The sequence below is a fragment of the Triticum aestivum genome, chromosome 2B (assembly GCF_018294505.1).
Source record: "Triticum aestivum cultivar Chinese Spring chromosome 2B, IWGSC CS RefSeq v2.1, whole genome shotgun sequence".
Taxonomy (NCBI): Eukaryota; Viridiplantae; Streptophyta; class Magnoliopsida; order Poales; family Poaceae; genus Triticum; species Triticum aestivum.
In genome coordinates this window covers 808,064,523-808,136,611 of record NC_057798.1, presented here as the reverse complement: position 1 = coordinate 808,136,611, position 72,089 = coordinate 808,064,523, and the positions used below count along the sequence as shown (strand labels likewise).

Here is a 72,089-nt window from a genome sequence, read left to right as displayed (position 1 = left end):
CGAGAGGAGGAAGCTTAACTAATGTGGCTCGGGCATTTCATTGAACACCTCATGTGCATAGGAGATAAGCTAGAGCACCCAATGCCCTCCCCCTCGCCGGCCAGCAAAAAACAAAGCACTGTGGAGTGCTCTGTCGCCGGCGATGGGGTATATATAGGCAACTCATTGGTCCCGGTTCGTGGCTGGAACCGGGACTAAATGCCATCCTTATGTCCCGGTTCCTGGAACGAACCAGGACCAATAGTTGTGGGCCAGGAGCGAGGCCCACTGGTCGTGGTTCGTGCAAAGAACCGGGACAAATGGGCCTAGACGAATCGGGACCAATGCCCACGAGGCCCCGGCTGGCCCCGTGGGCTCACGAACCGGGACAAATGCCTCCAATGTTCCCGGTTCGTGGTAGAACCGGGACTAATCGGCTGGCCAGGCCTGAACGAAAGCCCCTTTTTCTACTAGTGGAAGACTGTGTCAGTTCCATGCCCCCTCTTTCTTCTTACCTCACGTCTTGAATCTCGGGACGACATTCTTGTTTAGTGGGGGTGAGTTGTCACAGCCCTAGCTCAGCTCCTGTTGTCTTTGCTTGATCATCATGTCATCATGTTTAAAATTCAAATGAATTTGAAATGGGGACTGTTAAACCCTAGCAGCAAATGAAATTCAACTAGGGTCAAAATTAAGTCTTTTCAATGAACTCAAAATGCCCCTCATAAATGTTCATCATTTTTGTTTTGGTCCAGAACCTGTGCCAAAAATGGTGCACACTTTTCTAGGACACTCTAGGTTAAAAAGTTTCTGAAGAAAGAATAAATTAGTGGCATAAGTAAAAATTAAATCAAATAGTGACAAAATTTGCATATGATTTACACAGAAAGTGCGTATTATTATATTATGCAGGAGTGACCATATAAAATGTGTAATTTCCACAAAAAGTAGTTTCCTAAGCAGGAATGAATTAGTGGCATTGACATGACTCTTAAAGAAGAATAAATAATAAGAATAAGAATAAGAATAAGAATAAGAATAAGAATGCTTTCTAAAGAATAACAATAATAATAGTAGTAGTAATAATAATATTAGTGGAACTGGTATTAGCCTTTCAGAAGAAATGGAATGAAAGAAAAACTAAAACTAAATCAAAATAGTAAAGTTTTCTGAAGAAGAATTAATAAGTGGGATTGGTATAACCCTTTCAAGAGAAAGAAAATGAATAATAATAATAATAATAAATCAAAAGTATAAAGTTTTCTAAGAAAGAATAATTTAGTGGCGTTGGTACTACCCTTCCATAAGAAAACAAAAAAACGAATAATATTAAAGTAATCAAGTTTGGTAAGGAAGACAAAATTGGTGCATTGGCATTACCCAGGAGTTGCACACAATTTACACATGAAATGTGCTTTGTTATAATATGCAAGAAAAACATATAATAGTAAAATATTCGGAACAAAAGAAATTTCCTAAGAAAGAATGAATTATTGGCACATGATTTACAATTAAATAAGAAATAAAATAACACAAAAACGAAATAAAAAATAGAAAATGAATTTTTTTTCTACAAAAGAATGAATTAGAGGCTTTGGTATTACCCTTTAACAAGAAATGAAATAAAATATAAAATAAATCAAAAACAAAATAATGATTTTTTCTAAAAAGAAATGAATTAGTGACATTTGTATTACCATTTAAGAAGAAAGAAAACAAAAATAAAAAATGAGAAATTTGCACACAATTACACAGAAATTGCACTTTTTTATAATATGCAAGAAAAGTATATAATAGTAAAATTCTCACTAAAAAGTTAGTTTCCTAAGAAGGAATGAATTAGTGACAATTGTATTGCCAATAAAGAAGAAATAAAATGAAACAAAAATTAAATCAAAAACAAACTAATGAAGTTTTGTAAGAAAGAATGAATTAGTGGTTTTAGTATTACTCTTTCAGAAGAAAGAAATGAAGTAACTACCAAAGCGAAATCACAAAATCAAAATACTAATGTTTTTTTAGAAACAATGTATTAGTGCCATTATTATTAATGTTAAAGATGAAGAAATTTGCAGATGAAATAATGACACACAATTTACATGTAAATTGTATTATTTTTTATAATATGAAAGTGTAAGCATACAATAGTGGAATTTTCATAAAAAATGTTTTCTAAGATGCAACGAATGAATGACATACAAATTACCCTTAAAGAAGAAAGTAATAAATTTAACAAAAAGCAAAAGAAAATCAAAACAGTGAAGTTTTCTAAAAAAGGATTTAATGGCATTGCTATTACACTTTAGGAAGAAAGAAAGTAAAAAAACAAATAATCGAAAAAATTGAACACAATTTACACATAAATTACGTTTTTTGTAATATGTAAGAATAAGCATATAATAGTGAAATATTTGCAATAAAAGAAATTTCCTAAGAAAGAATGAATTAGCGGCACGTGAGGTACAATTCAATAAGAAATAAAATAAAACTAAAACTAAATGAAAAATAAAATAATGATGTTTTCCTAAGAATGAATGAGTTAGAGGCCTTAGTAATACCTGATAGGAAGAAAGAAAATAAAATTAAACTAACTTGAAATCAAAATTATGATGTTTTCTAAAAAACAATGAATTTGTGACATTAGTATTACCCTTTGAGAAAGGGAAAAATAAAAAATAAAAATTTTGAAAAAAAAATTACGCGGAAATTGCACGTTTTTATAATATGCAAGAATAAGTATATAATAGTAGAATTTTCACAAAAAAGAAAGTTTTGTAAAAAATGAATTAGTGGTTTTGGCTACCTTCAGAAAAAATTAAATAACTTCCAAAAAAATCAAAATAATGAAATTTTCTAAGTAAGAATGAATTAGTTGCATCGAGATTACCCTTTAAGAAGATTAAAATTATAAAATAATCAAACAATTAAAAAAATTACACACAGTATATGCAAAAAATTGCGCTTTTCATAATATGCAAGAGTATGCATACGGTAGTGGAATATTCACAGAAAATGCAATTATAATGAAACTGCACTATTTAAATAGTATGTAAAAAAATAAGCACATAATATTTTAATACTATGTAAGAAATTAGCACATAATAGTGCATGTTTCACAGAATTAAAATTTGTACACATATTCTAAATTACTTACGTGTATATATTTTGTATTCACCCAACATCCAAAATATACCCATAAAAACCGAGAAAAAACAGAAGTAAAAACGCCCACAAACAGGCTAATAAAAAAAGACGCAATAAGCTTCTGCCCAATAAGAAATCGATTGACCCAAAATAGGGGTCAATCAAAAAACGTGGAGCCCAATACCGAACAGCACACACAACAGGAAAAAAACAACCAGCGTGCATCTCGGAGCAGCAATCAACAGTTAAAAAATCAACTAACCCAAAAGTTAAAACTCAGTCAACACATGTAGCTAAAGTGCAAGATTCAACGTCCATATATACACGCAGACACGCGCCAGACCTCTCCGGTACAGACTAGTCAGTCAATGGATGAGATGGCGGTGGATGAGCGCGGCAAGGAGTCGGAGGAGGAGACCTCCCCGATCGAGGAGGTGCGGCTGACGGTTCCCCTTGGCGACGATCCGACACTGGCGGTGTGGACGTTCCGGATGTGGAGCATCGGGCTCTTGTCCTGCGCGCTCATGAGCTTCCTCAACCAGTTCTTCTCCTACCGGACGGAGCCGCTCATCGTCACCCAGATCACCGTGCAGGTGGCGTCGCTGCCCATGGGCCACTTCCTGGCCCGCGTGCTTCCGCGCCGGAAGTTCCGAGCGCCGGCGATGCTCGGCGGCGGGGAGTGGAGCCTCAACCCGGGGCCCTTCAACATGAAGGAGCACGTGCTCATCTCCATCTTCGCCAATGCTGGCTACGCCTTCGGCGACGGCCATGCCTATGCCGTCGGGATCGTCAACATCATCCGTGCCTTCTACGGCCGCTCCATCTCCTTCCTCGCCGCCTGGCTCCTCATCACTACCACCCAGGTACTACTCTCATTCACGCCCGGACTGGATTTCTTTCTTGTTCCTTGTGGCATCCAAAATAAACCAAATCGATCCAGGTGCTTGGGTACGGGTGGGCCGGGCTGATGCGCAAGTATGTGGTAGAGCCGGCGCACATGTGGTGGCCGGGTACGCTCGTCCAGGTCTCGCTCTTCCGGTGAGCACCGCACTGCCCATTATACTTCTCCTCTATCTTCCCTTGGACTGGTTGCTTTCATGCGTTGTTACATTTTGGTTGGATTGCTACTAACTAGATTTGTCATTCCGGTGACAAGCGAACAAAGTGTTGCGTTCATAAAATTTCCCTACTGCAATTTCCATGTTTCCTTCGTTCTGATTTTTTCTTTCTTTTTAGCCGATCACACCAAAGCGTATTTCGCTATGATTTTTTCTCAGAAATGTAGTATGGGTCCCTTTGTTCATGTGCATTTATTTTCAGAATTTTTTTAACATCAAAATAATATTTTTGATTTTTTTTTGAAAACCGGGGCTGACAGGAGCAAGAAATCCACTCTCCTTTCATAGGGGTTATCTATGCCGACTGACTACGGTACTCTGGAAAACTAGTATGGTAGGTTATGGGCTTATTTGATTCCAAAAGGAAAAAATAGAAAGAAATATCGTAGCGCCACACCCTCAGTTTTTACCCTCAGATTCTCAGAGGGTCTTTTTGATTCAAAAGATTTCCAATGAATGTTTTAGAAATGTAATTCCTGCGAATTTTCTTAAATTAATTGTTTGATTTGTCTGCTTGTAACACATAGAAATTTTTCCTTAGGATTGATTCATTTGTACTAGATTTATAGGAAATTTTCCGACCTCATTAGAAGAATCCTATGTTTTTCTTTCATCGCACAATGAAACAACCTTTTAATAGTTTAATACGTATTAAAGATGACGTACCAGTCTAATTTGGGGGTTTTCACCTTTTGAGAATCATTTGAATCAAATAGGCCATCAAGAAAATGTCGATGGATGTCCAACTTTGATTTTCAGATGATTGCATGACAGATACAGTTAGGACTTTGGGGGCATTTAGATTCCATCGAGACGTCCACTGAGATGAGACGGATGGTGATGTTTGGATGCATCCATCCGGATAGAGGAATCGCCCTTGCATTGCATTTCAGATTTAGAGGGAAAATTGGCGATACGCAACGGGCGTGATGTGAACGGGTGTTCAAAAATTATTTTTTGAAACGGAGGGAGTAGTAAATGTTGATATGCCATTCAATCTTGTTTTTTTTTTGTTGTGAATCATGTGAATCCAAGAAGCCATCTAGAAAAGGTTGATCGATGTCCATCTTTCATTTAGATTATTCGAGTGATAACATGACAGGTGCGATGAATATATATACTAGTCAGGCCCTACACGTCATTTCAACTTTCTAGACAGTTTGGACTTGGGAGCACATTTAGATTCCGTCTGAGTACGTCCACTAAGATGGGACGGACGGCGACATTTGGATGCATGGTTGTGTTTTGTCCTCCTCAACTGTGGACAAATAAAAGTTGCTCTTGCAGTGCATCCGGATTCACAAGTTGTGACCGAAAATTGGCGGTACGTGTCTGGCGTGATGTGAACGCACGGCTAGTCGGCTGCGACATATAACTTGCACCACGTAGTGTCGATGACATGTGGGGTCAAGTCTCACATGACAGTGACTGTACAACACCGTACAGTACTGCAGAGGATCCTAACCCGTAGTTTTAATGGAGAGGGAGAGGGGGACCGTGCTCGTTTGAAATTTGTGTCCAACTGGATGGATGGATTAATATTGTATTCCCGTGGTCCGGGTTCAGAAAAGACGTGATCCTGCCATTCATACTGACGAGAGCCGCTGTACACCCATGACGACTAATACCTCCCGAAATATAATACGTTTTTACAGTTCAATTTAAACTGTGTAAATGTCTTATTATTTAGTAACAAAAGGTATAGTTAGTAACAATCAATTGTTATCCCGTAAAACAGCCTGTAAAAATAAAATTACATTGACAATCATATTGGTCGTCTTCTTCCTTCACTTGCTCGTCTCTCGTCTGAACTGATGAATGATTATTCATGAATCAATTCATTTAGACGGCAAAGATTCGAATTCATAAAATTATGGAACTTCTTCTGTGCTACTAACAACGGCACCCTTATGTATGTATGTATATATGTATGTATGTACCAGGGCATTGCACGAGAAGGAGGAATCTCCCAAGGACTCATGGCAGATCTCCCGCTCCAAGTTCTTCCTGGTGGCGCTCATCTGCAGCTTCGCGTGGTATGCCGTCCCGGGCTACCTCTTCCCGACGCTGACCTCCATCTCATGGGTGTGCTGGGTCTTCTCAAAGTCTGTAACGGCGCAGCAGCTCGGCTCGGGCTTGAAGGGACTGGGCCTTGGAGCTTTCACACTTGACTGGTCGGCCGTCTCCTCCTTCCTCTTCAGCCCGCTCATATCGCCATTCTTCGCCACTGCCAACATCTTTGTTGGCTATGTCTTCTTTCTTTACGTGCTTATGCCCACGGCGTATTGGGGAATGAACCTCTACAATGCCAAGACGTTCCCCATATTCTCCTCACACCTCTTCCTGTCTAATGGATCCGCCTATCAAATCACTGACATTGTGAACCAGAAGTTCCAACTTGATACGGATGCGTACGCAAACCTCGGAAGGATAAACCTCAGCACCTTTTTTGCACTCGCTTATGGGCTCAACTTTGCCACCATCACCTCAACCATCACACACGTCGGCATCTTCTACGGAAAGTAAGGACTATTCTCAACTCTGTACGCTATGAATACATGTGGTTCTGAGCTGAAAATGCAAAATTGACATCTGCATGCAATGTGACACCAATGTACAGAGAGATCTACCACCGGTTCCGTGCTTCACAGACGGAGGAGCCTGACATCCACACAAAGCTGATGAGGAAGTACGACGACATACCAGCGTGGTGGTTCTATTCGCTCATGGTATTGTCGATGACAGTGTCCCTCATCCTCTGCACCGCCCTCAAGGACCAGGTTCAGCTCCCATGGTGGGGCCTCCTCTTCGCCTGTGGCATGGCCTTCGTCTTCACACTCCCCATAAGCATCATTACTGCAACCACTAACCAGGCAAGAATATTTTAGGGTTTTAATGTTTCTCCATTTCTCCTACTCTTTCATGATTTCTGCAAGAAAAACTGACAAAAGCCTTTAAATTTTGATGGGCAGTCTCCTGGTCTGAATGTCATCACCGAATATGCCATGGGGCTAATAATGCCTGGATACCCCATCGCCAATGTCTGCTTCAAGGTGTACGGCTACATGAGCATGTTGCAGGCAGTTGCCTTCCTCTCAGATTTCAAGCTCGGACACTACATGAAGATACCTCCTAGATCAATGTTCATTGTTCAGGTAACTAACACCACTAAATGTGCTCATGTTCCAAGCGAAGGAGTGATAAATAAGATTTACTGACATTCATTCACTATTGATCCAGTTTGCGGGTACACTGGTGGCCGGGACTGTCAACCTTTGTGTGGCATGGTGGCTACTTGGCTCGGTCGAGAACATCTGTCAGGACCAATTGCTGTCACCAGACAGCCCATGGACATGCCCCGGTGACCGTGTCTTCTTCGATGCATCGGTTATCTGGGGCCTTGTTGGCCCGAAGCGCATTTTCGGGACACATGGTAACTATGAAGCTGTCAACTGGTTCTTCCTCATAGGCGCAGCAGGCCCTGTCATCGTGTACATCTTCCACAGGATGTTCCCCAGCCAGAAGTGGATACTCATGATAAACCTGCCCGTGCTCATCGGTGCAACTGCCCAGATGCCAGCAGCGACCGCCGTAAACTACAACTCGTGGCTGCTCATAGGCACTATCTTCAACTTCTTTGTGTTCCGGTACCGGAAGACATGGTGGCAGAGATACAACTACATCCTCTCTGGTGCACTGGACGCAGGTGTCGCGTTCATGGCGGTGCTGCTGTACTTCACACTGACCATGGAGAACCGGACCCTTGACTGGTGGGGCACAGGCGGTGAGCACTGCCCTCTGGCTTCATGCCCCACTGCAAAAGGGGTAGACTTGGGCCCGGATAGTGTGTGCCCCGTGTTCTAAACTAAATCTCTTTCATCCTCAAGGTACAGGTACAACTACAAGATTAGTCATGATCCATTATTCCAGTTGTGTTACCGTTATATTATGATCATAGATTTCTATTGTACTCTCCACCAAAAGAAATATCCATATGTGTAAACTGTAAAGGTTGTAGTTAGTCACACAAATTAAAGAGAAAAGACAAAGACTATCTCAGCATTCAGCAATGGTGCGATATTCAGTTATTTAGGCAACACAAAATGCGAGCTAGTTCTGGAATCCTATAAACTTTGACACTTGTTACAAAAACACCTTGTAGAGCAGTATTGTACATCTCAATTGAATTGGAGAGTAGTGACATAAAGAGTTGTTCATCAACAACATTCAGTGATAGCAAAGTCAAAAGGTACAATTTGAAGTCATGCGGAGAATTTTTATTTGTTATGGTTCCGTAGTATCTGTATGGTTTTGAGCTACCCGCGAGGTTAGGACTTGGCTACGTACTTCCTCTCTAAGGGAGGTGGACGATATTGAGGAGGCTGAGGATGTGTCTTCGGCGTCGAGGAGGTCCTTGCTGTTGTGCAGCTGCCTCTCCTCGGTGTCGAAGAAGAAGAGGGTGCAACACTCCACCTTCTTGGCCAGCGGTGCTGCATGACCCAGCGGCAACGCTAGCTAGTTTACCGCTTGCAGAATCTGCATGTACATCTACAGCACTGAAGGAAATATGCCCTAGAGGCAATAATAAAGTTGTTATTTATATTTCCTTATATCATGATAAATGTTTATTATTCATGCTAGAATTGTATTAACAAGGGAATAACGAGGTTCAGTAGAAAATCATCGTAACAAAAAAATAAAGTTTCTACAATCTGATCGTGGAGGAGAATATTTGAGTTACGAGTTTGATCTTCATTTGAAACAATGCGGAATAGTTTCGCAACTCACGCCACCCGGAACACCACAGCATAATGGTGTGTCCGAACGTCGTAACCGCACTTTATTAGATATGGTGCGATCTATGATGTCTCTTACTGATTTACCACTATCATTTTGGGGTTATGCTTTAGAAATGGCTGCATTCACGTTAAATAGGGCACCATCTAAGTCCGTTGAAACGACACCATATGAACCGTGGTTTGACAATAAAACCAAGTTGTCGTTTCTTAAAGTTTGGGGCTGCGATGCTTATGTGAAAAAGCTTCAAACTGATAAGCTCGAACCCAAATCGGAGAAATGTGTCTTCATAGGATACCCAAAGGAGACTGTTGGGCACACCTTCTATCACAGATCCGAAGGCAAGATATTCCTTGCTAAGAATGGTCTTGAGAAGGAGTTTCTCTCGAAAGAAGTGAGTGGGAGGAAAGTAGAACTTGATGAGGTAACTGTGCCTTCTCCCGAATTGGAAAATAGTTCATCACAGAAATTAGTTCCTGTGACTACTACACCAATTAGTGAGGAAGCTAATGATAGTGATCACGAAACTTCAGATCAAGTTACTACTGAACCTCGTAGGTCAATTAGAGTAAGATCCGCACTAGAGTGGTACGGTAATCTTGTTCTGGACGTCATGTTACTAGACCATAATGAAATTACAAACTATGAGGAAGCGATGATGAGCCCAGATTCTGCAAAATGGCTTGAGGCCATGAAATCTGAGATGGGATCCATGTATGAGAATAAATTGTGGACTTTGGTTGACTTGCCCGATGATCGGCTATCCATCGAGAATAAATGGATCTTCAAGAAGAAGACTGACGCTAACGGTAATGTTACTGTCTACAAAGCACGACTTGTTGCGAAAGGTTTTCGACAAGTTCAAGGAGTTGACTACGATGAGACTTATTCACCTGTAGCGATGCTTAAGTCTGTCCAAATCATGTTAGCAATTGCCGCATTTTATGATTACGAAATTTGGCAAATGGATGTCAAAACTGCATTCCTGAATGGATTTCTGGAAGAAGAGTAGTATATGATGCAACCAGAAGGTTTTGTCGATCCAAAGGATGCTAACAAAGTGTGCAAGCTCCAGCGATCCATTTATGGACTGGTGCAAGCCTCTCAGAGTTGGAATAAACGTTTTGATAGTGTGATCAAGACATATGGTTTTACACAGACTTTTGGAGAAGCCTGTATTTACAAGAAAGTGAGTGGGAGCTCTGTAGCATTTTTAATATTATATGTGGATGACATATTGCTGATTGGAAATAATACAGTATTTCTGGATAGCATAAAAGGATACTTGAATAAGAATTTTTCAATGAAAGACCTCGGTGAAGCTGCTTATATATTGGGCATCAAGATCTATAGAGATAGATCAAGACACTTAATTGGACTTTCACAAAGCACATACCTTGGTAAGATTTTGAAGAAGTTCAAAATGGATCGGTAAAAGAAAGGGTTCTTGCCTGTGTCGGAAGAGGACATAGAACTTTGCAAGATACATATGGATCTGAATGTCGCAGACTCGTTGACCAAGCCTCTCTCACGAGCAAAACATGATCAGCACCAAGACTCCATGGTGTTAGAATCATTACAATGTAATCTAAATTATTTACTCTAGTGCAAGTGGAGACTGAAGGAAATATGCCATAGAGGCAATAATAAGTTTTTATTCATATTTCCTTATGTCATGATAAATGTTTATTATTCATGCTAGAATTGTATTAACTGGAAACTTAGTACATGTGTGAATACATAGACAAACAGAGTGTCACTAGTATGCATCTACTTGACTTAGAGAATGATGTGATTGACTTGACCCATCCGTTACCATATCACTATGATTGTTGAGTTTATTGTTGCTGCTTTCTTCATGACTTATACATGTTACTATGACTATGAGATTATGCAACTCCCGAATACCGGAGGAACACTTAGTGTGCTACCAAATGTCACAACATAACTGGGTGATTATAAATATGCTCTACAGGTGTCTTCGATGGTGCTTGTTGGGTTGGCATAGATCGAGATTAGGATTTGTCACTCCGTGTTTCGGAGAGGTATCATTGGGCCCTCTCGGTAATGCACATCACTATAAGCCTTGCAAGCAATGTGACTAATGAGTTAGTTGTGGGATGATGCATTACGGAACCAGTAAAGAGACTTGCCGGTAACGAGATTGAACTAGGTATTGAGATACCGACGACCGAATCTCGGGCAATTAACATACCGATGACAAAGGGAACAACGTATGTTGTTATGCGGTTTGACCGATAAAGATCTTCGTAGAATATGTAGGAACCAATATGAGCATCCAGGTTTCACTATTGGTTATTGACCGGAAGTGAGTCTCGGTCATGTCTACATAGTTCTCGAACCCGTAGGGTCCTCACGCTTAATGTTCGGTGATGATCGGTAGTATGAGCTTATGTGTTTTGATGTACCGAAGGTTGTTCGCAGTACCGGATGTGATCACGGACATGATGAGGAGTCTCGAAATGGTCGAGACATAAAGATTGATATATTGGACGACTATATTCGAACACGAAAAATGTTCTGGATAAGTTTCAGATAAAACCAGTATGCCGGAGGGTTACCGGAACCCGCCGGGGAAAATAATGGGCCACATGGGCATTAGTGGAGAGAGAGGGGGCGGCTAGGGCACGCTACGCGCTACCCTTTGGGTCCGAATTGGACTAGGGAAGTGGGGGCGGCGCCCCCCTTTCCTTCTCCCTCTCTCCTTCTCCTTCCTCCCCCTCCCTTCCCTTGTTGGAAACCTACTAGCTAGGGATAGGATTCCTAGTAGGAATCCTACTTGGGCCGAGCCCCAGGAGGGCCAGTCAGCCTCCCCCTTGCTCCTTTATATACGGGGACAGGGGGCACCCTAGAAAACACAAGTTAACAGTTGTCTTAGCCGTGTGCGGTGCCCCCCTCCATAGTCCACCTCGGTCATATCGTTGCAGTGCTTAGGCGAAGCCCTGCGGCGGTAACTTCATCATCACCATCACCATGCCGTCGTGCTGACGAAATTCTCCCTCAACCTCAGCTGGATCTAGAGTTAGTGGCACTATTAGGAAAACGGATATAGATGAAATGGACACTAATGGTGCACCACATGTGTGGTGCGCCATTAGTATATAGCAATGGCGCACCACATACAGGTGCGCCATTAGTAATATATTACTAATGGTGCACCTGGTGTGTGGTGCACCATTAGAAGTTTTGAAAAAAAATTGTTACTAATGGCGCACCTGGTGTGTGGTGCGCCATTACTAGTTGACATAGTAATGGCGCACCACACCCACCGTGCGCCATTAGTAGTTTGGATAAAAAGTAAAAAAAAATTAAAAAAAATTGTTAGTAATGGCGCACCTGTGGATAGTGCGCCATTACTAGTTTTAACTAGTAATGGCGTCCTGTCCACTGGTGCGCCATTACTAAGTTTTTTTTAAAAAGAAAATTAAAAAAAAATTCAATTTTTTTTAAAAAATATTCAAAACTACTAATGGCGCACCGTGGGGTGGTGCGCCATTACTAGTTTAACTAGTAATGGCGCACCACCCCACAGTGTGCCATTACTAACTTGGCCCAACACCGAATGCACCCCCTGGACCGCCTTTTTAGTTTTGAAAAAACTAAAAGAAAATGATGGAGATGTCAAAAAAATAAAAGAAAATAAGTTTCCCATGTGATATGTGGTCTATTTGTTGGGGAAATTTACAAATATGAATTTCGAGTTTATTTGCAAAAACTCTCCGGAAATTTGTAAAATGGGCATAACTTTTGCATACGAACTCGGATTAAAAAGTTTTTTATATGAAAAATCATCTACTCGAAAAGTTACATCCAAATTTTCAAAATCCCCAAAAACCTAACAGAAAAAAAGTTACGGGGCTTTCAAGATCTAGCGGCAAAAAAATTCAAAATTACTAGTGGCGCACCGTGGATGTGGTGCGCCACTAGTAACAGGAAAAAAAATTGGTTTTGAATTTTTTTTTTGAATTTTTTTCAAAAAATGATACGTAATATGACCGAGAAGTTTGAAATATTTTTCCAAAATTTCATCATAGTCATGAACATGAACAAAGTCCTAGACATCAACAAGGTATAATAGGATTGATATGCTAGATATGTTAACAAGTGCCTGTGAAGTGAGCTGTTGCTGGGGTTGGATAGAACTCTGAAGTTAAGCGTGCTTGGACGGGAGTAGTGTGAGGATGGGTGACCTTTTGGGAAGTTTGACCACGGAGTGCGATTTGACCTGAGATTAAGCATAGTGACCTGAGATTAAGAAAAAAATTGAAAAAATTTGGAAAACAAATTTCTAAAAAAAATTGAAAAAAATTGTTACTAATGGCGCACTTCTATGTGGTGCGCCATTAGTATACCAGATACTAATGGCGCACCAGCGGTGCGCCATTAGTAAAAAATACTAGTGGCATGATACTAATGGCGCACCAGTAGTGCGCCATTAGTACGCAAAACTGGTGCGCCATTAGTATGCCTTTTCCTAGTAGTGTGGGACGCCACCAAGCTGAAGTGTGCAGATCGCAGAGGTGTCGTACCTTCGGTGTTAGGATCGGTCGGATCGTGAAGACGTACGACTACATCAATCACGTTGTCATAACGCTTCCGCTTTTGTTCCAAGAGGATACATAGATAACACTCTCCCCTCTCGTTGATATGCATCACCTAGATAGATCTTGCGTGATCGTAGGAATTTTTTTGAAATTACTGCGTTCCCCAACAAGCACCACCAGCTGATTTTGGGCCAAATCCTACATCATCGCCTTGGTCTGGTCTTCGCCATCCTCCACCACCTGGCATTGCTGATCAGCCCTGTTGTACCACACTACAACGAGAGACGCTCTGGCACGGCTAGAGGTCGGAGAGAGAGCTCCTATGTGACGCCTTCTCCAAGCCCGGACCATTATGGCACACCATAGGGTCTGTGATACTGTAGCGACTCGGTCTGGTTTAATATAGTGACTCATTCCATGATACTGTAGTGACTCGGTCCGTGATATTGCTCGTAACGACTAGGAAACTGACCTTAATGCCCATTCTTTAGCCCCCGGCTGCGTGCCAGCAGGATGAAATACCATGCAGGAAGGATCTTCATGCTGTTAGGAATGAATTCTTCAAGAGAAGTCCACATTACAATTCTGTAGTTTCCATTATTTTTAAGATTCAACCCTCAACTAACCACCAAGTTCATAAATCAATCCCCGCCCGGTTTTGACTCAAGGAAACGATTTTGACTGCTGAGCCACGTCAGCTTTGCACCATTCCTTACATTTGGAATCTACCCAGAAAATTAAAGAGAAAAAGAAAAGAACCCCCCCCCCCCCCCCCCGCCCCATCTGTCTCTAATCAGACCTCCTCCCTGACAATGGTGCCCTCGAAGATAAGGTCACCGCCCCTGGAGATCAACGGTGCTTCCCATTGGAAGTGCGACTACCGCAGGAATGCCCAGCAGTGGCGGACGCTAAAATGCCATCAGTGGCAGCCGAAGCTATCAGCGGCGCCCACCACAGATCTCCCGCCATCGCTAGTAGGTCATCCGTGGAGGAAGGGCAACCGCCACTAGTAACTAGGTCTCAAAATCGGTATGTTTGGTCCAAAATGGGTGTAGGGGTCTTACTAACCCGAATGGAGGAAGTGACTTGCTATGTGGAGGCAAGCACTTAAAATTCATTGGAACTTGGAATGACAGCCAAGGTTGGCCTGTTTTGATATCTATAAGAAGTTTTTTTTGGTAACATCAGCCAATAATGCATACAAACATGAGGAAGTAGTATACTGCAAGAATAGTACTCACCCAAGACATGGTATCTTCCTCGCTCTTGAGAATCTATCTATCTATCTATCTATTACATTATACTCCCTCCGGTTCATATTATTTGTCTTAATTAAATTTGTCTAAATATGGATGCATGTAGATGCGTCTTAGTGTTAGATACATTTATATGGATCGAACGGAGTATTATATACTACTCCCTCCGTTTCAAAATAGATGACCCAACTTTATACTAACTTTATTGAAGTTAGTACAAAGTTGGGTCATCTATTTTGGAACGTAGGGAGTAAAAGCAAAATGTGGTAGGAATAAGAGAAATAGGCTATAATCTATCTTTTCTATTAGAGTAAATTCCACTTTTTACCATGTTTCACATGTGACAACTTTTATGTATCTTTTCAATTTATACCGTATTGATGCACTGTACCACATTTTACCCCCGCCGAATTTCCCCCCAATTAATTTTGTGGTGACTTGGGGTGCCACGTAGGTTATTTTTTGAGGTTTTCTCCGCTGGTTGGTGTCTGGTTTATTTACCTATACGGTTTTGTTTCTCTGCTATAGAGGAGTGGGTCCTACCTGTCGGGCTGAGAGAAAGAAATCGAAAAATATATGGCTGCGCCAGGGATAGACCTTATGAAAGCATATGTCTTCATTAATATGGGTCATGTAGTGTTAACCGCCAAATATTATTGTCGGTTATTAATAGCGATCATGTAGTGCCAACAACCAAATTTTATGGTAACTTCTTCATAGTGGTAACTTTCATTCATGGATAAGGCGCCTTGGTCTTCCTGCTCCACTATCTCCTAGGCAAGAAGAAGAAGAAGAAGAAGAACCACAAGGGCGATCTGCCGAGCCCTCGGGCCATCCCGTTTCTAGGCCACCTCCATCTCGTGAAGCAGCCAATCCACGCCGCGCTATGCCGCCTGGCAGCGCGCTACAGACCCGTGTTCTCACTTCGCCTAGGCTCTTGCAGCGCGGTGGTTGTGTCCTCGGCGGCGTGTTCCAGGGAGTGCTTCACCGAGCACGACGTGGCCTTGGCCGACCGCCCGAAGATCCCCTCGTGGCGGTTCGTGTCCATGGACTTCTCAATGCTTGCCGCGACCAGCTACGGCCCGCACTGGTGAACCCTCCGCCATGTGGCGGCCGTGCATCTGCTGTCCGTGCAGCGGGTCAGCTCCATGTCAGGCGTCATCGCCGGTGAGGTGCGCGCCATGGTGCGGCGCTTGTACAGGTCGGCGACGGTGTCCCCGCATGTCCAGCTGAGGGGGAGGCTCAGATGAATGGTGGAGCTGGTCGGCAGCAGAGTCATACGGAAAACAGTTTTCATCAAAAACAACGTGGCGAGAGGTGATGACCTTGCGGGTGGACAGGTCGAAACATCGGTAGCCTTTCTGCTCGCGAGGGTAGCCAATGAACACACACTTCATGGAGCGTGGCGATAGATTGTGCGGCGCGGTGGCAGAGATGTTTGGGAAGCACAAGCAGCCGAAAGTCCGTAGATGGTGGTATGTTGGGTGGATGCCGTAGAGAAGAAAGTGGGGTGTAAAGAAGTGGACACCACGGGAGGGGCGAATGTTGAGCAGGGTGGTGGCGGTATGGAGTGCTTCGACCCAAAAGGGCGGCGGTAGGCATGCTTGGAAGAGGAGCGTGCGAATGACGTCGTTGGTGGTACGGATGAACCGTTCGGCCTTGCCGTTTTGGGGAGACGTGTGCGGGCACGTGAGACAGAAAACGATGCCGTTAGTAGAGAAGAACTCACGAAGGTTAGTGGAAAGAAATTCACCGCCATTGTCACACTGCAAACATTGCACAAGCACATGAAATTGAGTAAGGATAAACGCAAAGAAACGCTGCAAAGTGGCACATGTATCGGATTTAGCACGAAGAGGTGGTTGAAGTAGTTGCGCCAGCGAGTGAAGTTAGTCCCATCCAGGGCCAACTTAAAGTCGATGACCCCGGTGATGCTCGGAGGAAGGCTGCCGGGAGGTGGAGTGGTGGTTGGCACGGAAAGAGGGATCGGGGGAATAGGGTTGGGTGGGGACGTGGCGAGAGGCAGGCCACCGGAGTTGGAGAGATCCGGGGTTAGCGAAGCGCGTGGGCGCTTAGAGGCGGCAGCTGCGGCGGCGAGGTTACCGGCAGAGGGGTGTTGGCCGAGGCCGCCGGCATCGGCAGAGGGGGTGTGGCCGAGGCTGCCGTCGACGGGAGAGGAGGGAGGGCTGGTCGACATAGGAGGGGAGAGGCCTGAGCTCTGATACCAAGATGAATGGTGAAATTAGTCTCACGTCTATTCCATTGAGCAGTCTGTTACATATACACAGCGGCACGTAGCCTAACTCCCTACATGCAGGGAGTGGATGGCGTGGTCATGGCGGAAGACTAGGCCTAGGTACAACAACCATCACATCTCATACAATGTGTATACAATACATACAACGGTACAATTCAACAGGCTCTTCGAGCTCTCCCTCAGCGTGCTCATGGAGACCATCGCACACACCAAGGCAACCCGTTCGGAGTCGGAGGGCACGGACATGTCCGTGGAGGCACAGGAGTTCAGGAAGGTGCTGGACGAGATCAACCCGCTTGTGGGCATGGCCAACCTGTACTGGGACCACCTGCCAGTAATGTGGTGGCTTGACGTGTTGGAAAACAAGAACAAGGTCGTCGTTGCGGTGAGTAAAAGGGACGCGTTCCTGCAGCGGCTCATCGACGCGGAGCGGCAGAAGCTGGACGACGGTGGCGCTGCGGTGAGTGCTAGTGAAGTCGAGGGCAAAAGCATGATCTCCGTCATGTTCAATCTGCAGAAGAAAGAGCCACAAGTCCATACCGATAAAACGATCAGGGGCCTGTGCGCGGTACGTACGTGACTTCTTCCATTTTATTAGTACTTTCTTAGGATATAAATTTAGAGCACGATTGTTAGATAATAACGAGAAATAAAAAAGACAGAGACACATAATTTTACATGAAAACCTTTGTAGGAGAAAACCACGGACGCACGAAGGTACAATCATTATGAGGAGGAGCATTACAAGCAGAGGCGGAACCAGGATTTCTCAAAGCCTAGGGCTAAAACTAAGTGACTAAAAATAACGTCAAATACCAAGCATACCAGTGTGTGTTAGAAGTATACCAAAAATTCACATTAAAAATGAAATATGAATTCATTATTACCACGAGGGAAAATTTAATGAAGAATTGGTTAATTTGAGGCCATCGTTTCTTCACTAGCAATATTAGAAGGACCGGAGTTGCAAACACAAAATCGTGTATTTAAAATCAAGACAATGTACATAGACCAAGTCAATTGTTCATACGAATAGTGCCAAAAAAAGGGGAAAACTTAATATACCATTGTCAGAAGTGCAAAACGTAATAGCCCCTTGCGTTTCCTCATTCGGTTTATGGAGACCAGGGTCAAGATTAATGTCATCTGGATTAAGCTCCACACATGTTTTATTTATTTATTTATTTGCATTACTAGCTCCCGCTCCTGCTGATTTTGGTATTGTTGGATGTAGGCTGGCGGGAACTTGCTTCAAAAGAAATTCAATCGTGTGTGCGTGCGTCCGTGTGTGTGTGTCTCTTCTTTATCTTGGATTTCTATCATGTTTTCTTTTAACAAATAACTGAAATAAAATTGAGTAAAGTAATAGTATAATTTAACATCTAGATTTAGAACCCTAGATCAAATCATCCATAGCAAAAATAGATGATACAACAACTTTAAATACCTCTATAGCTGGTTGTGGGGGCAGAGCAGAACAAGTGAATTGGAGATGGCCAGATGGGGCTTGGTGCGATGCGGCCACGAGGCCAAGCACAGGTCCGGATTGTTCAGTCTGTCGAGCCATCGAGGGGCTTGGGGCGGGAGGGGCTGGGGCGGCGGATGAAACGAGGCACCGAATCAACGAGGGATATTTTGATCGTTCAGTCTATTGATCGATCGATGCCTTTGGAATCGCAACCGACCAATGACCACGTTCAGTCTGTTGTTCCACTACTTATATCGTGGGCGTGGCTTCCTGCTGAGCTAGTTAGTTGGGCTGCCGCTGAGGCCCTGGGCTGGGTATTCACGTCTGGGGCTGGGCCTCTATAAATGTGAAAATCTGAAAATTTTCTATTGGATATAATGGCACTTGTTGGCCACGCCTGGGGCTATAGCCCCAGTTGCCCTAGGCCCAATTTCGCCCCTGATTACAAGCACGAGACGACATACCGTCTTAGGTGCGATTACATGGGGTATATATGAGGGCAATACATGAGAGTCCTTGGAGGACAAGTAAACGAGTTGTACTCATACGCGTCACTACCAACGCAATGGCCCACACCGTTTGTACTACATCTAGTTCAATACGGTATAGTTTGGCTCACAATTTAACAATCTCCACCTTGAGCCAAATTCCCTACAGTAGTTGAAGAAAGTGAATAACTCCATCCTAATCAACATAAACATTTTGTGCGTCAAAGTCCATAGGACTAGTGAGAAATACCAACTAAGCCTGAGCAAAGCTCAAACTTATTGGTCGGAACTGGCTTTGTCATTATATCAGCAGGATTATCATGAGTACTTATCTTGCATACCCTCAAATTGCCTTCAACAACAACATCTCGAATATAATGAAATCTAACATCAATGTGCTTTGTCCTCTCATGATACATTGGATTCTTTGTAAGATATATGGCACTTTGACTGTCAGAAAATATAGTACGGGAAGATGAATCTCCACAAAGCTCAGTGTATAAATCTCTCAATCAGATAGCTTCTTTGCGTGCCTCAAAAATAGCCATATACTCGGTATAAGTAGTGGAACAAGCCACAATAGACTGCAAAGTTGCTCTCCAACTCACAGCACAACCACCAGTGATGAAAACATAACCTGTGAGTGATCTTCTCTTATCCAAATCACCAGCAAAGTCAGAATAAACAAAACCAACAAGTCCATCTCTAGTTTTCCTAAACTGTAAATAAGCATTAGAAGTACCTCGCAGGTATCTGAAAATCCACTGAACTGCTTTCCAATGCTCTTTTTCAGGATTAGCCATGTATCTACTGACAACACTCAATGCATATGATATATCCGGACCAGAACAAACCATGACATACATAAGTGAGCCAACTGCACTCGAATAGGGAACTCTAGACATGTACTCAATATATGCATCTGACTTAGGACATAAAGCTGATGATAATTTGATGTGTGCAGCTAATGGAGTACTCACCGGCTTGGCATTATGCATATTAAAATGACGAAGAACTTTATCAATTTATCCTTTCTGACTTAGATATACTTTTTCAGACGGTCTATCTCTGGATATTTCCATGCCAAGTATATTCTTAGCTGCACCCAAATCCTTCATCTCAAATTCATTACTCACTTGCTTCTTTAGTTCATTAATCTCTGACACACTCTTTGCAGCAATAAGCATATCATCAACATAAAGGAGCAAATAAATAGTTGAATTATTGACAATTTTTAAATAAACACAACTATCATAATTAGACCTTTTGAAACCTTGAGAGAGCATAAAGGTGTCAAATCTCTTGTACCACTGTCTCGGGGATTGCTTCAATCCATAAAGAGATTTCTTTAACTTACAAACATGCTTTTCTTTTCCAGGACTAACGAAACCTTCTGGTTGTTCCATATAAATATCCTCTTCTAATTCTCCATGTAAAAATGCAGTTTTAACATCCACTTGCTCAAGCTCAACATGCATGGCAACAATACTGAGTAAAGTGCAAATAGAGCTATGCTTCACAACAGGAGAAAAGACTTCGTTATAGTCAATAACTAGAATCTGACTGTAACCTTTAACAACTAACCTTGCTTTATATCTTGTCTCATCATTAGGAGAAACACCTTCTTTCCTCTTGAAAACCCACTTGCAACGAATAGTTTTCTTCTCTCTAGGTAATCTTACTAAATCCCAAGTGCCATTCTTTTCAAGTGATTCCATCTCATCATGCATAGCGGTCATCCACTTATTATTATCACCAGAAATAATAGCCTCGGAATATGAAGAAGGCTCAGCATTACCTTCAATTTCTTCTGCAACAGATAAAGCAAAACAAAACAATATTGCACTCTTCAATTAACCTGTCAGGTTTATTAATACCCGGCCTAACTCTGTCACGTGCAAGATTCCAACTAGGCGGAACAATAGGCTGATTCGGAGTGGGAGTGACATGATCATCATTAACGACGGGTTCATCATGTGCAACAATTTCAGTACCAGATGTATCACCTGAATCAATAACATGCTCCACCTGAATAGTAGGATGTTGAATAGTAGCCTGTTGTTCACTCTTAACAGGAACATTAGTAGATGAAACATCATGTAACATAGCGGATTCATTAAAAATAACATTTCTGCTAATAGCAACCTTTTGGGTTTCAGGATTCCATAATTTAAAACCTTTAACACCAGACTTATAACCAAGAAAGATGCACTTAAGAGCCATAGGCTCCAATTTTCCATTATCAACATGAGCATAAGCAGTGGAACCAAAAACTCTGAACTGTGAATAATCAGCCGGTGAACCATACCATACCTCAATTGGAGTTTTCTTATTAAGAGCAATAGATGGTGAACGGTTAATGAGATAACAAGAAGTGGAAGTGGCCTCAGCCCAAAAATGCCTATGAAAACCTGCATTGGACAACATGCAACGGGCTCTAGAAATAATGGTCATGTTCATACGCTCAGCAACACCGTTTTGTTGAGGAGTATAAGGAACGGTGTAGTGTATGACAATGCCTTCAGACTTGCAATAATTCTTGAATTGCTTAGAATAGAATTCCATACCATTATCAATGCGAAGTATCTTTACCTTCTTTTTAGTTTGTCTTTCAATCATAATTTTCCACTCCTTAAATGCCGAGAATGCTTCAAGAAATAAGGCCATACTTTTCTCGAATGATCATCAATAATAACCAGCATGTAACTAGCACCACCTAGTGACTTCTTCTGAGATGGTCCCCATAAGTCAGAATGGACATAATCAAGAATACCTTTGGTTGTATGAGTCGAAGTGTTGAACTTCACCCTTTTGTGCTTGCCTAAGATACAATGCTCACAAAATTTTAATTTACCAGGTTCATATCCATGAAGAAGACCTCTCTTATTTAACTCTGCTAAACCAAGTTCACTCATATGTCCAAGACGCATATGCCAAAGGTTAGCAGCATCACAATCAGAATTCTTTGAAATAACTGGAGTAGTTGCCTCGAAGCATATGCCAGAGGTTACCTGAAATGGTAGAACCTCGAAGGTAATAAAGACCATTGGTCGGACTTAAGTCACGTTTCGTCACAACAAGGGAGCCTTTGGTGACCTTCAGAACACTATCTCCACCTGAATACTTATATCCCTTGCATCAAGGGCACTCATAGAAATAAGATTTCTCTTCATCTTTGGAATATACCGAACATCTATCAAAGTTCTGATTGTGCCATCAAACATCTTGATTCAAACAAAACCTATGCCTTCAATCTTGCATGGTGAATTATCAAAATCCAAAACGGAACCACCAGCAGCAGTGGAATCAAAAGTATTAAACCAATCTCTATGTGGGCACATATGAAAAATACATTCAGTATCACGTACCCACTCATCATTGGTCTCAGCACATCCAGCAATAACAACAAGAGCATCATCGGAACTATCATCACGAGCAACATTAGCAGAATTTTCACCTTGTTTGTTACCTCTCCTCTTTTCTTTATTTTGCAACTTGAAACACTCTGAGATGTCATGCCCGTCTCTCTTGCAATATCTGCAATACTTCTTGTCTCTGGATTGAGACCGGCCCCTGTAGCCGTTTTTATTTTTGCCTCTGTTTCCATTATTGGATTTCTTCTCCTTTGTCCTGCGATGAACATATAATCCCTCGGCTTTGGATGAACTCGAACCATCATGAGGCACCATTAATTTCATCTTCTCCTTAGAGTTCAATGCTTCGTAAACTTCATTAAGTGTGAGAGTATCACGACTGTATAATATGGTGTCTCTAAAATTAGTGTAAGAACTTGGCAGTGAACAAAGTAACATTAAAGCAGTATCTTCCTCTTCATACTTAACCTCCATTGCAGCTAGATCAGATATCATCTCTTTAAATTCTGAGATATATGATTCAAAAAATTACCTCCCTCGGGTAACCTGTGCAGGAATAATTTTTGCTTCAGATGGATCTTCCTGGTGAGATATTTTGTCATGCAAATCCCTTCCAACTTTAACCATAGAGTGGCGGCAGTTTTCTCGCTCAAAACTTCCTGCAAAATATTACTCCCTCCGTTCCATAATGTAGTGCCTATAGATTTATGCAAAAGTCAAACAGTACAAACTTTGACCATATTTATAGAGAAAGATAGGTACATCTAGAATACCAAATGCACATCATTGGATACATTATGAGTTATATTTTCAGAATGTACATGTTTGGTATTGTAGATGTGGACATTTTTCTCTATACACTTGGTCAAAGTTGGCAAAGTTTGACTTTCACAAAAATCTATACGCACTACATTGTGGAACGGAGGGAGTATTATGCAAATGAAGTTGAATTTGTGACAAAGCCTTACAATCAATTCTTTTCTCCTCATCAGTCCTGTCCTGAATACGTTTCTTCCCAAAACTATCCAGTGCTTCATCATAGTCGGACTGTGCCAACAACGCCCGCATCTTGACTTGCCATAGGGTAAACCTTGTGTCACGGTCCAGCAGCGGAAGATCATACTTCATGGATGCCATGAGTAGATTAAATCACGGACATCAGATCGTCTTAGGTGCGACTACATGGGGTATATATGAGGGCAATACACGAGAGTCTTTGGAGGACAAGTAAACGAGTTGTACTCATACGCGTCGGTACCAACGCAAAGGCCCACACCGTTTGTACTATGTCTAGTTCAATACGGTATAGTTTGGCTCACAATTAAACAACGATAAAAACGTCAAATTTGCTTTCCACGGGAAATGACAAGCGTAACAATATAAGTCTTGCCGTAGATTAGCAATATGCATGAATTACTTGACATATAGACATCATATAGGGAAACGTAAGTACGGTAGATCGAAATGAGGACAGGTATGCTAGAATTGGCAGTTCCTGCTGAAATTGACAACTGCATGAAGCGTCGGCAAAATGTTAGCTCTAGATGAATCCAAATAGCATATTACTATGCAAGAGATGTGTGAGATTTTTGTGAGATTAGCTGAGAGTAATATGCGCGCAGATCAATTCCATTGTACTACATATGTGAGCCATACACCGAAGAAAAGAAGCAAAGCAACAATTACATGGGTAAATGTTCCAAACTAAAATCAACCAACAAATAAATCACCCAACAAAAGTTGCATTTTTTCCCATTCATAGCATGCAATATGTAGAAACGCAGGGAAAATGTTAATTAAACTTGCCTCGGATATGAATGGGAAACCTCTTAATGGGAAACGCAGGGAACAAGTTTAATTAACATCTGGGCTGCTTGGCATGCCTCTTATCTGGGCTGCTGCAAGTGGGGCCGCGCGCCGGATTGGGCGTCGTGTTTTTGTGCATCTGACAAACCTCTTCGTCGCTCCCGCGCTCAAAAAGACTATTTTGGCACCGTAAAAAAATTTAGCGTGCCCCGCACCTGCCCGTCTGTTGAAGATGCTATTATTATATAAATTTTGAAATTTGGATACGATAAAAAGTTTAATTTGAATACCAAGCTTGTGCACGGTACTCGTGGACACTACCACATATATACCAATCACAAAACAAGACAATCATGCTAAAAATTTCTGTCTACAGAGTTTATTTAGTGCAGGAACGAAGACCACCTTAGCTGCGATAGAATGGTCTATGTCGCTCCTGCTAAATCACACAGCAAAACTGAAGAAGGCGCAGGCCGAGGTCGACTGATCCGTGGGGTCTTCCCGCCAGGTTGGCGCCGAGGACCTTCCCCACCTCACCTACCTCAAGTGTATCATTAGCGAGACCCTCCGTGTCGGTGTCAAAACCGGCGGATCTCGGGTAGGGGGTCCCGAACTGTGCGTCTAGGCGGATGGTAACAGAAGACAAGGGACACGATGTTTTTACCCAGGTTCGGGCCCTCTCGATGGAGGTAAAACCCTACTCCTGCTTGATTGATATTGATGATATGGGTAGTACAAGAGTGGATCTACCACGAGATCAAGGAGGCTAAACCCTAGAGGCTAGCCTATGGTATGATTGTTGTGATGGTTGTTGTGTCCTACGGACTAAAACCCTCCGGTTTATATAGACACCGGAGAGGGCTAGGGTTACACAGAGTCGGTTACAATGGTAGGAGATCTACATATCCATATCGCCAAGCTTGCCTTCCACGCCAAGGAAAGTCCCATCCGGACACGGGACGGAGTCTTCAATCTTGTATCTTCGTAGTCTTGGAGTCCGGCGGACGATGATAGTCCGGCTGTCCGGACACCCCCTAGTGGAGGACTCCCTCAGTAGCCCCCGAACCAGGCTTCAATGACGATAAGTCCAGCGAGTATATAGTCTTCGGCGTTGCAAGGCGGGTTCTCCTCCAAATTCCGTGTGTTTGCCGAACAGTGTCCGGCTTCCTTATCAATGTTGCGCTTCTTGGCTTCCACGCCCAATAATGGCCATCTTCCACGCGTCGCACGAATGCGAAAAGCCAGGGTATCTTTTATGTTTTACCCTCTAGCTGTGCAAATAATCTGCCTATAAGAGAGGCAAGAATCCAGATCCAAATCACACCATCTTCCTTCCGCGAGTACTCATCGGAGCGCTTCTGACCAAGAATCCATTCTATCATGGACCGTCGACGCGGCTCCTCTTCTCGCGCTCCCAGCCCTCCGCCAGGAGATTGGAGGAGATGTTCTGTCCCGCACAACGAGCTGGTGACGCTCCAAGCAAAGGGATATCTCCCTCCAGCCTTCATGGTTCCGGTTCGATCCGGGTTGGCCACCTACCAAGGTGGGAAGCAAGCGGAGGCTACACCAAGTCCCAACAAAGGGGAGCGGGTATGCTTCGTCCCCTATCTGATAAGGGGGCTCGGATTTCCTATACATCCGTTCCTCCGCGGGCTCCTGGAGTTCTACGGACTCCAGCTCCATCACCTCACGCCCGCCTCTATCCTGCATATTGCGGGCTTCGTAGCTCTTTGCGAGCTATTTCTGGGCATCGAGCCCCATTTTGCACTGTGGAAGAGGTTGTTCTGCCTTGTACCCCGCTCTCACGAGGGGTCCATATATCAAGTGGGCGGCTCCGAAGTATGGCGCATTGCCGGGACCGGATATCCATCCGGAACCCCTAAGAAGGCGTCCGAAGACTGGCCTTCGGAATGGTTTTACATAGAAGACGCGCCGCTGCCGGACCCTGTTCGGATCGGCCTCCCGGAGTTCAGTAATGCTCCTCTGAAGAAACGCCTCAGTTGGCGCCCACGGAGCCCCCAACTGGAGGAAGACAAGAGCGTCCATTATTTGATGGGCCAGATAAGATTACTGGCCCATTCCGGGTTAACCATGATTGGAGTCATGGCAACATGCATTACGCGGGGGGTGCAGCCACTGCAATACAGGGGCCACCCCATGTGGGATTTCAACGGGGAGGATGATGCCACCCGTCATGGCCGCAAAGGACCGGATTCGGCCGAGGATCTGGCGAAGATCCTGTCCGGCCTGTACAAGGGGGAGAAGGAGGACTTTCTCCAGACGAACCCGTTGAATGGGTTCTCCATGAATAACCCTCGGCGTTGGGTAAGCGAACACTTTAAGGGCCCGACCCATGCCTTCAAAGTTTAAATTTCTTATATCATGTTTTCAACGCAGGAGTTGCGTCGGTTTGTGGAGGACATGCTAAGTCCAGCTCCGCAACCCGAGCATCCAGAGAGATCCCAGTATCCGGCCTCCGAAGAGGATCCGGACATAAAGGTGGAGCTAATCGACGGGGTGTTCCACCAGCTCAGCATGGATAATGCTTTAGTCGCCATTAGGGCTGACTACCCCGGACTATATCCGGCTTCCCAGGTGATTGTGACTGAAGTCCCGACACCATTATCTCTTCCTTGCTCATTTCTGACCTTCGCATATGATGGTGTTTTGCAGGAAGCGCCTTCAAGGCGGGAAGCCGAGCCCGCCGCGGCTGACCAACAAAGGCCAGTCCGGACCAGTAGGCGGAAGAGGAGCGCGGCGCGGACTGAAACGTCGCCGCAAAGGTATAGCTCACAGTTAATTATTTGGAGCAACGTTCCTAGGAAGCGTTTGAGTGCTCATGACTTTTGTAGGAGAAACACTAGTGCAGAACCGGGCATTAGCACCGGTTCGTAAGGCCCTATAGTGCCGGTTACATAACCGGCACTAATTAGTTGTCACTAAAGGCCCCCCCCCCTTTAGCATCGGTTCAGCACGAACCGGTGCTAAAGGGCGACCACGTGGCACGGGCCAGCTCCGGGGACCTGGATCCCTTTAGTACCGGTTTGTAATACCAACCGGTACTATAAGGTTTGGAGGGTTTTTAGTTTTATGATTTCTTTTTCATTTAATTTTGTGTTTCCATTTTAATTCTTTTTCGTTTGCTGGTATTTTACGATACTACACATTGTACACGTTATGCATATATATATATATATATATATATATATATATATATATATATAATTTCTAGTAGAACCAATCATGCATATATATATCACATCAATGTCTCACAAATTAAACCACCATATTAATTAATTCACACATACACACATGTACAGATATATACAATTTCTCCTACATATGAATGTTGCCTTCGGAGCCAGTCTAATTGGTGCCTTCGGAGCACGATGACAATTGAAAGTGGTTTTCATTGGGGCGGTAGCGGGTAATAGAATTCTCCATTCGGATTTATGACCTGGTCGAGCAAAAATCCCGCTATTTCCTCTTGAATTGCTTCTACGCGCTCCGTTTCTATGAGCTTCTCCCGCACCTCTTTGAACTGTTAAGAAGGAGATCAATATGCATGTGTATTAGTTGTGTGACTAGCTAGATATCGATAATGGTGTAAAAATTGTGAATAGTGTTCTGACAAGCGTACCCATTGCTGTCTTTGAGATCTGCTCCTTTCGGACGCCATCATGCGAATATTCTCGCAAACGCAGAATGCACACAGATCAGTCCCCTGCGCCTGCTTCAGGGCCTTTACGAGAATGGAATTTGATCAGATAAAAATTAATCAAGCATGATAATTAAAGAGATGGCAGCTAGCTAGCTAGCTAGCTAGTACTACTTAATTACTTACCTTGGGTCGAAACCATTCAAGCTTTTGTTTCCATTCGCCGGGCGTGACGCTGATGAATCTTGCCCAAGCCCTGCCCGCCGACAAAGAAAATGAATAAAGGGGTTATTAAATAGTTCATATCATGAAATGACGAACTAAATAGGCCGAGATATATAGTTAATAATGATTGAAATTACCTGTTGACTATCCCATACAAGATGTTAAAGTCAGTGTTTTTTGAGACTAGTGAGTCCAGTACTTCAACTGTTCCGGCGTCAACTTTAATGATACACAAGACCCAGTGAAATCTGCTATGCACACACGTTTACATGTCTTAATTAAGCGGGCATATGTTAGCAAAAACATGTAGCTAGCTAGTAGGCAAAAACAGAGAATTTGTAGTACAAGACAGTGTGACTCACCCAAAGTGGTAAGGAAGTAGTATATCTTCATTGTATTTGAGGCGCTTCAAGAACTCTAGCATGCTGCTTTCTACTTCCTTTGCATGATGTTCATTTATCTTCCATGTGAATTCATTAACGGTGTTTGGGTCAATGAACCCAATGCCATAGCGTCCACCTTTTCTCATTTCATATATCTTCATCCTGCATAATACCACAGAAAAGAATATATATAGTGAGGATAATTACAGGTAATAATGATTGATCTCAAAAGGATCACTACAGCTAGCTTGAGACTTAAATTATAGAAAGAAATCACTTACAGACAATAGCAACTGACGATAGATTTGTCGAGTGCTTCCTTATTGTATAACTGAAACAGTTCTAAATACTCAACGGACCCAGCTTTCTCATGGTAGTAATGGTCCTCCTTGACATTCACCATGAGGGACACTCGATCTGAAATCTTGGTAATGTTCATGTACCATTGATGCAATTCATACATTCTCGTTGGGAGGTTCTTGACCTTGTCTGGCGCGACCAAAGGTTGGCCCCGGACATATTGCCGTTTTACTTCATCCTCTCTAAGCAAAGGCATGGGCTCGATCTCGAGGAGTTGTCCAACAGTGATGTTGAGAACTTCAGCCTGCATTATATGCTCCTCCGTTATTACCACATTGCCCACCTCGGGAACATGCACTGTTTGCCCACAATAATATTGGGGGCGCGTACTGTCACCTGTTGTTGGCACAACAAGCGAGGGGATCGATTGCGCCGCCTGTTCTCCCAGCTGGGGAATGGTTTTCCCGCATTTTTTGGCAGCTGCTTCTTGTTTGCTCGATCCCGATGTAGACGTGCTCGCCTCCCTTTGTAGACGTGCTCGATTTAACTTCCTGATGTGGCGCTCATAGTCTGTGTCAACAGGCTTGGAAGCTGGTGGTTGAGCCATACGAATGAAGTGGTCAATCGTTTCCTCAGGCACTTTCTCCCTTGGCGGCGGTGGCGGTTTCGGTGCAAAATGGGCTTCCACCTCGGCCTTCGATATGGCTGTGATTTCCTCCTCGGACTTGTCATAAGACCTCTGCGGAAGAGGCTTCAGGCTTGGACCATATTTATACCGCTTGCCTCCGCCTGTACTTCCAGCTGTACTACCTCGACTCGTACGGCTACGCACCAGAGCTGCGGGGTGTCTCTGCGATTGCTGAGGCGGCGGAGATGGCTGACGGGACTGAGTTGGACGAGGAGGAGTGGCCTGAGGTTGTGCCGGACTTGGAGGAGGAGTGGATGTCTGACGCTGTGGCGGACTTGGAGGAGGAGGATTGTCCTGACACTTTGCCGGACTTGGAGGAGGAGGATTGTCCTGACACTTTGCCGGACTTGGAGGAGCGGGAGTCTGCTGACTCGGTGGCGGACTTCGACGAGGACTCGGGTGACGCGGTGTGGGTGGCCTTGGAAAGATGATGCAATCCTTTTTCCATAGGATGATACGATGTTTGGCCTCTCCGAGAAAGCGCTCGCCGTCACCTCCAGCAATGTCAAGCTGTAGCCCCGAATATGGGTCCAGCACCTCATCAACCACGACACGAGCATAGCCCGCTGGAATCGGGTTGCAATGGAAGGTTGCCTCGGGGGGATTTGTGAAAGCACAGCCGTCCGCCACCTTCATGGATATGTTCTTCATTTTGTAGTGTAGCTCGCAGTTAGTGTTCTCCGTGATGTCATCCACGGGGTATCTACCCAGCATTGGGTCGTCCGGGACGGAACCCACGCTGCTTCTCGGCATGGATGGGCCGGTGCTATCCAATGCTGGATCATCCGCTAGCTGCTGCAGCTGCTGAGACCCCCTTTGATGGGTAAGTGAGTCGATCTGCTCCTGCTGCCGCTGGAATTTGACTGCCAATTCCGCTTGACTTGCTTCTAGGCCTTGAAGGCGTTCATAGTCCCGCTTCCTCTGCTCCTCCTCCATCTTCCTCTTCTTCTCCTCCGCAATCTTCTTTCTCGCACGGGTTCTGTAGTCGGTGTTCCAGTCTGAAAACCCCTCATACCACGGAATAGCGCCCTTGCCTCGTGTTCTTCCCGGGTGTTCAGGATTTCCCAGGGCACGCGTAAGCTCGTCGTTCTCTCTGTTGGGCTGGAACACCCCCTTTCGTGCCTCTTCTATTGCAACAAGTATCGCATCGTCGGCTCCCTTCAGACTTGCCCTCGTCGAAACATCTCCTGTCTCCCGGTCCAACTCCCCCCCATGCGCATAGAACCAAGTCCTGACCCTGGCGGGCCAGCTCTTAGTAGCCGGAGTGACACCTGCATCCTCCATCTCTTTCTCAGACTTATCCCACTTAGGCATTGCCACCGCATAGCCACCTGGCCCCAGCTTATGGAACTTATCCTTTTTTTCGGCATTCTTCTTGTTTATTCTCGACCGTTCCTTAGCTAATTCCGAATCCTTGAATTTCACGAAATCGGCCCAATGATCACGTTGGTTCTCCAGTGTTCCCTTGAATACTGGAGTCTTCCTTCCTCCGCTGACGTACTTGTTCCATTCACCATTCTTGTAGTTCTTGAATGCAGTCGCCATCATCTTAAGAGCAGCCTCTTTGACTTTCTGCACATCTGCTTCTGTGAAATGATCTGGTAGGGTGAAATGTTCCATGAGAGTATCCCAAAGCAGATCTTTTTGATTCTTGTCGACATAAGTAACATCTGGACGTGGCTTTGCTGGCGCTCTCCATTCTTGAAGTTTGATCGGGAGTTGGTCCTTCACAAGAACTCCGCACTGACGAACGAACTTGTCCGCAATCTTCTTAGGCGCTATTGGTTTGCCAGTAGGGCCGCATGCCTCGATATTGTACTTTACGCCCGGCTTCAACTTTTTGTTCGGGCCTCGTTTCGTCCTTTTTTCTGAAGATTTGCTCGATCCGGATGGCTGAAAGAACAAAGATCGATTCGTTAATATATCTTCAAGTCATTTAAAACATGTGATGATCACCAGATGCCTGCTTATATAAATATATATACCTCGTCGGTGTTTGTTGTTTCAGGATCATGTTCTTCGTCATCGTCATAATCATTCATGACTTCGTCGTGATCGAATATCATATCACCCTCTCCGGTGTTGTTTAGAAATTCGGAGCCGTCATAATCTTCTTCATTTTGATTATCATCTGCCCCGCGTATCATATCGAACATGGTCTGTTCTCCCTCTCTGTCGGTATTGTCTGCCATAGCTTTTGTTTAACTAATCCAAAAGAAATATAAAACAATTTAGTATTCAAATCTCGAATAATAGATATAATCTCGAATACATCGTCCAGAATAATAGATATAATCTCGAATACATCGTCCAGAATAATAGATATAATCTCGAATACATCGTCCAGAATAATAGATATAATCTCGAATACATCGTCTCGAATAATATATAATATTGAATAGTACATCACTGGCTATTAGCTAATAAAGATCGAATACTACAGAAGAATCTAGGACACTCGCGGTTCCTCCGGCGCGGGCAGTGGACACCCAAAGAGAAGGAACCCTCACAGGATCATAGCTGAAGTGAGATCCCCGAAGATACTGCCACGTATTGGAGAACCTGCCGCCCTCTAACGCAACCATGTAGCGATGGACGTGCTCGTCCTCCTCCCTGACACGGCGACGTACCACCTCCGGCGGGGCCGGGTCCCTCCGCACCGAAACTGGCCCACGCGAACGCCACCAAACGAGATCAGGGTCGACGACTGGACCCGCGGCCGGGTTCCTCGTCAAGCGGCGCGCCCCTCCAAGCAGCACCTCCCAGTGCCAGCCCGGCGGAGCCCAGTCCCGGACATGGGTCGGCTGGACGTCGTCGCGGACGGGTCGACGGCGAGGATGCGGGCCGGGCATCGTCGAGAACAAATACTAGCTATATGCCCGCAAAAAGTAACATTTTTTTAATGATTGGATTTTGATAACTAAAATTTCTAACATTTCTATATATATAACTAACATTTCTATAACATTTCTAACAATGCTATATATAACTAACATTTCTATAACATTTCTAATATTTTAGAACTAAAAAACAGAAAAAAATTATAACATTTCTATATATATAACTAACATTTTTATAACTATTTCTATAACTAAAAAACAGAAAAATTTCTAACAATTCTAACTTTTTTATAACTATATATTTCTATAACTAAAAAACAGAAAAATTTCTACAATTTCAAACATTTCTAACAAATCTAACAATTCTAACATTTCTAACTATTTCTAAAAAACAGAAAAATGTCTAACAATGTATGTGTGTGTGTGTGCGCGCTCACCGGCCGGCTAGGCGAGAGGCGACGGGGGGCGCGCGGCGACGGGGACGGCGACGGGCGCGGCGACGACGGGGCGGCGACGACGGGGACGGGGACGTACGGGCCGGGGCGGCGACGGGGGCGGCGACGGGGACGGGGCGGCGACGACGGGGACGGGGCGGCGACGACGGGGACGGGGCGGCGACGACGGGCGGCGACGGGGGCGGCGACGACGGGGACGGGGCGGCGACGGGGGCGGCGACGGTGCAGAGGAGAAGAAGCAGAGGGAGATGAGAAACTGACGAAATTTTGAAGTGTTTAGTTATATAGAAGGCACCTTTAGTACCGGTTGGAGCCACCAAACGGTACTAAAGGTCTGTTTTGGCCAGGCCAAGCGGCGGGAAGCGACCCCCTTTAGTACCGGGTGGTGGCACAAACCGGTACTAAAGGCCCCCCCTTTAGTACCGGTTTGTGCCACGACCTGGTACTAAAGGGGGTGCGCTGGCGCAGGTGCGGTGCGGAAGTTTAGTCCCACCTCGCTAGTCGAGGGGCTACCGCACTGGTTTATAAGCCCCAGTGCGGTAGCTCTCTCGATCTCCTCTCCTAGTCAGGCCTACTGGGCCTACCTGTCCTCCTCGCCTTGTGGGCCTACTGGGCCTTCGCGGGCCTGCATCCTGGCCCAATGAAAAGTTGTGTCGCTGGTCGTATGCAGGCCGCTTTGGCCCAGTAGGCGGGCTTTTTTTTGCTTTATTTTTTTGCTTTATTTTTTTGTTTTATTTATTTTGATTTATTTATTTTTGAGTTGTTTTTTGTTGTATTTAGAGTTTCTTTGTGAATATTTTTGCTTTAGGTACAAAAAATTACAAACTTTCTCTTAGTGCCGGTAGATTTCAAATTTGAATAGTTTAAATTTTGAATTATTTGAAATTTGTGTGAATCACTAGTTTGTGAATAACTTAACTTTGAAAAAAGTTTTTCCAGTGATTCTTTTTTCTTATGTTCAATATTAGTGTGTTTTATCATTATATTCAATTTAGTAATGCTTAGGTTATTTAAAAAATGAAATGCCTTTGTAACAGTTCAGTTTTCGTCGGAAACCCTGATACTTCGAAAGAGATTGTCCATTTTGTACACGAAGTGCATCCAGTTTTTGTCGTAACCCTCTCTACTTTCTTGCACATGCTATTTATATGAAATTATGATACCATGCCAACTTTCAACCTTTTCTGAGTTCATTTGAATTGCTTTTCAATTTCAGGGTCATTTAGCTGGAAAAAAATCAGTAAATGCATGAAAAGAATTTGTTTGCACATAAAATTTCTTCGCGTTTCAAATGCCAAAACACATAACTACCCTAACTATTACAGACATTCCCTCCTGGGTGTGAAACACAGAAGAAAGTGATGATAGTGAAGCCGATCACATCCCAGATCTTTGGGTGTGAAACTTTTTCTTCGCGTGTGTCCCTTTGCGCCGTAACCATGGAAAATCTTCATCATTTAACGGGATGCTCGGGTCAATATTCACTGTGAATGGAGCAATTTCATCAAACTTTTCATAATCTTCTGACTTGTCTGTCTTGTCATCCACTCCCACGATGTTTCTCTTCCCAGAAAGAACTATGTGCCGCTTTGGCTCATCGTACGATGCATTCGCTTCCTTATCTTTTCTTTTTCTTGGCTTGGTAGACATGTCCTTCACATAGAAAACCTGTGCCACATCATTGGCTAGGACGAATGGTTCGTCTGCATACGCAAGATTGTTGAGATCCACTGTTGTCATTCCGTACTGCGGGTCTTCCGTTACCCCGCCTCGTGTCATATTGACCCATTTGCACCGAAACAAAGGGACCTTTAAACCACGTCGATAGTCAAGTTCCCATATGTCCTGTATATAACCATAATATGTTTCCTTTCCCGTCTTGGTTTCTGCATCAAAGCGGACACCACTGTTTTGGTTGGTGCTCTTCTTATCTTGGGCAATCGTGTAAAATGTATTACCATTTATCTCGTACCCTTTGAAAGTCATTATATTCGAAGATGGTAACTGGGACAGCAAGTACAGGTCATCTTCAATAGAGGTGGCATGCATGGTACGTGTCTGCAACCAGTTGGCGAAACTCCTGGTTTGTTCACGTGTAATCCACTCATCAGACCGCTCCGGGTGTTTGGAGCGTAGCAAATTCTTGTGTTCATCCATATACGGAGCCACCAAGGTGGAATTCTGTAGAACTGTGTAGTGTGCTTCAGTGAGAGAATGTCCGTCCATACATATTATTTGTTCCCCTCCTAGCGTGCCTTTTCCATCCAGTCTGCCCTTATGCCGCGATTCAGGAACACCAATCGGCTTAAGGTCAGGAATAAAGTCAATACAAAACTCAATGACCTCCTCATTTTGATGGCCCTTGGAGATGCTTCCTTCTGGCCTAGCACGGTTATGAACATATTTCTTTAAGACTCCCATGAACCTTTCAAAGGGGAACATATTGTGTAGAAATACAGGACCCAAAACGTTAATCTCTTCGCATAGGTGAACTAGGACGTGCGTCATGATGTTGAAGAAGGATGGTGGGAACACCAACTCGAAACTGACAAGACATTGCACCAAATCATTCTGTAACCTTGGTATGATTTCTGGATCGATTACCTTCTGAGAGATTGCATTGAGAAATGCACATAGCTTCACAATGGCTAATCGAACGTTTTCCGGTAGAAGCCCCCTCAATGCAACCGGAAGCAGTTGCGTCATAATCACGTGGCAGTCATGAGACTTTAGGTTCTGGAACTTTTTCTCTGCCATGTTTATTATTCCCTTTATATTCGACGAGAAGCCAGACGGTACCTTAATACTGAGCAGGCATTCAAAGAAGATTTCCTTCTCTTCTTTGGTAAGAGCGTAGCTTGCATGACCCTGATGTATGCCATCTTCTCCGTGCATACGTTGCTGGTCCTCCCGTGCCTCAGGTGTATCTTTTGTCTTCCCATACACGCCCAAGAAGCCAAGCAGGGTCACGCAAAGATTCTTCGTGACGTGCATCACGTCGATTGCGGAGCGGACCTCTAGGTCTTTCCAATATGGCAGGTCCCAAAATATAGATTTCTTCTTCCACATGGGTGCGCGTCCGTCCGCGTCCTTCGGAACAGGTTGTCCGCCAGGACCCTTTCCAAATATCACCTTCAAATCCTTGACCATATCATGTACATCAGCACCAGTACGATGGCGAGGCTTCGTCCGGTGATCCGCCTCACCTTTGAAATGCTTGCCTTTCTTTCTTACGGGATGCCTGCTCGGAAGAAATCGACGATGTCCCAGGTACACATTCTTCTTACAACTATTCAAATATATACTGTCGGTATCATCCAAACAGTGCGTGCATCCGCGGTATCCCTTGTTTGTCTGTCCTGAAAGGTTACTGAGAGCAGGCCAATCATTGATGGTCACGAACAGCAACGCCTTGAGGTCAAATTCTTCCCCCATGTGCTCATCCCACGCACGTACACCTGTTCCATTCCACAGCTGTAAGAGTTCTTCAACTAATGGCCTTAGGTACACATCAATGTCGTTGCCGGGTTGCTTAGGGCCTTGGATGAGCACTGGCATCATAATGAACTTCCGCTTCATGCACAACCAAGGAGGAAGGTTATACAAACATAGAGTCACAGGCCAGGTGCTATGGTTGCTGCTCTGCTCCCCAAAAGGATTAATGCCATCTGCGCTTAGACCAAACCATACGCTCCTTGCGTCATCTGCAAACTCCTTCCCGTACTTTCTTTCGATTTTTCTCCACTGCGACCCGTCAGCGGGTACTCTCAACTTTCCGTCTTTCTTACGGTCTTCTCTGTGCCATCTCATCGCCTTGGCATGCTCTTTGTTTTGGAACAAACGTTTCAACCGTGGTATTATAGGAGAATACCACATCACCTTGGCAGGAATCTTCTTCCTGGGGCGCTCGCCCTCGACATCACCAGGCTCATCGCGGCTGATCTTATAGCGCAATGCACCACATACCGGGCAAGCGTTCAAATCCTCGTACTCACCGCGGTACAGGATGCAATCATTAGGGCATGCATGTATCTTTTGCACCTCTAACCCTAGAGGGCAGACAGCCTTCTTTGCTTCGTACGTACTCTCGGGCAATTCGTTGTCCTTTGGAAGCATATCCTTTATCATTACCAGCAACTTTCCAAATCCCTTGTCAGATACACCATTCTCTGCCTTCCATTGCAGCAATTCCAGTGTGGTGCCCAGCTTTTTCTTGTCACCTACGCAATTCGGGTACAACAATTTTTTGTGATCCTCTAACATGCGCTGCAACTTCTTCTTCTCCAAATCACTTGCGCAGTTTCTCTTTGCATCGGCAATGGCCCGACCTAGATCATCAACGGGCTCATCTGATGCCTCTTCTTCAGCTTCTTCCCGCATTGCCGGCTCAGCTTCTTCCCGCATTACCGGCTCAGCTTCTTCCCCCATTGTTGTATCATCGTATTCAGGGAACCCATGGCCAGGATAGCTGTCGTCGTCCTCTTCTTCTTCATTGTCTTCCATCATAACCCCTCTTTCTCCGTGCTTGGTCCAAACATTATAGTGGGGCATGAAACCGGACTCAAACAGGTGGACGTGAATGGTTCTTGACGTAGAGTAATTGTGACCATTCTTACAGACACCACATGGACAAGGCATAAAACCATCCGCCCGCTTGTTTGCCTCAGCCGCAAGCAGAAAAGTATGCACGCCCTCAACGAACTGGGGTGAGCATCGGTCATCGTACATCCATTGCCGGCTCATCTTCATTACACAACACCGAATAGACCAAATTAATACAAGTTCATACATAAAGTTCATACAACACTTAAATGCAACAAACAAATAACTCTCTAGCTAAAGCATTTAAATGCAACAACAAATGCGATCAAGATCGCAACTAAGGTAACAATTGATCCAACAGCATAATGATACCAAGCCTCACTATCGATGGCATATTTTCTAATCTTTCTATTCTTCAAGCGCATTTTCTCCATCTTGATCTTGTGATCATCGACGACATCGGCAACATGCAACTCCAATTCCATCTTCTCCCCCTCAATTCTTTTCAATTTTTCTTTCAAGTACTCGTTTTCTCTTTCAACTAAATTTAACCTCTCGACAATAGGGTCGGTTGGAATTTCCGGTTCACATACCTCCTAGATAAAAATATCTATGTCAACTTGATGGGCATAATTTGTCATAAACACGAAATGCAACTAATAGTTTTAAAAGAGAATATACCACATCCGAATCATAACAAGGACGAGGGCCGACGGGGACGGATATCAAAACCATGGCACTATGTATAACAAACAACGTACGGGTAAGATAATTATTACATGATTAACTATATATCCAAATCACACAAACATCAATTTTTTATATAAAATTACATGAACAAGAGGCTCACCACAAGGTGGTGCCGGTGACGGGACGGTGCGGGCGATCGACGGTGGTTACGACGGAGATTTAGAAGGCACTAAGTAAACCACACCTACATATGCAAACTAAGTGTTATTTTTGACCTCAAATTGCATATAAATCAAATACTAGCACATATATATATTTCCTCCCAAATTACTAAACTCACAAATTAGTAACTATATATAGCATTGCAAGATCTAATCTAGCAATGAGAGATGAAGGACAAAGTTGCTAACCTTTGTGATCATTTGAATGGATGGGGGCCTTCAAATCTTGACAAATTTTGGGCAAATTTTGTGGTGAGCTCGAGGGGAAGAGGAAGAACAGAGAGGAGAGGAGAGGGGAAAGGGGGAAGAACAGAGCAAGCTGGATGAAGGGTTTATATGCAGGAGGACCTATAGTACCGGTTCGTGGCACGAACCGGTACTAAAGGTGCTGGAGGGGGCCCAGACTGACAACATCCTGCCACCACGCTCATTAGTACCGGTTCGTGGCACGAACCGGTGCTAAAGGTTAGCCACGAACCGGTACTAATGAGAGCGGCCCGGCTAGCCGTTGGAACCGGCACTAATGTATACATTAGTGCCGGCTCTAATACAAACCGGCACTAATGTGCTTCACGTTTGACCCTTTTTCTACTAGTGAAAAAGCGCCCGCCGGACTACGGGCGTAGAGGTTGCCAATCCAACCTCTACCAGCCAGGCTCCAGCACCTGGTCTGGAGGGGGAGGCGAGCGCAAGGCGCGAGCTGGACATTCCTCCAACGGAGGATGCCGACAGACTGTCCGCCACCAAGTCTGAGGTGGAGAGCGCCATGAACCGCAGGCGCTGTCGGACAGTATTTCGTGACGCATGCTTCTCTCCTGAGGCGTTGAATGCCTTTAACGCGAGGGACGCGCACCTCCGTGCGGCTCAAGATGGTTTTACCAGAGCCACAGAGCAGTATGTAAAAGACATACGGGTAAGAGAATTTAATAGTTGTATATGCCAGTAGCTCCCGAGACTTAAAGTAGTTATATTAACTGATTTAAGGATCATTCGAAACGCAGGATCTTATGGAGAAGAATACCCAACTGTCTCAGGAGCTGCAAGAGTTCAAGGCCCAACTCGAGGCCGCACTTGCTGCCGCAGGAGGAAACACAGAGACCCCTCCTGGCAACACATTATTTTAAAAAGATAAGTGGTGTGCGGCGTGCGTGCAAGTCTAATAATGACGTTGCAGGTGCTGCCGGACAAGATCCGGATAGGCAAGAACTACTGCGCCAGCTGAAGGCCTGCGAGAGGGTGCTGAATAGGGTGCAGCAGGAAAGGAACAAGCTCCAGAATGCCCACGCCCAGCTCGGAGAAGAGCTGGAAGGTGTTCGGGCCGAGCTGTCCGGCTCCGTTAAGGAGACTGAGCAGCTTCGTCGCGGCATCTATAGTAAGTGCTTGAGCGGACTCCTTTGAAAAGAAGAGTTCGGCGAGGAAGTCAATTGACAAAATACGTCTTGTAGGTATACTCATAGGTCGCCCTGCGGAGGAGATGCCCGTATCAACGGGTGATCAACTTCCCGAGCTATTGCAGCTGCTCGAACGAGTTCGGCAGGCAATGAGCGGTGTCGTCCAGGCTTTATGGCCAGCCCTCTCCCTACCCGAGGGCCTTGGGGAGCTTGCGGAGAAGCTTCAGGGAGTGCGGCAGCGCTTCCGTTTATGGAAGATTTCGGCCTGCCGCCAAGGTGCCAGGGAGGCCTGGGCCATGGTGAAGACGCGGTACAAGAAGGCGGATCCCACCCACATGGCCGAGGTCGGACCTATGGGGCCCGATGGGAAGGAGATCCCTGTGAGTTTAGTATACGGCCAAGTAGAGTTGGCCGCTAAATTTTCCCAACGGGACTGTAAATTAGACAGCTTGTTAGACGGGATTGAGGAGAAATACAGTCAGTAGATATGACAATGTATTTTAAAATGACATGTGAAATGCCTTCTAGCCGGATTGTAGATCGTTTGTATTTGCCGACCTTTTCGCTTCAACCTCGGGACCCTAGAGTCCAGAGTGTGTCCGAATACCTTCTCGGTTAAGAAACAACCGGGGTATGCATGGAGACCAGGCGTAGGGGTCATTAGTGCTTATCAGACAAGTGCCCAACTAGTTATGTTAAGGGTTCCTTTCCCTGGGAGGCATGCCCTAAAGTGCATGTCCGGACTGCGAAAAGAGCAGAAAAACATCTGGGGGCAGATAAATAAGTAGGTAAAAAATCATCTTTCAAGTCACCGACCGAATATTCCCTTAAGAGCGCTAGCTTTCGGCTTCACCCAGTCTGAGGTACACATCCGGCTGACCCGGCAGTAACAATCGCAGAGGTGCTCCCTTTACCTCCTAGCCGAACAATCGGGAACGTAGGGGTAAGCACAGGAGCCAGGCAACCCAGCTTGACCAAAACTTAAGTCATATCGCTGCATATAATGGTGAATAAAAGGTACATGTGGAAGCTTGACACATGTGCTGGGCATGAAGCCCTTATAATTAAGCTTCTGGTAAAGAAGCCCCCAAGTATAATGAGTGCGGATGGCACATCAAGTGAATGCGAACAATGGGCAAGTAGGCCTTTAAGGGCTTTTTAGAAAAAGGGTTGAGAGAAGAAAGAGAAACAAAAGACAGCTGCAATGTAAAAGTTTGGACGGGGGAAGGGGACGAACTCTTAGTCCGGCGCTAGGCATAGAATCTTCGGAGGCGGGCTGCGTTCCATGGGTTCGGCTCGAGCCGGTTGTCCGACGCATTTCGTAGACGGTACGCTCGGCCGGTCAGGACTTGATCGATAATGAAAGGGCCCTCCCATTTGGGTTTGAGTTTGTCCTTTTTCTTGTCCGGCAGGCGTAGAACTAGTTCGCCAATGTTGTAAGTCTTGGCCCGTACTTCTCTGCTTTGATATCTTCGAGCCTGTTGCTGATAGAATGCGGAACAAGCCTTGGCGACGTCGCGTTCTTCCTCCAATGCGTCCAAGCTGTCCTGTCGATCCAGCTCGGCTTCTCTTTCTTCGTACATGCGCACTCGAGGTGAGTCATGAATGATGTCACAGGGCAGAACTGCCTCTGCGCCGTATACTATAAAGAATGGTGTGAATCCAGTAGTACGGTTGGGCGTTGTCCGCAGCCCCCAGAGTACGGAGTCTAGCTCCTCTACCCAGTGCGTGTCAGATTTCGTAAGTGACCGCACTAGTCTGGGTTTGATGCCGCTCATTATTAGATCGTTCGCTCGTTCCACTTGACCGTTGGTTTGAGGATGATAGACTGAAGCGTAATCGAGCTTAATGCCCATATTTTTGCACCATGATTTAACCTCGTCGGCCGTGAAGTTCGTGCCGTTATCGATGATGATGCTGTGGGGGACACCATAACGGTGTACTACCCCGGAGATAAAGTCTATCACTGGTCCGGACTCTGCCGTTTTGACTAGCTTGGCCTCTATCCATTTGGTGAATTTATCCACCATGACCAATAGGTACCTTTGCTTGTGGGTTCCCCCTTTAAGGGGTCCAACCAAGTCAAGCCCCCAGACCGCGAACGGCCAGGTAATGGGTATAGTTTTGAGGGCGGTGGGTGGCATATGGCTCTGATTAGCAAAGAGCTGACAACCGACGCATCCTCGGACTAAGTCCTGAGCATCTGCCCGGGCCGTCGGCCAATAAAATCCTGTACGGAATGCCTTTCCTACAAGGGCCCGAGCTGCTGCGTGGTGTCCGCCTAGTCTGGCATGAATTTCAGCCAGAAGGTTTCGCCCTTCTTCTTTGGAGATACACCTTTGAAAGACTCCAGTTGTGCTTTTCTTATAGAGTTCTCCCTCATGGACCTTGTAGGCTTTAGATCGCCGGACTATGCAGCGGGCCTCGTTTTAGTCTTCGGGAAGTTCCTGCCTAAGCAAGTAGGCTAGGAATGGCTCTGTCCACGGGGTGATTACTGCCATTATGTCGTGGGCTGAAGGTGTTATTTCATCGGCTGAATCGCCGGTTATGCCAGATTGCTCTGTGTCGGTTGGTGCGGCTGCTTCCGGTTTGTTATTTCCGGACTCCTCTTCCCATAGTACGGATGGCTTAAACAGCCGTTCCAGGAAGGTGTTTGGAGGGACAGCGTCACGTTTTGCGCCGATGCGTGCCAATACGTCGGCCGCTTGGTTATTATCCCTGGCTACGTGGTGGAATTCAAGTCCGTCAAACCGAGCTGACATTTTTAGGACAGCGTTACGATATGCTGCCATTTTCGGATCCTTGGCATCAAAGTCTCCATTTATTTGGGATATTTCAAGGTTTGAATCCCCGCGCACCTCCAGGCGTTGAATGCCCATGGAGATTGCCATCCGGAGGCCATGTAAAAGGGCCTCGTATTCGGCTGCGTTGTTGGAGTCCGTGTACATTATCTGAAGTACGTATTGGACTGTGTCCCCGGTTGGGGACGTCAATACGACGCCAGCCCCCAATCCGGCCAACATTTTAGAGCCGTCGAAGTGCATAATCCAATTGGAGTATGCGCCGTACTCTTTAGGGAGTTCGTCTTCGGTCCATTCAGCGACGAAGTCAGCCAAAACTTGTGACTTTATAGCTCGCCGAGGTTTGTAAGTTATATCGAATGGTAAGAGCTCATTGGCCCATTTTGCAATCCTGCCCGTCGCGTCGCGGTTGTTTATAATGTCATTGACGGGTACTTCGGAGGCCACTGTTATCGAACACTCTTGAAAGTAGTGTCGGAGCTTCCGGGATGCCATGAACACCGCAAACGCTATCTTTTGATAGTGCGGGTAACGGGACTTGCAGGGGGTTAACACAGTGGATACGTAGTACACAGGTTTTTGAAGAGGAAATTTATGCCCTTCTGTCTCTCGTTCGACGACGAGTACCGCGCTTACAACTTGATGTGTTGCCGCGATGTATAACAACATTGGTTCGCCCAGGTTGGGCGCAGCCAGGACCGGATTTGTTGCCAATATTGCTTTTATTTCTTCGAGTCCGGCAGTGGCAGCATCCGTCCACTCGAAGTGTTCGGTGCGCCTAAGGAGGCGATAGAGGGGCAATGCCATTTCTCCTAGACGGGAGATAAAGCGGCATAGAGCCGCCACGCATCCTGTCAAATTTTGTATTTGTTTGAGGTCTTTTGGAATATCTAGTTGTGACAGAGCTCGGATCTTAGCTGGGTTTGCTTCAATTCCTCTACCGGATACAATGAAGCCCAGAAGCTTTCTGGCCGGTACTCCGAAAACGCATTTATCCGGATTCAGCTTGATGTCATATGCTCTGAGGTTGTCGAATGTGAGCCTCAAGTCGTCTACTAGAGTTTCGACGTGTTTGGTTTTGACGACTACGTCGTCTATGTATGCCTCTACTGTTTTGCCGATCTGGGTGGCCAGGCATGTTTGAATCATGCGCTGATATGTTGCGCCGGCGTTTTTGAGTCCGAAGGGCATTGTGTTGAAGCAGAATGGTCCGTATGGAGTGATGAATGCCGTTGCGGCTTGGTCCCCTTCTGCCATCTTGATTTGATGGTAGCCGGAGTATGCGTCAAGGAAGCACAATGAATCGTGTGCTGCGGTAGCATCGATTATCTGGTCGATGCGAGGGAGGGGGAAGGGATCCTTTGGGCAAGCCTTGTTGAGATCTTTAAAATCGACACATAGGCGCCAGGATTTGTCCTTCTTTGGTACCATTACCAGGTTTGCTAGCCAATCCGGATGTTTGATGTCTCTGATAAATCCGGCTTCCAATAGTTTGGCTAGCTCTTCTCCCATTGCCTGTCTTTTGGGTTCGGAAAATCGTCGAAGAGCCTGTTTGACTGGCTTGAATCCTTTTAGGATGTTTAGGCTGTGCTCTGCCAGTCTGCTTGGGATTCCCGGCATATCTGAAGGGTGCCAGGCAAAGATGTCCCAATTTTCCCGAAGGAATTCTCGCAGTGCGGCGTCTACATCAGGGTTCAACTGTGCCCCGATGGAGGCCGTCTTTGTCGGGTCCGTTGGATGGTCCTGGAATTTTACTATTTCATCCGCTGGTTTAAAGGAGGTGGACTTGGATCTCTTATCGAGTATCACATCGTCCCTATTCACCGTAGAGCGTAGCGCGGTGAGTTCTTCTGCCGCTAGGGCTTCGGATAGTGCCTCCAGGGCTAATGCGGCTGTCTTGTTTTTGGCGCGGAGTGCTATGTCTGGATCACTAACGAGAGTGATTATTCCACCGGGCCCAGGCATTTTGAGCTTCATGTACCCGTAGTGCGGTACGGCTTGAAAAATTGTGAATGCCTCTCGTCCTAATATAGCGTGATATCTGCTGTTGAACGGGGCCACTTGGAACGTGACTTCTTCGGATATGTAATTGTCCGGCAAGACGAACACCACATCGAGTGTGATTTTTCCGGTGCAGCGCGCTTCCCGGCTAGGGATTATTCCTCTGAAGGTTGTGCTGCTTCGCTCAATGCGGCTCCAGTCCATTTCCATTTTTTGAAGAGTTTCCTCGTAGATGAGGTTTAATCCGCTGCCGCCATCCATGAGGACCTTTGTAAGTCGAAAGCCGTCCACTATTGGACTAAGTACCAGTGCGGCTGGTGCTCGGGCTGTTCGGAAATTAGGTTCGTCGTTGGCGTTGAAGGTGATGGCTGTGTCGCTCCATGGATTTGTTGTTGCTACTTGGTAGACTTCGGCGAGGCTGCGGATTGTTCGTTTCCGCATATTATTTGATGCGAAGGTCTCGAAGACTGTTGATACCGTACCGGTATTGTTGGAGTGGTTTTCCCGGGCTAAAAGCTTCTCGCCACTTTTGGCCACCTGCCGTAATATCCAACATGCTCGAAGGCTATGTGTTGGGGTGGCACCCTCTGTACTGTGAATTCTACAGGGTCCGCTAAGCCATCCCTCTAGTACGGTTCCCTGCCCTTTATGGGGTTTTTGCTTTTTGGTTTTTGTACCCGGTGCCTGAGTGTAATGCACCCTTTTGTTGCGGACTGGGGTTGTATTTGGGGCCGGATTGTCCCAAAACTTAATTTCGGTTTTCCAGAAACTCTCCATCGCACAGTACTTTCGTACTATGGATGCCAGGTCGGCGAAGCGTGTAACTTCACGACGGCTTCCCTCGTCCGTGCAATTATTGCAAAAGATTGAGATTGCGTTTTCCTCTCGGCAGTCCTTTATCCTGTCCATAACCAGGAGGAATCTGGCCCAGTAATGATGTACTGTTTCAGCGGGTTCTTGCCGGATTAGAGATAGATCGCATATGTCTGGGCGGGTGGGTGGAATTGAGTCCGGAACCCTACCCATCTCAAGGCTCAAGGGCCGAGAAGTTTCCGAATTTGGAAGCTTGGAAAGTGGAACGTTGTCCAACGAGTCCGGTCCAATGCCTGACTTTAGGTTCAGTGCTTGATCGAAGTCCGTCCCTCCGCGGGAATCAGGCATGGAGGGTTCAGCAGCCCGGACATGACTAGTTTTCAATACAAGAGAAGAGTCGCCGCATTGTTCCTCTACCACTGCAATATGGTGGGTGACCTGGGGAGAGTTAATCTCTCTTAGATCGGTTTTAAGCCCAATCTGATCGTAGTCTGTAGCGACTCCCAGGGCGGCGATGCGATCCAAGAGCTCGTTTACGGACGAGAGCTCTATTGGATCCAGCCGCTCGGCGAATTCCGAGCTGACGTGAAGATTGCTTTTGACAACTTGAGAGGTCATTGTCGAAGCGGTGGCCGGACAGGCGGTCATAAGAAAACCACCTAGCCGGACAGTTTGGCCGGCGTCCAAGGCTCCTTTAGCGAAAATACCGTCCTTGAAGATGGGAGGAGGCATCCTTCCTATCGGTGACGGCACAGAGGAACTCTCAATGAAAGCACCAATGTCAGTGTCAAAACCGGCGGATCTCGGGTAGGGGGTCCCGAACTGTGCGTCTAGGCGGATGGTAACAGGAGACAAGGGACACGATGATTTTACCCAGGTTCGGGCCCTCTCGATGGAGGTAAAACCCTACTCCTGCTTGATTGATATTGATGATATGGGTAGTACAAGAGTGGATCTACCACGAGATCTAGGAGGCTAAACCCTAGAGCCTAGCCTATGGTATGATTGTTGTGATGGTTGTTGTGTCCTACGGACTAAAACCCTCCGGTTTATATAGACACCGGAGAGGGCTAGGGTTACACAGAGTCGATTACAATGGTAGGAGATCTACATATCCGTATCGCCAAGCTTGCCTTCCACGCCAAGGAAAGTCCCATCCGGACACGGGACGGAGTCTTCAATCTTGTATCTTCGTAGTCTTGGAGTCCGGCGGACGATGATAGTCCGGCTGTCCGGACACCCCCTAGTCCAGGACTCCCTCACTCCGCCTTTACCCTGTCGCCCCGCTATTGCTGCCGCATCAGTCGACCGTGGACTGTAAGATCGGTGGCTACGAAATTCCGAGCAGGACCATTGTGCTTGTTAATGCGTACGCCCCACAGGGATCCGGCCATGTGGGAGCACCCAAGGGAGTTCAGGCCGGAGAGGTTTGAGGATGGAAAGGCTGAACGGCTGTTCATGATACCCTTCGGAATGGGGAGGCGGAAGTGCCCCGGAGAGGCAATGGCTTTACGGACGATAGGGCAGGTTCTTGGGGCACTTATATAGTGCTTCGAGTGGGACCAGGTGGACGCTGTGGAGGTGGACATGACAGAAGGAAGAGAAGAATTTGTTATCTGTTAGAGTTGTGTCAAATATTATTGTACAAGTTAGGTTACAGTTGGACTTGGTTTTGGACTGTGTGTAGACAGGATAGGAGTCGTGTCCAAGTAGGACACGTGTATCCTAGACCACTCATATATAGCGGGAGTAGACACACAATGTAACCTATGCCAACATAATAGCACAGGCACGCGTGGGAGCCGGCGGCGTGTGCCGGCGTCCGGGCGGCCGGAGTGCGGTATTGTAGCGGTGTCATGGGGAGGAGCGCCCGTAGTCATGCCCCGGGGATGTAGCCATGATGGTGAACCTCGTTAACAAATCTCGGTGTTGTGCTTACGTGATTGCTTGGTCCTCGGATGATCAACGGTATGCCTCGGATTTATTCTAACAAGTGGTATCATGAGCAAGGTTCGAAGAGGCCATGGAAGTTGATCTAGAGGATCTGCCGCAGAGATCAGAAGTTGATAGGCATGTGGCCGAGAGATTGAAAGTTGTGGCCATGGTGGATAGCAACTGATTTGATCGGAGCGGCGACATGATCAACCGATCCGCGTGGATTGGCAGCAAGGCAATCGGAGAAGCACGTAGATGCGTCAGCATGGAACTCATAGGATTTCGATTTGACTGGAGGCTCGGGCGGCGTGTACATGGGAACGGCGTCTCGTGAGCGATGGATTGATCGTGGCAACGACGGAATGTACAGCGGCCGAGTTCTCGGCGAGATCGTATTGAGAGAGAAGCAGCGTGCAGATGACTAGGGCAGGCGGCCCGATCCGAGGCGCAAGTCCCAACGGTGCTAGGCAAGCCCAAGGCCGTGGTGTGCCACGTTCCAGGAGCTGGTCTCCAGCGCGACGTGCCCGTTGGCATAGCAGCTGGGCGCTGGCAGCAGCCGAGGCGCACGGGCAATGGCCCATGTCAGGGTGGAACGCAACTGGAGCCTGGAGCGCTAGCGATCGAAGCGCAGGCTAGGTGAGCTACTGTGCGTGGAATATGCATGCGTGGGCGTGGCTGATGCTGGAAGTGCAAAGGCACGAGAGATTTGTTAATAAAAAGGATCGATTCCCTGGAGAGGTGTTGCGGTGTATTGGTACAGGATTCGTTTGGTACCATGTTGATCTCAAGTGTGGAGAAAAATAGAACTAGAAAACTAGTCAAAGAAGTTGTGTTACGGGTGTGGAGCTGAGCTTGTTAATTGTTGAGTGGTTCCTACATGTGCACGGAGACTACAGGGACTGTTTTTGAGGCTCTTTTCTTGTATGCTAAGGAGATGATGTCATGGCAGCAGCATTGTTGTTCGGTACAGCAATCAAATGAGAGTCGAGGATGCCGACGTGCGTACAAGGCTTGGAGGAGTCTGGAGCGCGTCGTGACAGGATCATGCAAACACAGGGCATCAAACAATGCACTAAGAGGTGTGGGCTGACACGATGCAGGGTGGAGCATGGTTGCAGTTGGATAATTTCGGCTGGGTCGGACTGGATAGTCTGATGGATCGACGGGGATGTCGGTCAAAGCAGAAGACGGAGGTGATTTCAGCGGCGACGACATATGAGCGTGATGCTGATGGTGGCCGACTTCTGGGGCGTGAAAACACGTGGTGCAGGTCTGAGGGCTTGTGCGGCTTCGACAAGACTATGGCGTGGGGTTGATTCAAGGCAGTGTACACATGAGAGCTTCAAGTCGACAGGGCGTGGGGTAGCACGACCAGCTACATGGAGTCATGTTGAAGGTGGAGCTGGAGTCTAACGGAAGACTTCACTCTGTGCTGATGGAGGGGCTACGACGTAAGAATTCGGAGAGTCGAAGCCTATTTCAGTGGGATAGCAAGAGACACGTGGATCGGACTGGGTACCAGTGGTCTGATGGAGACGTGATACTCGGCATCGGTCGGGGATGATCGGTGGTTCTCTGCAGTGGGGGTTGAGGCAGTGTGGGCTAGCGACCCGGGAGACTCGACCAGGACAGCAGAGGCTCGACGCGGTGATAGCGGCGAGGCGTGCGGTAAGCACGGGACACAGCAACAGGCCAAGGCACTCATGGTCACACATGTGGTCAGACAAACTGTGCAGGGGGTACTGAAGCAGTGTTGACGAGTACCGGATTCAAGTTGGTGACTGGGTCTATCGGTGCTAGTTGATGGACAAGAGTTGACCGTGGAGAATCTGAGAAAGTGGCGGAAAGTCTGAAATTGTCAAAGGCTGAGAGAGTACATGACCATATATTCCGTGGTGTTCAGTGCACATGGCAAAGTGCGGATGACAAATACAGAAGGAGGCGGAGTGTTGTAGCTGTGGGACATGCCAGAGACTATCCGGAAAAAGGGTGAGACAACTGTGAATTTGACTCAGGGTGACACAGGGCAACGGTGAAATTCCTTCAAGTTTCAGACAGACGGTCAAGAAAGGGCGGTGATGTTGAGTTCAGGAACTCTTGTATGTGACATCCAATATGTGAGTTGTTCAGTTTCACGCAGATAAATTATCGGTGTGTGATGGCGTTGAACGGAAACTCCGAAAGTTGGGAGCACAAAGTAGAGTAATGAGAAACTTAATTTTGCTCAAGTGTTGACTGTGAAGAAGACGACAAGCGACTACAGTTGCAGGTGGAGTGACATGGAGTCTGGGAGTAGCAGCGGTGCTCATGGTGTATCTCAAGTCCAATGTAAATGGAGGTTCGACGCACGGACGAATCCAAGGTGGTGGAGAATATTCGCCAAGGTGGAGTTTGTTAGAGTTGTGTCAAATATTATTGTACAAGTTAGGTTACAGTTGAACTTGGTTTTGGACTGTGTGTAGACAAGATAGGAGTCGTGTCCAAGTAGGACACGTGTATCCTAGACCTCTCATATATAGCGGGGGTAGACACACGATGTAACCTATGCCAACATAATAGCACAGGCACGCGCGGCGTGTGCCGGCGCCCGGGCGGCCGGAGTGCGGTATTGTAGCGGTGTCATAGGGAGGAGCGCCCGTAGTCATGCCCCGGGGATGTAGCCATGATGCTGAACCTCGTTAACAAATCTCGGTGTCGTGCTTACGTGATTGCTTGGTCCTCGGATGATCAACGGTATGCCTCGGATTTATTCTAACATTATCCCCAAGGCGGTTCAATTTGAGGCTTTGTGCAAGCCACGTGCAGCTATGTCCGATGTCCTTAAGATGCTCTAATGAGCTTTTTTGACATATATCTTTATTATAACAAGTACGCATCATCATATCTATATATCTGCTAATTGGAGAGTCCCTAGGATTCTCCATGTTAACCTTTCTTGTCTTTAAAAGTTGGTTGTCTGATTTGATTAAGATTAAAACGTAAAAACTGGATGAAGCAGCATTATGTGCCCGCCTCTTCTCATCATGTTCTCCCGTGCCATGGAAACAAACACCAAACGAAGAAAAATACTAGAGAAACGAACCTCTACTCTGGATCCAGCGAAGATATGCCAAGCGATGAGTGTTAGTGAGCGAACGCAGGCCCCTTAGATGTGGGAAACACTATACATACGCAAGTCCTTTTTTCTGAGCACTCGCATCGATGTATTTCTGAGCACTAGAGAAACACTATACATACGCAAGTGCTCAGAAATACATACATACACTAACCCTTATAAATGCACGCAGGCATATCCTACACTTATGAGCACCTTCGAAAGACCGAGTCAGTGAGTTTGAGGTTGATGAAGTCATCACCTTGCGGTTCGCTGTGGACGGAACGTCACGTCCCACTGAAAGAGTATTCCACGTTTAGGAGACACCAAAGAGTCAAACCGGGTGTTTGATCGCTGGCGAGCTGGGGTACCACTGCCCTCCTAACGCCATCCAACCACAGATTGATCAGCGACGGTTGCGATTCGGGTCCGTCGGTCCCGTGGGGCCTTAAACGACTTCTCGACTATCTATCGAAACAAGTTTTGCTCGGCTCCGGAGCGATCATGGCAACGCACCCTAGGCTCGCTACAGTGTTTGCAGTCGTCGCTATGAGGTCTACGAACATGACAGATTATTCTTGTACTGCCAACAAATGAGGAATAGATCGGAAGTTTTCACCATAAAAATTGATGTAAATAGTTAATAGGGAAAATAAAAGGAAATAAAAATGTATAGAAAAAAAATGCTGCATGCAGCTGAGCTACACGAGATCATATTGCGTGCGTCTAGGGACTGTCAAACATGCACAACAGCCGTGCATAGTTGGTACACCTGCATGCAAATTAAAGAAAACGATCCAATACTATGGACTCATGTAAAACGTAGAATAGCCATGCATTAATTGGTAGACCTGCCTAGAAAAGCAAAGGTAAGTATTTCAGAAATAAAAGGTAAGTAAAATTCTCATCGCGTAAAAAAGGTAGCTATTTTGATTTATATGTTTCTTTTTTTTTATTCTCTCCCAGTCAACAATATGTTTCATGTATGACCGGCGGATCGGTGGTGCCCCAGTTGCATCAATGACATGTTTTACTATATACGCCAAATCAAGGAGGAGGGCCTCACGATTTTAAGGTGCTCGACAAAGCATGTGCCGCCTTGCAAAAGACGGCCACGCTAGACCCTCTGGCACGGTGGCACCCAAGGAAGAGGACCCATTGTTCAGTGTTTACTATATAGCGACGCACTGGCGATATGCCATAGAATGATCACAAGCACATCACTTTAGATTGATCATGTTAGTGATGAATAGATGGACAATATAAGCATCATTGGCGATGGTGACACAGAGGAGAAATGGTAACATAATAGAATAAGTTGCTAAGTGCATGTGAGAACTTGTTTATCCCGTTGCAACGCACGGACACATTTCCTAGTAAAAGAAAAAGATATAACATAAAGCTGCTTTGTGCACGGCATCCGACCCCATGTCCCGGCAACGCATCCGATCCACGTGCTCACTACTCACATGCCCCGGCCGGACGCCCAAACAAGGATCAGGGCGGCCAACCCATGCTTCCATCCGCCGGCGCCGACAGTTTCGGGGTTAAGGTTTTCGTGCTCGCGCACGCCTCCTTCCCGGACCTTGGTGACTTCCTCCGCTCCGCCTCTCCGGCCGCTCTCGTCATCGACTTCTTCCGTGCCAGCGCCTTCGACGTCGGCGCCGAACTCGGCATTCCGACCTACTTCTTCCTCACCACTTGCATCTCCGTCGTCGCCTTTGGTCTCTACCAGCCAGCCATGGATGAGCAGACCACTCTGAGCTTCCGAGACCTCGGCGGCGACCTTGTGCACGCCCCAGGGTTGCCACCCATACCGGCAAATCACCTCCCCGCATTCAGTCTCGATCGCAACAGCTTGGCACCAAGTTGTTCAGGGACGTGCCCCACCAGCTGTGCAACTCACAAGGCATTATTGTCAACAACTGCCGCTCCTTGGAGCCCCGTGTCGTCGACGGCATCGTCTCCGGCCTCTGCACCCCCGGACGGCCAACACCGCCATTGTACTGCATAGGACCATTGATAAAGCCCAAGGAGGTTGGGCTTGGCACAGAGCGCCACGAGTGCCTCGCATGGCTCGGTGGCCAGCCCAAGGCCAGTGTGGTGTTTCTCTGTTTTGGCAGCTCTGGCCGGTTCGGCACGGAGCAGATCAAGCAGATGGCGGCGGGGCTGGAGACGAGCGGGCAACGGTTCTTGTGGGTTGTGCGGCGCCCTGCAACAGGCGACGAGCACCACCAGTCGGCCGACGACCTGGACGCGCTCTTTCCCAAGGGCTTCCTGCACCGGACCAAGGAGAGGGGACTGGTTGTCATGTCGTGGGCCCCTCAGCGGGACGTGCTGGCGCACGGCGCGGTCGGCGGTTTTGTGACGCACTGCGGATGGAACTCGGTGCTGGAGGCGGTCATGGCGGGCGTGACGATGCTGGCGTGGCCTCTGTACGCCGAGCAACGCATGAACAAGGTGATTTTGGTGGAGGGGATGCAGCTGGCCGTGGCCATGGAAGGGTACGACAAACAGATGGTGGAAGCTCAGGAGGTGGCCGCCAAGGTCAGGTGGGTGATCGAGTCCGACGGTGGGCGGGAGCTCCGGCAGCGAACGCACGCAGCCATGCGGGATGCCAAGGAGGCGCTGGGCAACGCTGGCGAGTCGACAGCTGCGTTGCTGCAGCTTGCAAGAAAGTGGAAGAATGCCGACCACAGCTGAACTGCTCGTGGCATCATCGACTGAAAATCAATGTTAGCAGGAATGTTCGAGACGACCCGTCGTGGCCTCCACCTCCGCCTCCTTCGTCTCCATGGTTGGTTATTTTGCCTTATCCGTCCACCTCTCCGGCCGGTCGAGTGGAGTAGATGTCGGGGCTGTTGATTGGTTGGGTTGGGTTAGGGGGGATGATGCCCTTTCTTGGTTGCTCGCTCACTAATCATGAAGCTGGCCTCGCCAAATGGACGCTCACACAAACTGAAAAAATTAACCCCAAATTAACTCCACGGTCACTTCATCACTACCAGAGCGTATGGTTACTGGATCTATCTGTTGGAGACGGTAGCTGGGGCTATCTTCATCCGGTTTCGATGGCGGTCATGTAACAGGACTGGTGATTAGTTTCCTATCTATCTTTGTGCCACTGGTTGTGGCTATCCCATTTCCTTGTTTTTAGCTCTATGTGTGCATTTTTTTTTACTTTTTTGATGTTTGGAGGCTTTGTTGAACTTTTTTTTTTTTTGAAAACATCATAACTTTATTCAATCGAGATAACGGATTCATTGTTTAAGAGGAAGGGTACAATTTCAATCAATGGTTCCTCGAACCAATCAAGAGTGGGCGGGAGCTTCGGCAGCGAACGAACGGTGGGCGGGAACTCCGGGAGGAGGCGGCCATGCGGGTTGCCAAGGAGGCGCTGGGCAACGCTGGCGAGTCGACAGTTGCGTTGCTGCAGCTTGCAAGAAAGTGGATGAACGCCGACCACAGCTGAACTGCTTGGGTTGGCCTGGCCGACACTTATAAAAGTCATGCATGCATGCATGGATCCAAGTCGGAGCTGTTGTTTGCTTTTGCTTTTTCCGTTTGGTTAATCACTAGATCCAAGTCGGACGCATGCATGTAAAGTGTTAAGTGTTGTCTTTTTCTTCTTCTTTTTGACAGAGTGTAAAGTGGAGTCTGTCAAATATGGGGGATGATGCCCTTCCTTGGTTGCTCGCTCACTAATCATGAAGCTGGCCTGGCCTAATGGACGCTGGCACAAACTGAAAATATTAAAAGCAACTTTAATGGGACGACCCATTTCGTCCGCCGCCGTCTATTTGGGTCGGCGTGGACATAAAAGTCGGCACAACGCGCCGACCCAAACGGACGCGCGTGTGCTTTAGTCCGCCCGCCGATTCATTCCCGGCCCATTTTTGAACCGGATTTGCGTCTAGGCGGACACAAGACAGACGCGTGCGCTCGCCCTCTCTCCTCCCCGGGCCCACTGGCATGTGACGCACACCCTCCATCGCCTGCTTCGTCGCCGACGCCGCCGGCCATTTTTTCCGACGAAAAAGGGATACATTGATAGTTCTTACGTACACAGATAAAAGAAAAGATCAACTACTTGTCGGTTTCCGACTACGACTCGGTAATATCCTCCTCCGACGTCTGAATGTAGGCGTCAGCAGCCTACTCGTTCTCGAAGTCCCACCCCGACGTTTCTCGCAGCTTCAGCCTCAATTGAGCGGCCTGCTTCCGCGCACGCTTGTCCTCCCGATAGGCGGCTCGCTCCGTCCTCCTCGCCTCCTTCTCCGTCCTCCTTTGCTCGTAGAATTTGCGCTCGTCGACGGTGTCGTGCGGGAAGCGTTCACGCCACACCACCAAGGCTTCTACATCCATCTCGGCGATGGCGAGGCGACGCTGCCGCCTCCGGTGGACGCGACGATCCTCGTCGGTGAAAACCTGCGGGAGAGGCGCGAGATCCTGCGCCCGCCGGCTCGACACGTCGGGAAAATTCATCTCCCGACTAGGCCGCCGGAGGCACCACGCCGCCGCGTCGTGCGCGCGGGCCGCCTCCTCTGCGGTGTCGAAGGTGCCGAGGATGGGGCGTTTCTCGCCAAACAAGTACTCGGCGGAGAAGGCGACGGAGGTGCGCTCGCGGACTCCGTGAAAATCCGAAGCGCCGAGGCGGCGCATCGACATGGTGGCGCAGAGGCGGCGAGGCTAGTGAGAGGGGGCGAGACGAGTGGGCGGCCAACTGAGTGTGGAGGGAGCGCCTTCTTATAACGAGCGTCGGCCGCGGCGTGCCAAAACAAGTGCGTGAACCTTTCCCGCGCTCTGGAGCGCCAAAACCAGTGTGCGCTAGGCCGATTTTCTCCCGCGCGCGAACCTTTTCCGCTCGCTGGAGCGGCAAAACCAGGGCGACGACATGACCGCTGGCACGATCTAAAGGGCGCGCGGTCATGAAATGGGTCGGCTCGGGTGGACGTCCCAAACGGACAAAAGGCGGACAAAAAGAGGGCGGACGTCGGGCGGGTGGCCGACCCAAACGGACAAAAGGCGGACAAAAAGCGCCGTCCGTTTGGGTCGACCCGTTGGAGTTGCTCTAACCCCAAATTAACTCCACGGTCACATCATTACTACCATAAAAACCAGAATGGTTCTTGCGCGGCTAGACAAAGACAAAGTTAGTGATACCCCGCAAAAAAAAATAGTCATGGTGCTGCTTTTGGTTGGACACCGCAGAAGATCCCAGGTCACGACTAGATCCAACGCACGTGCTCCCTTCTTGTGTAGGTACGGCAATGCTACGTTCACGGACCTTTACTGGCTCATTACGGGGTGGCAGTACCCAACTGAAATGGGGGGGGGGGGGGGGGGAGCTGGCCCCACCCAGCTGAAAATGGGGGGGGGGGGGGGGGGGGGGGCAGGTTTAGTGAGGAGGAAGGAGCCCGTGATCCCTTGTAAAGATCCGTGCGTGTAGGAAGGAAGGACCAACCTTCCGCGCGTTGCTACATCCATGCATACGTAGAGTTACGCGCGAGAGGGAAGGCTTACCGGGTGTAATGGCATTGTTTAATTGGGTTCAGTTGCGAACCATCCTGTGGTTGGATGGTTAGAGGGACTGTGGTTCAGGGTCGAACCATAGATGTAGGAGGCCCTGGGGCAAGACATTAACAAGAGGCCCTTTTTGACCCGAAAGCTCAAAATATTTTCTATTTGAAAAAGCAAAGTAAATATCTAGTGCATAGCATAGACGATGATCTTTGGACTTTAAAATTGAGAATACAATTTATTTATTAATAAGGTGAACTACACCATGATAGTAATGAAACAATGTAATTCCACATTAACTCGCTTTCCTTAATTTGAACAACGGAGACTTTATTTTGGTCTGCAAAACATATAATCTTGTCCAAATTAACTGGTTGCTATTTGAAATTGTGCTACCATCAGATAAGAAGTTAGCACATGTACGTACATTTGTTTCCGAATCTTTCCCAATCCGCCATGTTCTTCACTCCCAAGAAATTTACCCAGATAATAACTCAATTCTTCCGACTTTGTTGTTGTGAATTTGAAATGCTTACTCAACTTTCTGGAATTATAAGTTTGTGAAAAATGTCTACAATTACTATCTGGAGGGACCACAATAATGTCTAGAATTACTATCTCAACTGAAAAAAAACCTAGCCTTATCATTCAGATTGTCGTAGTTTGGCGGATCAAAAATATTAAGAGTGCATCATTGCTGTTCATCGACACTCGGTGGTCTTTTACCAGACAAACACTTTCTAGACGACATGACAGTAAACAAGAACAGTTAGCACAAAATGATTGATACAGGAACAAACACACCTAAATATGTATTGATGTGGATGTAGGTTGCCAGATTTGCGGGATGCCGTAGTTAGCACGAACGAGAAGACGACACCGAGAACTGAATGATTTCCCCCCTTCTGCAGTTCTTCCAATTTCCTGACTCCTGAGGACTCTCTCACACTTAGATCCAGTTAATATCAGAAGAGCACCTATGCAGGTAGATGCGGATTCGTCAGAGCAGGAGGGCGGAGCGATTTAATTGAGGAGGAATGGGATTATGGGAAGGAAGAAAAGAAGAACACCTATCGTCTCCACATCTCCAACATCTAGTTGATGGGGAACGAGAAGAACACTGAGAAAGGAAGGAGAGCCGATTTCGGAACGGATTTTCGCCTTTAATCTCCATTAATGGCCAACGGCGACCTTGGAATCGGTAAGCCACGGGAGCGGCGGCGCTGTTATGGGAGTCAGGACCTTGCGAAGTGGAGGGGTCGAGGAGAAAGATTGACGATGGGTTTTGCCCCACGGCTGAACCGGCCCTCTGCTTTCTTGGGCTTCTTACATGTATGAAGGAATACTACCTCTCGGGCTGGGGCCCCTGCCTTGTGGGGGCCCAGGGCGGGCGCCCCGTTTGCCCGGCCTATGGGCCGGGCTTGCTGTGGTATTTTCAGCCCATCAGGGTTCAATTCCTGATGCTTGCATTTATTCCTGGATTTATTTCAGGCAAGATTTCCGGCGTTGCGTATGATGTCGTTAGCCGGTGCGGCAGCATTCTCGACGTCACACGTGGCGCTAGGCCGGTTCATGATCGGTCTCGGACAGCCGTCGCCTCCAGATCCTTGGCCGCCTCTATAAATTAGGTCTGGCCAGGGGCGGAGCTGGGCCCCGGGCACCCAGGGCCCAGGCCCGGGGCGTGGAAAATGTAACGGGCTATTAGTACATAGGATTTTCTGGAGGCCCGGGGTGCAGCCCAATGAAATAAAGCAGTCTAAAGCCTTGATGGGCTGTGTTACGTGAAACGAACTAGCACACACTAGGGAAGACCATCCCACGATCCAGCAGTTCTCAAAAACAAAAAAAAAAATCTCACGATCTAATTCCCACGCACTAGGCACAGGAGACGCAGCGCTGTTGCTAAAAAAGAGGAAGAGGAAACGCAGTGCTCGCGCGGCCGCCGCCGGGTCGCATCGATCTCCAGAGTCTCGCGCGGTGGCTGCCGTCTGCAGTGGCGTCGCATCCGCCCCGTCACGCCCCTGTTCCCGGTCGCCGCCGTCCTTTTTTTCGTTCGCCAGCGTGGCGCGCCATCCCTAGTTGTTTCACTGCTGGCTGCCGCTGCCGCACCTTGTATGTTTTTAATTTTCTATGAAACTTTTTATGTTTCCCCCCTGACGCTTTCCACTTGTAGTCTTGTACCAAGTTCTATTCATGTCAGTGTATAAACTGCTTCGAACTGAAATTTAATTGAAATAATATGTGTGTGTATGCATCCAATCATATATGTAGGGTACTGTTGAAATCAAATTGATGTCAATGCCAATTTAATTTCATACTCCCCCCGTCCCAAAAATTTTGTCTTAGATTTGTCTAAATACGGATGTATCAAGTCACGTTTTAGTATTTGTAGAAGAAGATGAAGAGATTTTTTTCACCGGTTGCTAAATAAAGCAAGATGTATTTGCAAGTATTAATGATGATGATGATGATATTGTATATCGCTTTCAAACATATAGGTCTCGCAAAGGGCTTTTACCTCGTTGAAGTAGCAAGTTTTTATATTTGTATTAGTTAATGATAATTGTTTCACTTCAGGTTTATGCCTTCTCTTATGAAATTTTTCTTTTGATGTCTTGAAGGTGTTGCTTCCACTGTTGATGAGGTTATGCGCGGCACTAATGAAGTAAACTATTGATTTGGTACTTTTTTATCACGCAATGTTCTTTGTTTATCATGTTTTTATCTATTTTGTCGTATCGTTAAGCATTGAGTTTAAATTCTAATTTTTTCTTGCAATTGAGACATATTTTTAGGATGTCTTGGAGGTAGCTAAATACCTTATCAATATTAAGTTTTTCCCTCCGGGCGAAAAAAAATTTAGGCCCGGGGCATATGCTTCAATCCTGGCTCCGCCACTGGGTCTGGCCGTGTCCGAGCACTTGGCCGGCAAGGGCAAGGGCAGCTTGCGTGGGGGCTAAGTGTGCGCACAATTGTCACACGGCAAAGCGGACACGGCCAACCACAACCCATGGGAGTCCTTCATCGCGTGGAAGGACGATTTGGAGGCGCCAGCAGCCTCGGAGGCCATGCTTCCAACGTCACTGCCGCGCACCACGCTTTGTTTTCACTAATTTTTTATTTGCTACGGCTTTGTTACATTTCCTCCTTTTCGGTGTTAATATTTTGAAATATAACAATTTTCGCCCACCAACTGTGAATTACGTTCCTTTTTCTTCCTCTTGAAAATGTACGTTTAACAAGCGTCGGGCATTTGGTGCGCATAATTAAATGGCCGACATCCGTAAAGCTTCCCAGTCTTCCAGACGTGTCCACCGACATTTGGTGCCGTTGGAGTTGCCCTAACCACTTTTAGCAAAAAAACAAAAAAACGTGTTGCCCTAACCACATGCATGCATGCGCTCCAATTCCGTCTGTCAAGTATGAAATTCGTTCATCTTTTTTTACTATAAACATAAATGTACGTTTAACTAGGATGGAGAAGACCCTCCCCAAGGACGGCCTCTAGGAGGACCTCGGCGTTGTCGACCTGCTCCTCATCACCTCGAGCCTCGATGACCACTGCTACGTCTGCACCCTCACACGCCTTGCTGCCATGTCGCGAGACCTCCCGATGGTCGGCATGCGCTATCCTTTCCGCCCTCCCCTTCAATGACGTTTCCTACCTCGAGCCGGAACAGACCAGCCCCTATCATGGGTGCCGCTACCAGGACCGAGGTCATGGTGATCGCTACACTCGGTCCCGTAAATGGGCCGCTATGGCAGAGCCCGGAAAACAGCTACATGGTCACCACCACCACCGGACGGGGACAACACAACAAACACATCGTCGCACGGCTTATTTTCCGATCGAAACCTTCGGCGCGTGCACGCATTCAGAGCCCAACCCAAATGCATACGTAGGTAAGGTAGGTACACCGGACCGAAAACGACGAATTGGTACCTACGTGCACTGCTTCTTTTTTCTGGAATTTTGGGTGCGTGCACTACTTGCATCGGGTCATGACGTTACGATCCCATAATTTAGATCGACGCCTTTGCTAGCAGCTTCACTGGTGCATGCATGCCAAAGCACAGCCCCTCCAATTTTTCGACTTCATTTCTTTCCATCTAATCTAGCTAGCTAGCTTAGCTTCTCACCAACACAACCGCGACTCGTCTCGATTGGGATCATCCTTGGCCTTCAAACTAACGCCACATTTCCAATATCTCGATCTCAACCGCCTCTCCCTCTTCTTCAAGTTCCCGCATCTTAATTCCCGGCCCGGCCAATGCGCGCGGTGACCGACTCTGGTGTCGTGAAGGAAGTGTGCCTCCATCGGTGAGCACACCAAGGTCACGTACGTGGCCACTACCTAGCATAACCAGCCAAATCATGGCCATGTCATCCCATATACGTATATCATGGATGGCTGAAGAGGAACCTTCAGTTCATTTCCGTCGTACACCAACCAACATGTATATATAAGTTTTGATTCAGAGAGTTCAGACTTCATGCATGGTCAAGATGCCACAAGTTATCCTTGTTGTTGCTATCATGCAAGATGAGGTCAATGCTGCTTCCATTATCTCTCGAACTACATGATCAACATGCCAACAAAACTTCAACAGAAAACTCGTTAAGATCCATTAGTATAATAAAGCAAATCACTACTATAGGTACTGTTGAAAACCAATTCATATTTTGTTTTTGCATTGTGTCTACTGTAATATAACTTTTCCATGGCTTGATAGATTCATCATAACTAGCAAACTATGCATCAAAAACAGAATAGTCTGTAGCAATCTGAACATCCACCATACTTATGGTACCCCAAAAATTCTACCAAAATTAGGAAAAATAAACAAGTTGTATAGAAAGACAGTGCAAAAGGAATCCGAACCAATTGACGTTTCAGTTAAAAATGTAAAATCGCGCACTACAGACAAAGTTTCTGTCCTGCACCATACAAACCAACAAGCATTGTAAACATCCTAAAAGCAAACCTTGGCACATTATTTTTATAATACAATGGAATTGTACAAGGGGATAATTATTTTTGATGAAAAGTTTCTGTAATCAAGATTCACGAAGTTTCCGTGAGCATGAACAAAGTTCAAGGCTAGCTGCTACTTCAACAATGCTTGTCTTTCTCACTTTCACTTTCCTTTTTGAAAAGTTTTAGGTTCCCATCTTTATTTTTTTTGTTTTTAAACTATATGAAAGCACTCAACAGAAATAAATGACTCTCCAAAACTTCCGGGATGTCTCCCTGGCAGCGCTTTCTTTAAAGCCATTAAGCTAGGCATATAGTGCTCAAGTAAAGGATCCACCCGGATCCCAAGGTATATCTGTTGGAGAACGTTGCAGAAAATTAAAATTTTTCCTACGGTTTCACCAAGATCAATCTATGAGTTCATCTAAGCAACGAGTGACAGGAGTGCATCTACATACCCTTGTAGATCGCGAGAGGAAGCGTTCAAGAGAACGGGGATGATGGAGTCGTACTCGCCGTGATCCAAATAACCGATGACCAAGTGCTGAACGGACAACACCTCCGCGTTCAACACACGTACGGAGCGGATGACGTCTCCTCCTTCTTGATCCAGCAAGGGGGAAGGAGAGGTTGAGGAAGAAGGTTCCAGCAGCAGCACGACGGCGTGGTGGTGGTGGAGATGCAGTACTCCGGCAGGGCTTCGCCAAGCAACCGCGGGAGGAGGAAGATGTGTAGCAGGGGGAGGGAGGTGCCAAGACTCAGGGTGCGGCTGCCCTCCCTCTCCCACTCCTTTATATAGGCCCCCAGGGGGGGCGCCGGCCTTGGAGATGGGAATCTCCCAAGGGGCGGCGGCCGGGGGGGGGGGGGGGGGATGGAGTGCCCCCCAAGGCAAGTGGTGCGCCCCCCACCCTAGGGTTTCCAACCCTAGGCGCAGGGGGGCCCAGGGGGCGCACCAGCCCACTAGGGGCTGGTTCCCCTCCCACTTCAGCCAACGGGGCCCTCCGGGATAGGTGGCCCCACCCGGTGGACCCCCGGGACCCTTCCGGTGGTCCCGGTACAATACCGGGTGACCTCGAAACTTTCCCGATGGCCGAAACAGCACTTCCTATATATAAATCTTCACCTCCGGACTATTCAGGAACTCCTCGTGACGTCCGAAATCTCATCCGGGACTCCGAACAACATTCGGTAATCACATACAAGTCTTCCTAATAACCCTAGCATCACTGAACCTTATGTGTGTAGACCCTACGGGTTCGGGAATCATGCTGACATGACCGAGACAGCTCTCCGGCCAATAACCAACAGCGGGATCTAGATACCCATGTTGGCTCCCACATGTTCCACGATGATTTCATCGGCTGAACCACGATGTCGAGGATTCAATCAACCCCGTATACAATTCCCTTTGTCAGTTGGTACGTTACTTGCCCGAGACTCGATCGTCGGTATCCCAATACCTCGTTCAGTCTTGTTACCGGCAAGTCACTTTACTCGTACCGTAATGCATGATTCCGTGACCAAACACTTGGTCACTTAGAGCTCATTATTATGATGCATTACCGAGTGGGCCCAGAGATACCTCTCCGTCATACGGAGTGACAAATCCCAGTCTCGATCCGTGTCAACCCAACAGACACTTTCGGATATACCTGTAGTGCACCTTTATAGTCACCCAGTTACGTTGTGACGTTTGGTACACCCAAAGCACTCCTACGGTATCCGGGAGTTACACGATATCATGGTCTAAGGAAAAGATACTTGACATTGGAAAAGCTCTAGCAAACGAACTACACGATCTTGTGCTATGCTTAGGATTGGGTCTTGTCCATCACATCATTCTCCTAATGATGTGATCCTGTTATCAACGACATCTAATGTCCATAGTCAGGAAACCATGACTATCTGTTGATCGACGAGCTAGTCAACTAGAGGCTTACTAGGGACATATCATGGTCTCTGTATTCACACATGTATTATGATTTCCGGATAATACAGTTATAGCATGAATAAAGACAATTATCATGAACAAGGAAATATAATAATAATCTTTTATTATTGCCTCTAGGGCATATTTCCAACAGTCTCCCACTTGCACTAGAGTCAATAATCTAGTTACATTGTGATGAATCGAACACCCATAGAGTTCTGGTGTTGATCATGTTTTGCTCGCGAGAGAGGTTTAGTCAATGGATCTGCGACATTCAGATCCGTATGTACTTTGCAAATATCTATGTCTCCATCTTGAACATTTTCACGGATGGAGTTGAAGCGACGCTTGACGTGCCTGGTCTTCTTGTGAAACCTGGGCTCCTTGGCAAGGGCAATAGCTCCAGTGTTGTCACAGAAGAGTTTGATCGGCCCCGACGCATTGGGTATGACTCCTAGGTCGGTGATGAACTCCTTCACCCAAATTGCTTCATGCGCTGCCTTCGAGGCTGCCATGTACTCCGCTTCACATGTAGATCCCGCCACGACGCTCTGCTTGCAGCTGCACCAGCTTACTGCTCCACCATTCAACATATACACGTATCCGGTTTGTGACTTAGAGTCATCCAGATCTGTGTCGAAGCTAGCGTCGACGTAACCCTTTATGACGAGCTCTTCGTCACCTCCATAAACGAGAAACATGTCCTTTGCCCTTTTCAGGTACTTCAGGATATTCTTGACCGATGTCCAGTGTTCCTTGCCGGGATTACTTTGGTACCTTCCTACCAAACTTACGGCAAGGTTTACATCAGGTCTGGTACACAACATGGCATACAAAGTAGATCCTATGGCTGAAGCATAGGGGATGACACTCATCTCTTCTTTATCTTTTGTCGTGGTCGGGCATTGAGCCGAGCTCAATCTCACACCTTGCAATACAGGCAAGAACCCTTTCTTGGACTGATCCATTTTTAACTTCTTCAAAATCTTATCAAGGTATGTGCTTTGTGAAAGACCTATGAGGCGTCTCGATCTATCCCTATAGATCTTGATGCCTAATATGTAAGCAGCTTCTCCAAGGTCCTTCATTGAAAAACACTTATTCAAGTAGGCCTTAATGTTGTCCAAAAGTTCTATATCATTTCCCATCAAGAGTATGTCATCTACATATAATATGAGAAATGCTACAGAGCTCCCACTCACTTTCTTGTAAACACAGGCTTCTCCATAAGTCTGCATAAACCCAAACGCTTTGATCATCTCATCAAAGCAAATGTTCCAACTCCGAGATGCTTGCACCAGCCCATAAATGGATCGCTGGAGCTTGCATACTTTGTTAGCATTCTTAGGATCGACAAAACCTTACGGCTGCATCATATACAGTTCTTCCTTAAGATGTCCGTTAAGGAATGCCGTTTTGACGTCCATCTGCCATATCTCATAATCATAGTATGCGGCAATTGCTAACATGATTCGGACGAACTTCAGCTTCACTACGGGAGAGAATGTCTCATCATAGTCAACCCATTGAACTTGTCGATAACCCTTAGTGACAAGTCGAGCTTTATAGATGGTAACATTACCATCCGCGTCCGTCTTCTTCTTAAAGATCCATTTGTTTTCTATCGCTTGCCGATCATCGGGCAAGTCTGTCAAAGTCCATACTTTGTTTTCATACATGGATTATATCTCGGATTGCATGGCTTCAAGCCATTTGTTGGAATCTGGGCCCGCCATCGCTTCTTCATAGTTCGAAGGTTCACCGTTGTCTAACAACATGATTTCCAAGACAGGGTTGCCATACCACTCTGGTGCGGAACGTGTCCTTGTGGACCTACGAAGTTGAGTAGCAACTTGATCTGAAGTACCTTGATCATCATCATTATTTTCCTCTCTAGTTGGTGTAGGCATCACAGGAACATTTTCCTGAGTTGCACTACTTTCCTGTTCAAGAGGTAGTACTTCATCGAGTTCTACTTTCCTCCCACTTACTTCTTTCGAGAGAAACTCTTTTTCCAGAAAGGATCCGTTCTTGGCAACAAAGATCTTGCCCTCGGATCTTAAGTAGAAGGTATACCCAATGGTTTCCTTAGGGTATCCTATGAAGACGCATTTTTCCGACTTGGGTTCGAGCTTTTCAGGTTGAAGTTTCTTGACATAAGCATCGCATCCCCAAACTTTTAGAAACGACAGCTTAGGTTTCTTCCCAAACCATAATTCATACGGTGTCGTCTCAACGGATTTAGACGGTGCCCTATTTAAAGTGAATGTAGCTGTCTCTAGAGCGTATCCCCAAAATGATAGCGGTAAATCGGTAAGAGACATCATAGACCGTACCATATCCAATAGAGTGCAATTACGACGTTCGGACACACCGTTACGCTGAGGTGTTCCAGGCGACGTGAGTTGTGAAACGATTCCACATTTGCTTAAGTGCGTACCAAAACTGTGACTTAAATATTCTCCTCCACGATCTGATCGTAGGAACTTTATCTTTCGGTCACGTTGATTCTCTACCTCATTCTGAAATTCCTTGAACTTTTCAAAGGTCTCAGACTTGTGTTTCATTAAGTAGACATACCCATATCTACTCAAGTCATCAGTGAGAGTGAGAACATAACGATATCCTCCGCGAGCCTCAAGACTCATTGGACCGCACACATCGGTATATATGATTTCCAATAAGTTGGTTGCTCGCTCCATTGTTCCGAAGAACGGAGTCTTGGTCATTTTGCTCATGAGGCATGGTTCGCATGTGTCAAATGATTCATAATCGAGAGACTCTAAAAGTCCATCAGCATGGAGCTTCTTCATGCGCTTGACACCAATGTGACCAAGGCGGCAGTGCCACAAGTATGTGGGACTATCGTTATCAACTTTACATCTTTTGGTATTCACACTATGAATATGTGTAACATTACGTTCAAGATTCATTAAGAATAAACCATTGACCATCGGGGCATGACCATAAAACATATCTCTCATATAAATAGAACAACCATTATTCTCAGATTTAAATGAGTAGCCATCTCGTACCAAACGAGATCCAGATACAATGTTCATGCTCAAACTTGGCACTAAATAACAATTATTAAGGTTTAAAACTAATCCCGTAGGTAAATGAAGAGGTAGCGTGCCGACGGCGATCACATCGACCTTGGAACCATTCCCGACGCGCATCGTCACCTCGTCGTTCGCCAGTCTCTGCTTATTCCACAGCTCCTGCTGTGAGTTACAAATATGAACAACGGCACCGGTATCAAATACCCAGGAGTTACTACGAGTACTGGTAAGGTACACATCAATTACATGTATATCAAATATACCTTTAGTGTTGCCGGCCTTCTTGTCCGCTAAGTATTTGGGCCAGTTCCGCTTCCAGTGACCCTTCCCCTTGCAATAAAAGCACTCAGTCTCAGGCTTGGGTCCATTCTTTGACTTCTTCCCGGCAACTGGTTTACCGGGCGCGGCAACATCCTTGCCGTCCTTCTTGAAGTTCTTCTTACCCTTGCCCTTCTTGAACTTGGTGGTTTTATTGACCATCAACACTTGATGTTCTTTCTTGATTTCTACCTCTGTCGACTTCATCATTGAAAATACTACAGGAATAGTTTTCACCATCCCCTGCATATTGTAGTTCATCACAAAGCTCTTGTAGCTCGGTGGGAGCGACTAAAGGATTCTGTCAATGAACGCCTCGTCCGGGAGGTTAATGTCCAGCTGGGACAGGCGATGACATTTTGAGTATGTGCTCACTGACAGAACTATTTTCCTCCATCTTACAACTACAGAATTGTCGGAGACTTCATATCTCTCGACCCGGGCATGAGCTTGGAAAACCATTTTCAGCTCCTCGAACATCTCATATGCTCCGTGTTGCTCAAAACGCTTTTGGAGACCCGGTTCTAGGCTGTAAAGCATGCCGCACTGAACGAGGGAGTAATCATCAGCACGTGACTGCCAAGCGTTCGTAACGTCTTGGTTCTCTGGGATTGGTGCTTCACCTAGCGGTCCATCTAGGACATATGCTTTCTTGGCAGCTACGAGGATGATCCTCAGGTTCCGGACCCAGTCCGTATAGTTGCTGCCATCATCTTTCAGCTTGGTTTTCTCTAGGAACGCGTTGAAGTTCATGTTGACATGAGCATTGGCCATTTGATCTAGAAGACATATTTGCAAAGGTTTTAGACTAAGTTCATCTAATCAAATTATTTCAATGAACTCCCACTCAGATTAGACATCCCTCTAGTCATCTAAGTGTTACACGATCCGAGTCGACTAGGACGTGTCATCATCACGTGAGACGGACTAGTCATCATCGGTGAACATCTCCATGTTGATCGTCTCTTCCATACGACGCATGTTCGACCTTTCGGTCTGTGTGTTCTGAGGCCATGTCTGTACATGCTAGGCTCGTCAAGTTAACCCTAAGTGTTTTTGCATGTGTAAAACTGTCTTACACCCGTTATATGTGAACGTAAGAATCTATCACACCCGATCATCACGTGGTGCTTCAAAACGACGAACTTTAGCAACGACGCACAGTTAGGGGAGAACACTTTCTTGAAATTGTTATAAGGGATCATCTTATTTACTACCGTCGTTCTAAGTAAACAAGATGCATAAACATAATAAACATCACATGCAATTATATAGTAGTGACATGATATGGCCAATATCATATAGCTCCTTTGATCTCCATCTTCGGGGCTCCATGATCATCTTCGTCACCGGCATGACACCATGATCTCCATCATCATGATCTCCATCATCGTGTCTCCATGAAGTTGCTCGCCAACTATTACTTCTACTACTATGGCTAATGTTTTAGCAATAAAGTAAAATAATTACATGGTGTTAAATCATTGACACGCAGGTCATACAATAATTAAGACAACTCCTATGGCTCCTGCCGGTTGTCATACTCATCGACATGCAAGTCGTGATTCCTATTACAAGAACATGATCTCATACATCACAATATATCATTCATCATTCATCACAACTTTTGGCCATATCACATCACAAGGCAATTGCTGCAAAAACAAGTTAGACGTCCTCTAATTGTTGTTGCATCTTTTACGTGGCTGCAATAGTGTTCTAGCAAGAACGTTTTCTTACCTACGAAAAAGAGACAACGTGATTTGTCAACTTCTATTTACCCTTCATAAGGACCCTTTTCATCGAATCCGCTCCAACTAAAGTGGGAGAGACAGACACCTGCTAGCCACCTTATGCAACTAGTGCATGTCAGTCGGTGGAACCTGTCTCACGTAAGCATACGTGTAAGGTTGGTCCGGGCCGCTTCATCCCACAATACTGCTGAAGCAAGATAAGACTAGTAGCGGCAAGATAGTTGACAACATCTACGCCCACAACAAATTTGTGTTCTACTCGTGCAATAGAGAACTACGCATAGACCTAGCTCATGATGCCACTGTTGGAGAACGTTGCAGAAAATTAAAAAAATTCCTATGGTTTCACCAAGATCCATCTATGAGTTCATCTAAGCAACGAGTGATAGGAGTGCATCTACATACCCTTGTAGATCGCGAGCGGAAGCGTTCAAGAGAACGGGGATGATGGAGTCGTACTCGTCGTGATCCAAATCACCGATGACAAAGTGCTGAACGGACAGCTCCCCCGCGTTCAACACACGTCCTGAGCGGATGACGTCTCCTCCTTCTTGATCCAGCAAGGGGGAAGGAGAGGTTGAGGAAGAAGGCTCCAGCAGCAGCACGACGGCGTGGTGGTGGAGGAGATGCAGTACTCCGGCAGGGCTTCGCCAAGCAACCGCGGGAGGAGGAAGAGGTGTAGCAGGGGGAGGGAGGCGCCAAGACTCAGGGTGCGGCTGCCCTCCCTCCCCCCTCCTTTATATGGGCCCCCAGGGGGGGCGCCGGCCCTGGAGATGGGAATCTCCCAAGGTGGTGGCGGCCAGGGGGGAGGAGTGCCCCCCAAGGCAAGTGGTGCGCCCCCACCCTAGGGTTTCCAACCCTAGGCGCAGGGGGGCCAAGGGGGGGCGCACCAGCCCACTAGGGGCTGGTTCCCCTCCCACTTCAGCCCACGGGGCCCTCTGGGATAGGTGGCCCCACCCGTTGGACCCCCGGGACCCTTCCGGTGGTCCCTGTACAATACCGGGTGACCCCGAAACTTTCCCGATGGCCGAAACAGCACTTCCTATATATAAATCTTCACCTCCGGACTATTCCGGAACTCCTCGTGACGTCCGGGATCTCATCCAGGACTCCGAAAAACATTCGGTAATAACATACAAGTCTTCCTAATAACCCTAGCGTCACCGAACCTTAAGTGTGTAGACCCTACGGGTTCGGGAATCATGCAGACATGACCGAGACAGCTCTCCGGCCAATAACCAATAGTGGGATCTGGATACCCATGTTGGCTCCCACATGTTCCACGATGATTTCATCGGATGAACCACGATGTCGAGGATTCAATCAACCCCGTATACAATTCCCTTTGTCAGTCGGTACGTTACTTTCTCGAGACTCGATCGTCAGTATTCCAATACCTCGTTCAGTCTCGTTACCGCTAAGTCACTTTACTCGTACCGTAATGCATGATCCCGTGATCAAACACTTGGTCACTTAGAGCTCATTATGATGATGCATTACCGAGTGGGCCCAGAGATACCTCTCCGTCATACGGAGTGACAAATCCCAGTCTCGATCCGTGTCAACCCAACAGACACTTTCGGAGATACCTGTAGTGCACCTTTATAGTCACCCAGTTACGTTGTGACGTTTGGTACACCCAAAGCACTCCTACGGTATCCGGGAGTTACACGATCTCATGGTCTAAGGAAAAGATACTTGACATTGAAAAAGCTCTAGCAAACGAACTACACGATCTTGTGCTATGCTTAGGATTGGGTCTTGTCCATCACATCATTCTCCTAATGATGTGATCCCGTTATCAACGACATCTAATGTCCATAGTCAGGAAACCATGACTATCTGTTGATCGACGAGCTAGTCAACTAGAGGCTTACTAGGGACATATTATGGTCTATGTATTCACACATGTATTACGATTTCCGGATAATACAGTTATAGCATGAATAAAGACAATTATCATGAACAAGGAAATATAATAATAATTTTTTATTATTGCCTCTAGGGCATATTTCCAACAATATCAAAGCCAATTTTAATTAACAATGATTTGTAATTTAGTAGTGAGCACAAAGTAAGATATATCATGCAACAACGAAGTCTAATTATCTTCCTATGCATCGGCATGTCATAAAAGAACAATTCATGCACACCAAGTAAGGGCCAATGCATAGTATAAACAATTTCTTGCAATTCTATCGTATTGGAAACATAAAGAGGCGGAGAAATAGTTCCTCTCTCATAATAATTGCAAGTAGGAGCAGCAAGCACATGCATATTATATCTATCAAAATTATCATGTGCAATGGTAAAAGGCAACCCATCAATATAATCCTTAATAAGCACAAACTTCTCCGATATAGTGTAGTTTGGAGAATTCAAAAACATAATAGGACTATCATGCGTGGGTGCAATAGCAACAATTTCATGTTTAGCCTAAGGAACTATCGCAAGTTCATCTCCGTAAGCATAATTCATATTGGCATCTTGGCCACAAGCATAGCAAGCATCATCAAAAAGGGATATTTCAAACAAATTCAAGGGATCATAGCAATCATCATAGCAATCATCCTTCGGTAAGCACGAAGGGGAATTTAATAATGTATGAGTTAGAGGGTTACTCTCATTAGAAGGTGGGCACGGGTAGCTAATCCGCTCTTCCTCCTTTTGTTCTTCGCTCTCCTCATCATCTTTTTCATCCAATGAGCTCACAGTTTCATCAATTTCTTCTTCCATAGCTTCCTGCAAAATATTAGTCTCTTCTTGGACAACAAAGACTTCCTTAATAAATGCATTAATATAGTAATTGTATTCATAATTTTCATAGCAATATCTAAGTATAGCAAGATTTTCAGGCCTATAAACACCATCATCATCAAAAGCTTCATACTTATCAAACAAAGATTCAATTTCATAAGCAGCCTTAAAAGCAACAGATTCTTCTATTTGTTCAACATCATAGTAATCATATATACCATTAGCATAAGAAGCTAATGTTTCATTATCATTAAATTTGCATGAAAAGGGAAGGTGTGGAGCCTTCATCCTAGAGCAACAAGTAATATCATATCTTAAGCATAGATCCCGGGCATACCAACGCAACATAATAAATTGATCCCATAATAGTTTCCCTTTTCGTGTCGAGCGGTAATCCCTAAAGTATTCACGTTGATCCAACGTGTCTCCCATTATAAATTTGAATGGGGTTTTCTCAGGACTATCAAAGTAGTACATAATATCTTTCACATAATGCGAATTGAGGGTTTTAGGAGTTACCCCATCTCTATGAGTAGCAAGTACACCTAATTTTTTTTGGTATTTTGTGTTCCATATCCATAACTAAAGATAGAGAACAACTAAGAACAGCAAATAAAAATTACTTAGTGATAAAGCAAACAAGCACACACGAGATTATTCACCCCACGCTATGACTCCCCGGCAACGGCGCCAGAAAAAGGTCTTGATAACCCACAAGTGTAGGGGATCACAACAGTTTTCGATAAGTAAGAGTGTCGAACCCAACGAGGAGCTAAAGGTAGAATAAATATTCCCTCAAGTTCTATCGACCACCGATACAACTCTACGTACGCTGGACGTTCGCTTTACCTAGAACAAGTATGAAACTAGAAGTACTTTGTAGGTGTGATAAGATAGGTTTGCAAGATAATAAAGAGTACATAAACATAAACTAGGGGCTGTTTAGATAAAGATGCAATAAAGTAATATAGCGAGTGTGGAAAAGTGGTGGTAGGAGTTGTGAAATTGTCCCTAGGCAACTGACTATGTTACTAGACCGGTAATCACTACTGCAATTCTAATTGAGGGAAAGGCATAAGCTAACATACTTTCTCTACTTGGATCATATGCACTTATGATTGGAACTCTAGCAAGCATCCGCAAATACTAAAGATTCATTAAGGTAAAACCCAACCATAGCATTAAAGTATCAAGTCCCCTTTATCCCATACGCAACAATCCCCTTACTCGGGTTTGTGTTTCAGTCACTCACGCAACCCACTATAAGTGAACCATGAATGCATTGCAACACCCTACAGCGGGAATCCATCACGCTTGCGTGACACGGAGGGCACCATAGGACAGCACCAATAATAAAACATGCAACTCAAACCAATCATAGCAATTCATCAATCACCGATAGGACAACGAAAATCTACTCAGACATCATAGGATGGCAACACATCATTGGAAAATAATATGAAGCATAAAGCACCATGTTCAA

At 46.2% G+C, this 72,089-nt stretch overlaps 1 protein-coding gene and 2 pseudogenes across 1 annotated transcript; all 3 read left to right on the top strand.

The window, feature by feature from the left end:
* Nucleotides 1-3,429: 3,429 nt before the first annotated feature.
* On the top strand, nt 3,430-8,458 carry LOC123047596 (oligopeptide transporter 4). Its single transcript, XM_044471188.1, has 6 exons — nt 3,430-3,986; nt 4,064-4,161; nt 6,185-6,763; nt 6,862-7,114; nt 7,214-7,396; nt 7,482-8,458. The coding sequence occupies exons 1-6, from the start codon at nt 3,492-3,494 to the stop codon at nt 8,103-8,105; spliced, it is 2,232 nt and encodes a 743-aa protein (XP_044327123.1). The 5' UTR covers nt 3,430-3,491; the 3' UTR covers nt 8,106-8,458.
* A 5,957-nt stretch (nt 8,459-14,415) lies between these two features.
* LOC123039752 (cytochrome P450 81Q32-like) lies at nt 14,416-50,029 on the top strand (annotated as a pseudogene).
* A 1,773-nt stretch (nt 50,030-51,802) lies between these two features.
* Nucleotides 51,803-53,268, top strand: LOC123039751 (UDP-glycosyltransferase 88F3-like; annotated as a pseudogene).
* The last annotated feature ends 18,821 nt before the right edge of the window (nt 53,269-72,089 follow it).

Excerpts from the sequence above, each read along its gene's own strand:
- LOC123047596 (XM_044471188.1), top strand. The coding sequence starts at position 3,492 with ATGGATGAGATGGCGGTGGATGAGCGCGGCAAGGAGTCGGAGGAGGAG. Across the intron at positions 3,987-4,063 it reads TCCTCATCACTACCACCCAG|GTGCTTGGGTACGGGTGGGC; the intron begins GTACTACTCTCA and ends AAATCGATCCAG. Across the intron at positions 4,162-6,184 it reads GTCCAGGTCTCGCTCTTCCG|GGCATTGCACGAGAAGGAGG; the intron begins GTGAGCACCGCA and ends TGTATGTACCAG.